Below are 72,089 nucleotides of genomic sequence, written 5' to 3'. Positions count from 1 at the left end.
TTCAAAGTGAATGGCATGAAACGAATAATAATTAGCATGATACGGTGCGAGACTTGTGGTGGGAGCGTTGTTGCTGTGCATTGAGAGGCACCAAAAGTGATGCCGTGCAAGAGGCCCGGAATTCACATCGTTGTTGAAATCTATACATCACTTATTGTAAGTCATCTGCTAGTATGAAAACCTATATATTTGGTTGAAATTATTGCTTCCATGGTTGGAATGTGTCAACAACAACAAAAATATAAATTTGTGATAAATACCATTTTTTTTTTTTTCACTATAGATTAACGGCTACGCTACGATTACAGGCGATTCCCAACAGCAATACCATTTTTTTCTTTTTCTCCACCATACAAATATGTAAACAAAACCATTTACGATTTTCGAGATTAAGATTCGGATTTCTACGATTCCATTCACTTCGTATACGACGCAAGTGTGACGCAAACGATCAATATACAACATTGTTATAGTTGTATACGATTTCACCGATTTTCATCATACCTTTAGGTAGCAAGCTCGATTTAGCAAATTCATATACGATGTTAAGCGATGATTTCCACGATTCAAAGAAATGATATATACGATGCTAGCGATCTTGCAGCTTGACACTAAGAATGTATGTTTTTTTTTACGATTATATCCGATTCCGTGCGATCCTACCGATAGTATCTCGCACCTTTTATGATCGGAGACGACTATATGAAACAAAATCGCAATTGAAATTTAATTTGGCATGAAATGCGATTTTACGCAATCATTGTCAACAAATGTACATCTATATATATAAAAATGACTTTGAAGTCCCTTTGAGGCAACAAAACTCACAAACGGATGAACCGATCAGGATGAGTCTTGCGTGGTCTGATTTGTATTCACGGTGGCTGTGTTTATATGTAAAACAAGTTAGGAAAATGAACTAAAATGTAAGAAAATAGACAAAATGCTGATTTTTCATGAGCTGGGAAGAAAATCAACACGATCGAAACGAAACCAATCTAGAGTGCGGTGCTGGAATGACATTAACAATTATCAAACCAACATAATTTGGCAAGACAAAGTTTGCCGGAACAGCTAGTATTATTATACAATTCTGATTCAATATATGCAAATATACGATTTTTTCCACACAATGATTTACGATATGTGGTTGGCTGGGTTCGGCTTGATGTAACAATTTAGCAGGTGACAACTTTCCTGTGACGACATCTATTCATAAAACATGCATGAAGGTTCATCGTGGAGTCATTTTATGTAAACAATAATCGGCGTCGCGTTCATTTCTCCAAAAGCGAGAGGAGATATAAGCACAGTAGCGCCACCATGCCACATGCGAGCACAATTCGAACTACACTACATTTTCAACATGACCGTTAAACCATGCGATGATTGCGATTGATATTACAATGTCCGCTTGTCTGTGCAGGAAACATAGAAATTGACGTATGAATTCCCAACGGAATTTATTAACAAATTTTCAAAAAAGTTATCGAAAAATAATCCCAAAAAATTTAAAGAAAATTTCGGAAATATTCTCAAAAAAATCGCAAATCAGATTTGTCGGTTATTTATCTATTCCAATATTGACAGATACACTTTTGTGATGAATTGGAATTGTGTGGAAAACCGTTTATCTTTCAGAGCTGTACTCTTAGCTTAGAATATTTTATTTTTCTTTTTCCTAATAAGAAATTGTGCATCTCGATACTATGGTAGATGGCAGTTTAAATGTCTAAACAATTAAATGAACATGGGTTTCTTCAAAATTAAACAATCTATTGGAATTTTAAGCAACACCATCCGTACTTGGAAAAGCTGAATAACCAAAACTAATAAACATGAACTACTAATTTCGGCACTGCAGTCTTGGGGAATTAAAACGGTAGTTTTAGATTTTTCCCAACGTTTCGACTCGTGTTAGAGTCTTCTTCAGGGGATAAATCTAAAATAATCGTTTTAATTCCCCAAGACTGCAAGACCCCAAGTGCCGAATTTAGTAGCTCTATAGATCATAACAGTCGAACTCTCTTTATCCGAACAAGCGATGTAATTTCAAGTATTAAAACTCTCGCATTGCTTGTTGTTTATTATTGCTTTCTTTCATTTTTTTTTGCAAAAATCAAATTTCATGTGTTTATGATGGAAGCTAAAATAGACATCTATAGATTTAACTATAGTTCATACCTTGGTGCACAATGCAGTTCAATTTATCTCGAGAAGCTTCTGACGCAATACCTTCACTACGCGACAATACGTAATGCTCGAGTTATGCTGGATATAGCTGATAGCAAAGGTCGATCTGAGTGAGCGTCTGACCTCTTCCAGCCAGCTGCAGTCCCACCGATTTTCGTACAAGTTCATATGGGTGGTAACACCACCAAAACATTTCGTAAATCCGATCACATTTTTCAAAAAGTTGCAGCGAAGATCAATGACGGCCACAGCAGGTAAATACCACCTTGAAACGTCCAGTTCAGTAAGATGGTTTACGCTCAGCAGCAGATTTGTTAACTTGGGTAACCGCAATTCGCCTGTGATACTGCAAATGTGATTTTTTCGTAATTCTAGATTGGCGAGGCGTCGCAAACCTGCAAAGATCTGCATATCGATGGATTTTATTTGGTTGTTGGACATGATGAGGCGAGTAAGATTTTCGAAGGTTGCGATTTGCTGCGGAAGAACGGTGAAATTGTTGTAGCTTAAGTTGAGTTCTTCCAATGATGGGAAATTCCATGAGGTGGCGTTGAACGTCGTTAAATGACTGAACAAGAAAAGGAACGAACGAAGTTTCGGAAATTGCTGAGTTTTTGAAAATATAATGTCCTTTGTGGATGTTTTCGCCATACGAAACGCTGTTAAATTTTCCATTCTGGCGAAGAGTTCAAAGTCGAGCTCCAACACGGGTGTAGAAGAATAGCGGAAATATTCTAGTGAATGCAGATGGGCTATTTCAGTCGGCAGTTTGTCAAATTTTTCCAACCAAACATAATTTAAACTGTAAGATTCGTTTTGGGCAATAACGATCTCGATTGGCTCCGGCGGATAATCGATATATAATATTACCAGACCAGTTGGAATGTATACACGTCTTATTGTACTGAGGGTTAAGCACAGCTGTTCAACATTTTTTAAAGAGTCTGCAAAGAGCTCCAATGATGAGTCAGGAACGTTAACATTAACAAATGTGACTTTGCTCGCTTCTTTGCAAAGGATGGAAGAGTTACTAGTGAATGTGGTATCGAGTAAGTAGCACTCTCCACGCCGATTGTTCCGTCCAACACAGTGCGTGTTTTGTGGCTGCGAAAAAAAACTTCACATTTTTGTAATGTATCATCATGCCAATGAAATACTCATTATAAATACTCACAGGATGGTCAAAATCAAAGCTGATGATCTAATATTCATTTTTTGAATGTTGTGCCAATTAGCAATGTGTTTGAACCAGCTACTATTGATTAACTAGTCGGAATCCAAAAACTCATGTCTGCGTTCGAGTACACCAATTTAAAAACAATTTATATCACTCTAATTCACAAGTACATCATGAGTAAAAAAACCGATTTAGTATTAACCAATTATCTCATATTTTGAATTTGGCACTCCCAACAGCGTTGGAGTTGATTTATTCCCCCTCCTAACACTCTGCGTCATCCAGGTGCTCATCGAAATGCTATTTTCACCTTCACATCTCATCCATCTCATCCATTCTTCAGGAGACTCCCGTTCTTATCGCGGCACGAAGACGTTGCGGTATCCGTTGAGCTTCTGGTAGAACTTCCGTGTTTTTCTTAATGGTACGACAGCTCCATTTTCTCGCAACCCGCTTCTTCCAGGTGGCACTTTTACTCCCAAAAGCATCGAGTCTGCTGTTTCCAACTCCCTTTGTATCTTTCCGCGGTCTGTCGGGTTCGATGCTGCAACATTACCGCCTACGGTTCCACTGTGGTTCGACGTACTTTGACTGTACTCCAGCAGTTCTCTCACGCCCGTTTTCCTCCGACAACGCTGCATCCGAACTCTGAACGCAAGCAGAGGTTGTTTCAGTCGCTCTAGGGCAGGTGTTACGGTGGATGATATAGCTGTAATTTTTAGACTGCAAACCAGATTTTTTCCTCGAATTTCTTTGCATTGTCAGTTAGTTTGTGAATCAAAATTGTAATTTTGCAGTCACTTACGTTTATAGTCTGTCTGAACGTGATGTAATAAAGAATTAAAGCACATACAAACAGACATATTACTGAGAAGAAATTTGTTTCAAAAACATCGTTAGACATCACAAACAGACACTTACTTGATACTTGATACTTGTAGGGCTACAACTCGTAGCGGTGAGTCTACACCGAATGAAGCATTCGTCGCCACTGGTCTCGGTCCTGGGCCAATCGCTTCCAGTCAGCCTGAACGTTTAGAGCCCTCAGGTCCTCCTCAACTGCAAAAAGCCACCGTGTGCGCGGCCTACCACAAAGCCGACGACCCCTTCCTGGTTCTCTGCTGAATATGGTTTTAACTTGTCGTTCCTCTGGCATACGAGCTACGTGCCCAGCCCGCCGCAGCCTGCCGTGTTTTATTCGCTTCATTATATCCATCTTTTTGTATACTTGGTACAATTCGTGGTTCATGCGACGCCACAAGATGCCGTCCTTCAGTTTATCGACGAGTATTGTTCGCAGCACTTTACGTTCGAAGACTCCAGCGAACAAAAAGGACTTGGAAACTCGGTACGTGGAACTGCCGATCTCTCAACTGCATTGGGAGCACCCGCATACTCGCCGATCTACTGAAGGACCGCGGGTTCAGCATCGTAGCGCTGCAGGAGGTGTGTTGGACAGGATCCATGGTGCGAACGTTTAGAGGTAATCATACCATCTACCAGAGCTGCGGCAAACACGCGAGCTGCGAACAGCTTTCATCGTGATGCGTGATATGCAGAGGCGCGTGATCGGTTGGTGGCCGATCGACGAAAGAATGTGCAGGTTGAGGATCAAGGGCCGATTCTTCAACTTCAGCATAATTAACGTGCACAGCCCACACTCCGGAAGCACTGATGATGACAAGGACGCATTTTACGCGCAGCTCGAACGCGAGTACGACCGCTGCCCAAGCCACGATGACAAGATCGCTCAGGTAAACCATGGGGAGGAATTCAGACTGACGATTGGTAAAATCAGCGCCCACCAGCAGACGAACGGAAACGGCCTACGACTCATTGATTTCGCCGCCTCCAAAAATATAGCCATACGTAGCACCTTTTTTTCAACACAGCCTTCCTTATCGTTACACCTGGAGATCACCACAGCAGACGGAATCTCAAATCGACCACGTTCTGATTGACGGACGGCACTTCGCCGACATTATCAACGTCAGTACCTATCGTGGCGCCAACATCGACTCCGACCACTACCTAGTGATGGTCAAACTGCTCCCAAAACTCTCCGTCATCAACAATGTACGGTACCGGCGACCGCCGACCGCCACAATACAACCTAGAGCGACTGAAGCAACCGGATGTCGCCTCAGCATACGCGCAGAATCTCGAGGCCGCGTTGCCAGACGATGGCGAGCTCGATGAGGCCCCTCTAGAGGACTGCAGGAGTACAGTGAAAGCAGCCATCAACGACGCAGCCGAGAGCACCATCGGATACATGGAACGGAATCGACGGAACGAATGGTTCGACGAAGAGTGCAGAACGGTTTTGGAGGAGAAGAATGCAGCGAGGGCGGTAATGCTGCAGCAAGGGACTCGACAGAACGTGGAACGTTACAAACAGAAGCGGAAACAGCAGACCCGCCTCTTTTGGGAGAAAAAGCGCCGCCTGGAAGAAGCGGAGTGTGAAGAAATTGAACTGCTGTGCCGTTCCCAAGAAGCACGGAAGTTCTATCAGAAGCTCAACGCATCCCGCAACGGCTTCGTGCCGCGAGCCGAAATATGCAGGGATAAAGACGGAGGCCTCTTGATGGACGGACGTGAAGTGATCGAAAGGTGGAAGCAGCACTTCGATCAGCACCTGAACGGCGTGGAAAACGTAGGCACGGGAGACCACGGCAACGGTTGAAACGACGACGCCAGTACAGCGGAGGACAGAAATGAACCAACTCCCACGCTGGGGGAAGTTAAGGATGCCAATCATCAGCTCAAATCCAACAAAGCAGCTGGAAAGGATGGTATCGCAGCTGAACTCATCAAGATGGGCCCAGAAAAGTTGGCTACCTGTCTGCATCGGCTGATAGTCAGGATCTGGGAAACCGAACAGCTACCGGAGGAGTGGAAGGAAGGGGTAATCTGCCCCATTCACAAGATAGGCAACCATTTGGAATGTGCGAACTTCAGGGCGATCACTATTTTGAACAGTGTTGGTAAAAACTCAAATTCTCAAATTTCATGCTTGAGTTGTTTCACGCGCGATTCTTGACTCGCCAAACTCACACCCGAAAAAATCATGCATGAGTTGACTCGCGATTTCACTCATTGCGTTATTTCTTGGCGTTCTTATTATTTACATCGAAGTTTTTAGGATTCTATGATAGAACAAAAGCAAACCTATCGTACAACAACATTAGATGTCGTTTAAATTGATTAGGATTCGTTTTACAAGCGAACGAGATTTCGGCGCTTGACTCGTGAGAGCGAGATTTTGCATGAAAATCTCGCGCGTGAGAAAATGATTCAGAATCGCGCGCGAGTTTACTCACGCAGGAGCGGTTCATGAGTGTACTTTGAGTGTGATTTTACCAACACTGATTTTGAATGCTGCCTACAAAGTGCTATCCCAGATCATCTTCCGTCGTCTGTCACCAAAAACGAATGAGTTCGTGGGAAGTTATCAAGCCGGCTTCATCGACGGCCGGTAGACAACGGACCAGATCTTTGCCGTACGGCAAGTCCTCCAGGAATGCCGTGAATACCAGGTCCCAATGCATCACCTGTTCGAAACGACTTTCCTGGGAAGCTGATTAGACAAAATCCGGTCAATTTGTGTGCTTTGCGGGCGACATGGACATTATTGCCAGAACATTTGGAACGGTGGCAGAGCTGTACACCCGCCTGAAACGCGAAGCAGCAAAGTTCGGACTGACGGTGAATGCCTCAAAAACAAACTACATGCTGGTAGGCGCAACTGAACCCGACCGGATCCGTCTGGGTAGTAATGTTACGATAAACGGGGATACTTTCGAGGTGGTACCTCGGATCCTTACTGACGGCTGACAACAACGTGAGCCGTGAAATTCGGATGCGCATCATCAGCGGAAGTTGGGCCTACTACGAGCTCCAGAAGAAACTGCGGTCGAAAAAGATTCACCCACGCACCAAATGCACCATGTACAAAACGCTAATAAGACCGGTGACCCTCTATGGGCACGAGACATGGACCATGCTTGAGAAGGACCTGCAAGCACTCGGAGTTTTCGAGCGACGCGGACAATCTTCGGCGTTGTGCAGGAGAACGGTGTGTAGCGGAGAAGCATGAACCACGAGCTTGCTGCACTTTACGGCGAACCCAGCATCCAGAAGGAGGCCAAAGCCGGAAGGATACGTTGGGCAGGGCATGTTGCAAGAATGCCGGACAATAACCCTGCAAAGCTGGTGTTTGCAACTGATCCGGTTGGCACAAGAAGGCGTGGAGCGCAGAGAGCACGATGGGCGGACCAGGTGGAGCGTGACTTGGCGAGCATTGGGCGCGACCGAGGATGGAGAGCGGCAGCCACGAACCGTGTATTATGGAGAAATATTGTTGATTCAGTTTTATCGTGAATTTGGTATAATACTAAATAAATGAAAACGAAAAATGATGAGTAGCAAGTTATATTCCGGAAATTTATCTCCGGAAATTTATCCGCTGGTTCGTCGTTGATAGGCCCTTATGAAAACCAGCCTGGTTCATTCCTTGTTGAGTGCTTGAGTGAGCTGGTCGACGTTTTCCCAGTCTCGTTACGCGGCGCTTTTATTCGCAATTTCGATCGTTTTTTTTGCTCTACCGGACGGTAGTTTTTTCGACACGCGTTAGTCTCGAAAGTGCCCAGGTAACCGCCTCTCCGAAGGAAGCAGCAAACTATTAGTTTGACTGTCCCACCGCGAAATAAGTCGTTATTATTATCAAAGTGAACGACTTCATATGAATTATGTATTGTATTATATGTATTGAACCGCACACCGCAAGCATCAATTAGTGTGGTGATTTTGCCGTCTTTGTTGTCCCCGGCCGTGGACTGGTGGCTGCAGCAGCAGGAACGGCTGAACAATAACGGCTAAGTAGCACGGTTTTATTACCTACTCATCTCCTCTTTGCTTTGCGCTTGCAAACCAACTGCCTATTTTTCAAGGTTGTTTTTTTTTTGTCCACTCTTCTGTCTCTCTCCCAGTTGCACATTAAGGTGCGCCAAGATAAAAACCGGGTTAGGTAGAAAATAGTTGTTTTTTTTTTCGATTTAATTTTAAACCCAAGTAGGGTGCATTAGATAAGTTTATTTTTTTCCATTTTTCTCTGTTTTTCTTATATATATATATATATATATTTTTTCTTCACTTGCTGATATATCTGCGGTAGATTTTTTCCCGCATGGACGTTTCGAATGGAGGCGAAACGCCTCCTAAAGATCTCATTGCTCGAACGCGATTTTACCAACCATCTTCGCCTGGTCCTTGGGTTGTCTATTTCCGGCGCAAAAACAAACCGTTGAATGTACTCTCAATCTCTCGAGATCTGACGCGTAAGTATCCTGGGACTGTTATTCACCAAGTGAAACAGACCAAGCTGCGTGTAACTGCACCTAGTTACAAAGCAGCAAATGAAATTGCTCAGCACGAAGCGTTTAGCTGTGAATATACGATCTATGTGCCGGCACGAGAAGTAGAGGTGGAGGGGAAGATCCTCGACGAAATGCTGACGTGCGATGACATCAAGAGCGGATTCGGACGCTTTAAGAATAGATCTATCCCCGATGTGGCAATCCTAGATTGTAAGCGGCTGTCTAAGGCTTCCATTGAAGGGAGTATGAAAGTGTACTCGCCATCAGCGTTTTTTCGAGTGACTTTCCCAGGTTCCGTCCTCCCAGAATTTGTAGTCATTGATGGTGCTTTTTACCCAGTGCGTCTTTTTAGGCCGAAGGTATTCAATTGTACCAAATGCAAGCAGTTTGGTCACAGTGATAGCTTTTGCGACAACAAGCCCCGTTGTGGCAAATGCAACCAGGCTCATTTAGAGGACTCTTGCACACAGGAAGCTGAAAAGTGTAGCTACTGTGGCGGAGATCCACATGACTTGCAAGATTGCCCGGCCTATAAAAGACGCATTAAAAATGAGAGTCGCTCTATCATAAGGCGCTCCAAACAGACATATGCGGAGATGGTGAAATCTTTTAAAACACCAGAATCAGTGTCTGAATCAGCTGTCCCAGTTGAAAATCCCTTTCACGAGTTGTCTTCTGATGATCAGGACGATGACGAAACTGATGAGGGTGGATCTTCTTCGGAGGTACACGCACCTGGAAAAAGGAAGTCATCATCTTCCCCGGGATTGCGCCGAAAAGTCTTTTTGAAATCTTCCCTCAAAAGTTTGCCTAATACAAAAGGAGGCGGAGTAAATTTAAAAACTCCGAACAAACAGGCCCCTGATTACTCAGTTCCATGCTGCAGTAAAGACTCAGTGAATCCGCCTCCGACTGTTAAGTATACTTCAAAAAAAAGCATTCGACAAAGTAGCAAGAAAAAGGCTACGAAAGCTCCTCGAACTTCAACTAAACCTTCCAAACCCAAAAGAGGACTGCTAACTTTCTGGGTTCTTGTGGATCGCTTATATGATGCCATCGGCCTTCCGGACACACTTCGAGGCATTATTGATATTTTTATCCCAACAGTAGAAGAATATCTTCGGAATTTGACACAATCATGGCCCCTCCTTGCTTCGCTCATATCTTTCGATGGCTAATTCATCAAGTGAGGTGCAAGATATGATCACTGTGCTACAGTGGAACTGTCATAGTTTAAAACCTAAATTAGACCTGTTTAAGTTTTTGATTCACAACTCAGATTGTGATATATTTGCACTTTGTGAAACATGGCTCTCTTCTGAAGATGAACTCAACTTCCACGATTTCAACATAATTCGCCAGGATAGAGATGACCATTACGGGGGAGTACTCTTGGGGATCAACAAATGTTACTCATTTTATAAAACTCCAATCCCGACTCATCCTGGCATAGAAATTGTCGCTTGCCAAATAAACGTAAAGGGTAAAGATCTTTGCGTAGCTTCCGTTTACATTCCTCCAGGTATTTCAATTAACCGCCGTCATCTTTGGAATGCAGTTTCTGCACTTTCACATCCAGTTTTAATTCTGGGTGATATGAATTCACATGGTACTGGGTGGGGCGAGCCATATGACGATCGCAGAGCGGCTATTTTCTATGATTTGTGCGACGATTTCACTTTGAACGTTTTGAATACAGGTGAAGTGACACGCATTGCATCCGACGGTAGAGAAAGTCGGCTTGACCTTTCCTTGGGATCAAGTTCACTATCATTCGATTGCTCGTGGAAGGTGATCGAAGATCCTCATGGTAGTGATCACTTGCCCATTATAACCACCATAAAACATAATTGCGAAAGGTCAGACGAGCCAATTCAGGTTCCTTTTGACCTCACTAGGAATATCGATTGGCAAAAGTATGCAGAAGCGGTATCTTTTGGGGTTGAATCATCCAATCCTCTCCCACCTTTGGATGAGTATCGATTCCTGTCTGAACTGATTTACAGAAGTGCATTAGAATCACAAAAACGACGCGTTCCAAGTGCAACCTTCAAAAGAAGACCAGCCACACTTGGCTGGGATGATGATTGCACTCAATTGTATCTTAAAAAATCTGATGCCTTCAAAGCTTTTCGTAGGCATGGCACCTCGGATCTTTATAAAGAATACGAAAAACTTGAAAGACAACTGAGGAACTTGCTAAAAGCGAAAAAGCGTAGTTATTGGCGACACTTCATTGAGGGTCTCTCAAGAGAAACTTCGATGACAACACTTTGGAGAGTGGCTCGCAACATGCGAAACCGCTCATCTTCTAATGAGAGTGACGAATACTCCAACCGTTGGATATTCAGTTTCGCGAAAAAAGTCTGCCCAGACTCAGTCCCAGCACGACCAATTTCTTGGGAATCAATCTCAAGAGACGGTTCTCTGGACAGACCATTCTCAATGCTGGAATTTTCTATAGCTCTTCTTTCATCAAACAATTCTTCTCCGGGACGCGATATGATAAAGTTCAATCTTCTTAAGAATCTCCCAGATATCGCAAAAAGACGATTACTAGACCTGTTCAACTCCTTCATGGAGGACAATATCGTTCCGCATGAATGGAGACAGGTCAAAGAAATAGCTGTTCAAAAGCCTGGTAAACCAGCGTCTGATCATAATTCATACCGCCCAATTGCTATGTTATCATGTTTAAGGAAATTGTTGGAAAAAATGATCCTATCGCGACTCGACCATTGGGTTGAATCGAATAACTTGCTTTCAAATACACAATTCGGGTTCCGCAAGGGCAAAGGAACAAACGATTGTCTAGCGTTGCTTTCAACAGATATTCAACTGGCCTTTGCGGAAAAGGAGCAATTGGCTTCAGTTTTCTTGGATATTAAGGGCGCTTTTGATTCAGTTTCCAAAGAAATATTGTCAGAAAAACTGCACAATAGTGGACTACCCGGACTTTTAAACAATTTCTTGTATAATTTGTTGTCAGAAAAACATATGAGCTTCAATCTCGGACAACTGACAACTTCCAGAATTAGTTACATGGGCCTACCCCAAGGCTCATGTTTAAGTCCCTTGCTTTATAATTTTTACGTGAAAGACATTGATAGCTGTCTGGAAGGACAATGCACGCTAAGACAACTTGCAGATGATGCTGTGGTTTCTCTAAAAGGCCCACATGCAGAAATGTTGCAAAGACCATTGCAAAGTTCCTTAAACAATCTGTCCATTTGGGCAAGAGATTTGGGGATCGAGTTTGCTCCGCAAAAAACTCAATTGGTTGTGTTTTCCAGAAAGCGGAACCCAGCCCAACTGAAACTCAATCTTTTGGGAATAGAAATCGACCAATCTTTGACTTCGAAATACCTTGGGATCTGGTTTGATTCAAAAGGCACTTGGGGTACCCAAACTAAGTATTTGGTGCAAAAATGTCAGCAAAGGATCAATTTTCTACGCACAATTACCGGAACATGGTGGGGTGCTCACCCGGAAGACCTCATAAAACTTTACAAAACGACTATTCTCTCGGTTCTCGAGTATGGCTCTTTCTGTTTCCACTCAGCAGCAAACTGCCACCTAATAAAATTGGAACGAATTCAATATCGTTGTCTGCGCATTGCCCTCGGCTGCATGCACTCAACGCATAATGCGAGCCTCGAGGTCCTGGCAGGGGTGAAACCTCTCCAGAACCGCTTCTGGGAGCTCTCGCTAAGGTTACTTATCAAGTGTGGAGTGAGCAACACACTTGTTATTGAAAACTTCGAAGAAATGCTCAGTCTGAACACTCAGTCAAAATTCATGAGAATCTATCTTTTCTACATGTCATCTGAAATTAGCCTCCCAGGTTATAATCCTCCTCGTGTACACTTCACCAATGACAGTTCCTCTGTTAAATACGATCTGTCCATGAAACAAGCTGTTCAGGGAATACCAGATCAACTTCGATGTGTATCTATTCCTCGCATTTTTACGGAAAGTACCAAAATGTCAATTCCTGTAAGAGATTCTTCACTGATGGGTCTCGCATAAATGGATCCACTGGTTTCGGTGTCTTCAATGAAAATTTCGCCGCCTTCCGCAAACTTCAGGAACCTTGCTCGGTTTATGTTGCTGAGCTGGCAGCAATCAACTTCGCTTTGGGGATGATTTCCAACATGCCCGTAGACCATTTCTTCATCTTCTCGGATAGCCTTAGTTCGATTGAGGCACTCCGATCGATGAAACCTGTTAAACATCCATCTTACTTTCTTACAAAAATAAGGGAGCAGATGGGTGCACTGGTCGAAAGATCCTACAAGATTACCTTTGTATGGGTCCCCTCACATTGCTCAATTTATGGCAATGAGAAGGCGGACTCTCTCGCAAAGGTGGGCGCACAGGAAGGTGAGATCTATGATAGAAGAATTTCACATGATGAATTTTTCCATTTTGTTCGCCAGAGTTCTCTTCAAAGTTGGCAAAATGATTGGCGAGATGGCCAGCTGGGACGGTGGTTACATTCCATTATTCCTAATGTTTCCTTGCGAGCGTGGTGGCATGGTTTGGATGTAAGTCGGAATTTCATTCGCGAAATGTCATGGCTTTTGTCCAACCATTACTCGCTAGATGCGCATTTACACAGGATTAACCTCGCGTTGAGCAATGTTTGTACTAAGTGCGGTTCCGGTTATGATGACATCGACCACGTAGTTTGGCAATGTCCGGATAATGACGCCTCCAGAGCACTACTTTTGGATACCCTTGAGGCCCGAGGTAGACAACCCTTTGTTCTTGTGCGAGATGTGTTGGGCACTCGCGATGTCATTTATATGCTATGCATTTACGACTTTCTTCGTTTGTCTTGTATAAAGGTTTAATTCTCTTGTGTTTTCTCCCCCAGTTTTTTTTCTCCGTTTTTCGTCTTTGTGTTGTTCCTGGCCATCCGGCAGATGAAAAGCCCGCTACAATCTGGGGCTGAATCACTATGAAGACAACGAACACGCCATTACGTTATACCTCCCGGATGAGCTTCAGAGAACCCTTACCCCCAGTCCTTACCACGCCCATCCTAAAAGCATATGTGACCCACTAATCTCGAGCTGCCACGAGTATCCTGGCTCCGTCCCGTACTAACTATGTTGTATAAGAATCAAATTTGTACATAAAATACAAAAAATGAGTTTTGGCTCCGCAAAGCGTTAAACGCGATTGAGCCCCAAATAAATGAACTGGTTAAAAAAAAAACCAGCCTGGTATTCGTCGACGAGGGACCCCTCAAGGGGTATCATCACATTCTGTTAAACAAGGTACACGACAGTATCTTAGGGAACGTTCAAAAATTACGTCCAACATTTGGGAGAGGGGGGGGGGGGGGGGTGGTCTAGAAAAGTGTGTGTATTGGGTATAGGAAAATAGCGTGACAGAGGGGGAAGGGGGGCTCTGGAAAACCCGAAAAACGATGGACGTAATATTTGAATCTTCCCTTATAGTCCGAGTTTAAAAAGGACAATTCCTCTATAATTGGCAGATTCTAGTGTGGCCTTTCTTGTAGATTGGACATATGAGACTATCCAACCAGCTGGTAGGAAAATCATCATCATCCTCCCAAATCTTTACACAAATCTGGTGGATTGATTGATGTAGCTGCTCGCTTCCTTGCTTAAGAAGTTCGACCGGGATCTCGTCCTTCAGCAGCTCTGCTGTTTTCCAGTTTCATAAGGGCCTTCTCAACCTCAGTCCAGTATTGATATCAAATTTATTTTAGAGGGGAGGAGGGGGGGTGGTTGTGACAGGCACCCCTATTCCACTGCGGGAATTGTTACAAAATTGTGATTTTGTGCAAAGAATAGTTATTTATGTAACGAGGTGCAAAAAGTTATTTTTTTCAGCACGAGTCGTACATTTATCCAACGAGGCTTGCCGAGTTGGAGAAATACCTAGAGTGCTGAAAAAAATCAAGTTTTGCAACGAGTTCCATAAAAAATTTTATGCAATGATTTTTTCATTATACAACTCATTTTAGTTGCATAATATTCATAATGCAACCCAAATGAGTTGCATTATGAACATCATGCAACTCATTTCAGTTGCATAATGAACCGGTTCGGAAAAATTGGCCATTATGATACCAAAATGAGTTATATAAAATAGAAATTATGATACTGAATTGCATAAAGGTATGTAAGCAGCTCTCGAATGCAGTGTGGTCAAAAAGTCAGAAAAAGTCCGCATGGTTTTTGCACAGCTCCTTTTCGAATATTCATTATCAAATTAGGTAGAATCCAAACTTCAGCCCCACCAGAATTCGCAAAAACCTTCCGATGCCGAAGCTGAGTCCGAACCATAAAACATTGCATAAACAACATATTTTATGTCATACCTTTTTACCCCAATGACTCGTGAAACAATGTGTGCAATGTGAATCGCTCTAAAAGACCAGACCGGAATTTGCATCTGATAAAATGTTCTTCCCGTCTTAGCTCCATTACCTGCTGTCGCAAAGCGGCAAGACGCAGTACCTACCATTGAGGTGGTATCAAATTACCTACCTTTGAGATGCTGCATTAATTGCTCGTCTTTTCCCTTCCCACGGGAAGCTCGGCTTCGCAACATTTTAGCACTTAGCATTCAATATGCAAAGAAAGAAAACTTCCCTGTGACGGGTCTTCAATTTTTAAATTAGCAACTTTTGAAACCGATGATGCTTTGGACACTCTCCAGCATCCCTCGCGCTGCCGTGATTGTTCCCAATTTTCCCTCAACCGCTCCACCATCTGGCTCCGGCGAGAAATCCCGTCACTTATCCGCGGGCACCAAAACCGATTGACCGTCATAATAATTTAAAAACGTCTGATGCAGCATCAGCCCAATACCAACGAGGAGAACAGGAGAGACCGGACAAAGTGCAACATGGATAGCAGCTGTGCAACCTTTCGGCCAGCCAACCAGCGGGAGGAAGCAACCTGGCTGGCAGGCAGCAGCATGAGGACGACACGACGATAAGTATCGTGAGAAACCGAAAGTCCCAAATCATCATCCCACCGACCGCCGCCGCACCCCGAGAGCCGAGAGAGTGTGCTGGTGCCACTGCCAACGTCGTCGGGTGCCATGGGCTTGTTTTGTTCTTTGCCTTTGGTTTGTGCATTTCCATTACGTCACTGGCTGAAGTGTGCACCGCGCGCTCGCTGCTGCACCCATGCATGCAGTTACAAGCGGAGGTTGGTGCGAGCGAGACGGGAAGCGATCAGGATGATGCCTTCCTTGTCGTAACTTTCTCACAGTTCTGGAGCCTTTGTTTGTTTCCCATTATTTCGTCCGTCGGACGGACGGATCGAACGGGAGCAGCTGTTCCGTTTCGTTCTGTTGGTTCGGCTGGCAGAGCTTCAGAACGAGGCAACGGTCCTTTGCGTGAGGGAGGATGATTGAAGAGAGAATGAATGAACGGATTCATTTTCTCCTGCAGAGTTCACGAGTTTAGGGGAAACGTTCATCGCAACGTGGTCCGCAGTGTTACCAGGGATTCTACTTTTCCTGTTGATGGTGAGTTTGATCACGGTTTCGACTTTAGAAAGGTGCCAGTAAGTCGGCTCTAGAGGCACGTTCTCCCATTTGGGAAATTTGTGCTATTTCATTTCACATCATAACCCTCTAGGGGCTGTCCATAAACCACGTGGTCATTTTTTTGTGACTTTTCAACCCCCCCCCCCCCTCCCCCACCGCGTGGTCATTAGTCCATACAATTGTTTTTATTTGTCCATACAAAATGGTCATTGGCCGAACCCCCCCCCCCCCAATGATCACGTGGTTTATGGACAGCCCCCTACACTAAGGCGCTCTCCACAAATTACGTAATTTAATAGAGGGAGGGATGGGGTATATGCAGAGCCGTAGCGTGGTCCCATGGCGCCCTTCGCAAGCATCCAGATTGGCGCCCCATGACAATTGTTATTGTTAATTTGCAAAAAAAAAAATGTAGCTATTCATTTTTTTTCAAGGTTTTTTAGATTTTGGTTACCCAAAGAAACAAGTTTTCCCCGATGTTTTATTTTTATTTTTAGAGTGTTTTTTTTGTGTATTTCTTTAGGGAATCACCAAAACATTTTCCCCATTTCTTTTTACTTTCTCGAATATAAGTACGAACACGTTTTAAATTCAAATAATCTGATAACCACCAGCAAAATAATTTTAGATTGCTAATAATAATTATGCATAAATTTCTCCAAGAAACCGTTTAGAATTTTTTTATTTTCAGGATTTTTTGTTCAACTGATTTTTGTTTCCAAAAATACTTAATTGTCTTCAAGGGTTTTCAGGAATCCGACTTTTTAAATTTTTGATTCACCTTTATTGTTATTTTAATTTTAATTTTCTTTACCAAATACTTTTACCAAAGGTTTCCCTTGAAGATTAATCAAAATATTTCCCGGCAGAAAGTTAATTTTAAGGAAGCATTAGACATGGATGAATAACGGGAGGAATTCCTGAACTTTCATTATGAGTTTTTGTTAGAACCTCTAGATGAATTCCTTCTGGAATCACTGAATGAAGTTCTGCAAAAATCTCTGGAGTTTTCGGGAAACATTTCAGCAAGAAATTTCAATGTAATTCATGAAGCAATTCATGCAGGAATTCCTGGTACAGTTTGTGAAGAAATCCTTGAAGGAATGTCTATAAGAATTTGTGGAGACCCACAGGAAGTATTTCTGATAGAATGCTTGGAAGACTTTTTGAATGAATTCCTGAAAAAAATCATAAGGAATCTCTGGAGGTTTTTTGTTTTATTCTCCAGAAGGTTTTACGAAGAAATCTCTAGAGGGATTTCTGAATGAATTCATGTACAGCTTTCAAAATAAACCTTTGGAAAAAAATTGATGATTAATGGCGGATTTTCTAACGGAATACCTGGAAACTTCTGAAATAGTTCCAAATTTACGATTTTTTGGAGGGTTTCCAGCAGAAATTTATGTAAATTTTTCAAGTGAACATGGAAAAATCGAAAGAAATCACTGGAAGATTTTCTATAAGCGATATGAGAGATTTCTTCTGAGAGGCATTTCTGCGGGAATCCGTGGAGGGATTTCTAAAGGAATCTCTAAAAGATTTTCTATGGGAAATAAGGCACAAATATGAAATAAAAGTATTGAGAAGTAGAAGCATGAACCCTTAGAACATGGTTTCCCAAACTGTGGGTCGCGACCCCCCAGGGGGGTCGCCAGCCTTCATCCAGGGGGTCGCGAGAGACAGGAAAGTATATTACTGTAACAGACAACAAATGAGGGAATTTTCATGGGGGGTCGCGAAAACTACGTCTGCTGGCAAAAGGGGATCGCGCGACCTGAAAGTTTGGGAACCTATGCCTTAGAAGATCTGGAGGAGAAATTTCTGACGGTATCCTTAAAGAAAATTCCCAAATTCATCGCTGAATGATTTTTCAAAAGAATTTTCTTTAGAAAACTATGGAAGTTTCGAAAGGAAACCTTTGACCAATTTCCGAATAAATTCCTAGATAACTCCTGAATGTCTCACTGTAGGAATTTCTGTAGGGGTCCTTCGAAAAATTTCGAGAGGAGTCTTCAGAAGATTTTTTGATTTCTTTTTTAAGCATTCCTGAAGGAGTTTCTGTTAGAATTTCTGGAGGCATTGTTGAAGATTGTTTCGAAGAAATTCCTAGAGGAATTTCTGAAGCAGTTGTTGAAAGATTTTCTGAAGGAAACCTAGCAAGAAATTTCGAAGAAATACTCAAAATAATCTAAATGAATTTGATTCTTTATGAATACAGACCGTTGATAACACATCATCAATTTTAGGTACTGTAAATAGTGAAATCTTGATAATTCAAGACAACAATTGAATCATTCTGTTTCCTTCTAGCCTTAGGCCTTTTCGGCGCCCTTCTGAGGCTGGCGCCCTTGGCGGGGGCCAACCTGGCCAACCGCACGCTACGGCTCTGGGTATATGACCGAGCGTTGCAGCCTTTACAAAAAATAGGATTTATTTATTATTATTTTTTTCCGGGAGAGCCACTGCGACCAGTAGGGTTTTGTACCATTTGGGCAGGTGTACCTTCTTTGGGCACTGACTCTAACTATGTCATTTTTAAACCTAATAACTTAATTTTTGGCACGCGGTAAAATACGTGCAGTATCTCACCCTATACAAAAAATCAAATCAATTGGTATGAAATTGACTTAGTTATAATGGCAAGTGCCCAAAATAGGTACGACTGGCCCAATGGTGCAAGTTAGTTAGTTAGTTAGTTCTTTTGTGGAATAACTCGTATCCTTAGTATTTAGTGCATGTAGTACTATCACTGACAAACAGACGTAATACTCCGATATTTCCCATCGTACATGGATTTAACGGTTTATTTAAAAATTTGATAGTTAGCCAACCGGCCATCCGAGGCGCTCGCATCGTTTTTGATCGAGATTGATGTTTGCAGACTACCGCCACCTAGTTTTTTTTTTACAAACTAGTTTATTAGGCTCATTGGAGTACCTTATCGGAGCCGATATATCATGTTAGTTTTACATATTCTTTTTACAAAAAGTATTTTTGTTAGTTTTAGTAGCTAAAAAACAAAAATAATGTAATTAATCAATTATAACTGAATTTTTGAATTCACAATAAAATTGTTGATGATTTTCATCATATCTGTATCCATTTGTCCTTACACATCTCGTATGGATTGTGATGATCGGTTGTTCCGTTCGAGTTCTCGTAGCATATCGGGCCTTCTTTCTTCGTAACATTACCGCCACCTAGTTGATAGTTGGCCTAATTCAGTCCTTTTAACATTGGGCAAACATGCTTCCGTGGCTATGATATGAATCGAAAAATGTTCGAAGTGTTACGTCTGTTTGTCTGTGGATTACTCCATTCACAGTGGTCCACGAACCAGATTTACGAGGAAAGATGCATTCAGCGCCTTCAAATGATTTTTTTGACAAATATGGTCTTCAAAGTTGTTCCTAATAAAAAGCCTAAAATTTTACCTCCATAATAGGAACAGTGTGCCTAATGTTGTTGCAAGCGATTATTGATCGAAAACAGAGAGAAACGATAGTTTTCATATTTTTCCCAGCAAATTTGGAAAGAAAACTACCGACTAACGTTTTGAAAACATTCATTAGATGGTACGACCGTATTTTCTTGAAATGATCTACCTTATTACCACAACGATCGGCACTACCGTGAATGAATAAAAGGGTTTTGTAAGTCATCTGATATAAGGCGTTGGTGGATGGCTGTTTTTTGAACGACAGTCTTTTTACCGAGTTTTAATATAGTTCCAAAAAGTCGCTATTTGTATGTAAAATCTGGCACAATTGACATAAAAACCTTCAATAATTTGCTTAAAATATACTCACACAATTGAATAACGTCAAAAGTTCTTATAATTGCAGCGTCTTCAGCTGATGATGAACGTAGATCCCATTATGATAAACATCAACCCGCTGATCAACTACCCCCCAGATTACGGTATCCTAATATAAATCTCCTGTATCACTCGGATAAAAAATTATCATTCATTACATGGTTAATATTATTAAAATATGACTGGTTTTATTGTTCACAATTAAACACATAGTAGATATATTGTTACTTTTTACAATATAAATCAAGCCCATATAGTTCGTACAATAAGTGAACATTAGCTTTATTAGTGACTAATTGATTCGATTGTTTTCCAATAGTTGTATAATAATTTAAAGTTACTATCAGTAAAAATAAATTTAAGTTGTTTTTATATTGTTGCAAAAGTGCCTGCAAAGTTCTCATGGACTTTTTATTAAAAAAGAGTTTATTTCTCAATTACACTTAAAAACAATTCGTAAAAAATAAAAAAAAACAATAAATATTATTGTTGCTTGGACCATGTTTGTATAATCAAATACAAAATCACTTGACATATTTTTTATTTCGTTTTCGTTTTAAATTTGAGTACAGTAGATGTTTTGGTTATCGAATATTCGCCAAAACTTCAACGACTGACAGACGTCAAGCCGTGTTGGCAGAGGAAGCTCTCAATGAATAACTGAGGAAGTACCTCCCGCATAGTCAATTACAATTTGTATTACACTCCAAACAGTAAGTCTCCTGTATCTGTTTATGTTACTATACCACGAACAGGTGCTTTTCAGTTGATAACTGTGATACTCGTAGCACTCAATCATTAAGAACAGTCTAAATAACTCATACCAGACTGTAATAGTATGTCATGTTGTGCAGAAATTGTTAAATAATAAAGCGATGCATTTCGCGAAACATGGTGGCAATATAATACGACCTTTCCTCAAATGGTTGGTGGTTATATTTGCGAAACACACTTACACAGACATATATCACTGTATGCTACTTAAATTCAACAGTTTGCCAAATGATTGCACACATTGGTATTTGTACTGACCGTACTTTGAAGTTTGCAGTTTTGTGAAAAAAATAAAAAAAAATTCCTGTGGTCGCTCGTGAGCAGAATTAAAAACAATGTGAAAACTTGCTGCGTAAACTGTTTAAAGTCCCAGGAGTGATCCGGATCCATCAATGGTAAGTTTTGCATGATGATTCTATTTTGTTGTTTTGGGTAATGGGTAATGGGTAAAATTATTTTGCAGAATTCACGAACTTGCTGTGAGCTCAACAACACGCATCCCGCCTGAATCTGTGCGACTGCTAGTGGCCCCTCAAAAGGGAGGTAAAAAATATCTACAATGCTGTGGGCTGGAAATCCGTCACCACCGGAAGAAGGTTCTTGGTAAGTTTCAATCGCCGTAGGCCCGGGACCAGGATTGCACGCGTCGCAAGTCGAGTAACTCCAGTAGAAATCACTGCCCATCTGATGGAAATGACGTAAAAGGCCCCTCCATCAACGCAGGATCCGCTGACCGGTATGATGCGTAGAGATCATTCGGCACAGGTAATCTTGGATCTTGAAAGTGGAAACAAGTGTAAATATTCAATGAATAAAAAAAAAAGCTTTGGTGAACGCATAACTGGCTTTTTCATTTTTAAACGGTTTAAATGCAGTAGAACCACATACCATAAGTTCAAAATACCATAAACGACCATAAGTCAAGAATAACACATACATTGTCGATTTTCTCCCAGATTTACTGTTGCACTGTTCTGTAACCATTTGCCACGCAGTGAATTATCTGAAAAACTGGATAATATATTGACCATATCCTTTACTGTATTGCGAAAAATTTGTTCGAGAAAACCAGCGATTTTTTATGGTAACCAATCTTAACCGCCTATTCCACATACTGTAAATTGGCGGATTACCATTTGTCAAACTGGCAAATGTGTACATGAAATGGTTAGCTTACTGTTATCTTCGGTAGTCTGGCAAATGGTTAAATTACAATTGCTAATGGTCATCTACAGTATGAGAAACGTTACATTTACAGTTTGTGATTATGCGGGCTATAGAAAACTAGCTGAAAAGCAGGTTTTAGCCAAGTGAGGACGTTACGACAAGAAAAAGATGAACAATGATTTTTCTAATGTTTTCCAATAAATTAAAGGAATCTAGTAAATAGTAAACTATCATTGATAACAATACAAATACAATTTGTTTAATGGGGTCAATTGAACCGATGTTAAAATAAACATGCAATAATATTTGTTGTTATGTAAACAGATTTCGCCTTAGAAAAACCAAAGAATTCATATTTCTCGGTAACATTTTTCTTCAGCATTTACAGATACTAATGGCCACATGAATTGTGAACGATTTATGGTATGGATCTTACGACCTGAGGTCTGACTTGTGATATTTGGCAGCTATTTGAAAAGATTGATGTTAGATCTTATCAACAGCTGCCAAACAACACATACCAGACAGACATCAGAGTGTTTGACTCTTATCATAAAAAATGTGCATATCATTCTGGCGGCCGTTAGTGCTCGTAAATGCTGAATATAAATGTTAGTGGGAAATATAAATTCTATGGATTTTCAAAAGCGAAAACTGCTCACAAATAACAACAAATATTATTGCATTTTTATTGTAACAACGATTCATCTGACGCCATTCAATTAATTGTATTTGTATTGTAAGAACAATGAAAACACATTAAGATATATTGTTTTCTTTTGAAAATTGCCCTAAAAATGTCTCAGTAAAACACAATACATTCTATTGTTTTTCGCGAAAAAGTGTATGAAAATTTTCTCAAAATTTTATGGTTATGATACATAACGACCACCATTTTTTATTGTAAAAGTGCCATTTACCATTCGCCGAATGGTATAGAACAATAGGGGTGATGGTGAGTGTGCCGTGTAAATTACAATACGTTTAATGGTGATTAATTTTCGAAAAAATGGTGTTGTAACAATAAAATTAAAATTTATCGTATTTTTATGATATTTTTTATCAGGGTAACCTTAATTTATAGAGATTTTGTAGTTTCCAGGATATGAGTATTGCTCGTGCAGTTGAAAATCGGAATTTTTGACACGCGAAAATCGATTTAAACCACCCCCCCTCCTGCATCAGACGTACGTGTACATTTCCCACCTCACTGGATCGTTTTCGCAGTTAGTATAAGTGCGGGATCGTGAAAAAACTGCGATTTTGCATCGAATCGTTTCGGTGTCTTTTGCGCACTTATTCAGCACCTTGTAATGCATAAGTGCGCAGAAGACATCGACACGATTCGATGCAAAATCGCAGTTTTATTCACGATCCCGCACTTATACTTACTGCGAAAGGGGTCCAGTGGGGTGGAAAATGTGCAATACAATCGACATTCTAAACATTTTGCTTTCATCTTAAAGGCTGGGTTTCACAATTTTGCAAATCGGATGAATCGGTTTTAATGGCTGGAAAGTCACTAAAACTGGCACGCTCTAAGCACCCCATAGGAAAAAATCCTAGATACATCAATGACTATGTCTAAGAATTGGCGTGATTCAGGCTCATTGGATAAAGTTAAGGACAGACTTGTTAGAATCCCAAAATGGCCGCCACAATGGCCGACTTCGGCACCTACTCACGATTTTGAGGGCACAAATCTCTTCGTAAACAAAACAAGCGCTCCTGAGCTTCTCATTTTAAGCTTATTACAAGTGAGCAAGAACAGAATAATAAAATGCATTGGTGTTTGAAGCTTGCTTCTAGAGATGTGTGCGTCTGAAGTTCTCATGCACTATTGAAGCGGGATGTCAAGGCGTTTGTCCTTAAAACCTTTGTAAAATAGTTATAAATAATTTCTAATAAATTCTGAATGATTTTTGATTGAACAGTTGGGCTACGCTCCTTACTAACGATGTGGATTAGCTGGCAACCCTTATCACCCATCAGCGCTGAGCCCATGTTTCTCCTCCCAAATGCGAGGTTCACCCTCTCCGCGAAGGAGAAAATGAACATTGATTGATTGCCTGGCTCGTGCCGGTTTGTAAGCCGCAGCAAACTCTCTTCTCTCCGTATACCATTCATCCTTTCCGATCCGATCGTGTGCCTTTGGCTGGCGTGGCGGGGAAGTAACTGTTGTGTGCTTTCTCTCCTCCGTTTTGGTCCTGCTGCGCTGTTGGTTCTATCCTTCTCGTCTCGCATACCGATATGTGCTGGCGCTCCGACCGACCCGACGATGCTCGCCTCGCTCGTCAAGTTCCGTTGCTTTGGTACGTTCCATTCATCACCGTCATTCTGTTGGTCGCCTATCGTCGAGGCGGACGTCTGCTCTGCTTGAAACAGTTTTTGTTCGAAGCGCCGCGCGATTCCTGTAGCTATTGTTTCGGAAAGAGCCCCCCTAAGTTAAAGGGAACTACTAATCGGATCGGAACGGTTGATTGCGTTTGGGAGGATCCCTATGGACAGCAGTTATCGCGTTCGGAGGAATCGAATCGTGAAAACGGTTTGTTGAATGAACGAGTGCTTCTCACGATTAATGAAAAGGATCTAACGGTAAATTGGCGTTTCCTGTGAGTGGCGACAACGAACGGTACCGCACAGCTGTTTGGTGGTGTGAGAGTGTGTGTGCGAGTGACTAATAAGAGGGAAGTGCTATTGTTTTTGCTTCGTTGCGAGCGACGACGTCGAACTAAATGCGGTGGGATTAGTTTCGACTAATGAGACAAAGTGGAGTTCGGTAAGGAGGATTAAGTGCCGGAAGAGAGTTGTTTAAGTGGATTACCGCAGGAAGAGAACCAGTGGGTGAAAGTACTAATTGCGGTATTTGTGGTCCTGCGGAGAAGGAAGGGCTTTTACCGCATCAGTGATAGTGGTGAGCTGCTGTAGTAGTGGGAGGTGTTGGATCAGCTATAGCCAACGTGGGAGTTGGGAGCACGCTTCGGATGATCCCGGTTGTCGGAACCACAAAATGACAATGTCGCAGCTTTTGAAGCAGACGAAGAAGTGTTGCGTGAAGGTAAGTGCTCGTAATTTAATCTTGTTTGTTGATTACAACGTCGAAGTTCAAAGGAGAGTGGTTTTCAATGGCATTCCGAAACATAATACACTGACGAAACTTTGTCGTTTCTATACCGGTTTTGCATGAATGGGTACTTAATGTGAACACCGAACACCGTGAACCAATTTCCGAGAACCCGGTTGTAGTGAACTCGGAAATTTCTACTCGGAATCAGTTTTATCTCCGATAGAGTAAACTTTTTAATTATGTTGTATTTTAGTTTCAAACCTTACTTTACTTATTTGTTTTTATGTTTTGTAAACTTATTGAGCCAGTAGTATATAACCCAGTACCTTGTCATAACTTAACCGAGTATTGAAAATCCAAATGATTCACAGAAATCTCGGCAAAATTAACCAAGTTCTAATGATAGGCAATTGTCAATTTTACTGACATAAGTGCTACAACCTGATATCGAATATGTTTACCTTGACCAATTCCATAACACAAGTATCTAGAAAATCACAAAAATGACACTGTTTGATTTTAATTATCTCACAATAACCCGAACTTCAAAGGGCTGCTGATTGCTTGCATTTTTATGCTGGGAAAGGGGTGAGCCAGTCGTCCCACGGTTGTTCGGAACGGAGCCAAACCGGTTGAATTGGATGTTCTCACGGTGGTGCCGCTGCGCTGCATTCACGATCAGAACGTATGTATGAAGGTATAAAAGTGTGTTTATATTGTTTACACACAAGTGCGGAAGAGAGCAGAGGGGAACTGCTGGCTGCTAGCAGCAGCGGCCACGGCCGATGATGGCAGCAGGGGTGGCAATTAATTTTAACAAGTTGCCATTCTTGAAAAAGGGATTGAGTGTGATGTATTGCTGCTGTATGGAGTTGGAACAGCAGAGCTTACGTACTAACACGGACCGTGTTGCCCTCCCTTGTCAGGCGTGAAAAGAGTGGACTCCTTTTACCCTCTCACTCTCTAGAACAGTGATTGAACACTGGTAGATTAAGCTCGAAGAGGTGGTCAAAAACCCTAGTCGCCATGCTACATTTTCTAATGCTGTTTTGTTTTATTTGATAGTTATTTGTAACTATGCCTAATTGTGTTCTGAATATTTATGCAAAAATTCATCGGAGAATGCTTCGGGAAACTTTGTTTTCCCTTAGAATTATTTGAACAAAACCTGAATCCTACCAATCAACTTATACATACGTACATTACACGACTAACAGTTTCGTAGGTAATGTAACACTTTTTTAAGAGCTTCTGGAAACGTCTACACTTTCTCACAGAGAACGGCCAGACGTTTTGGAAAAAAATCCACTAGTGAGAATCCTAGAATATCACTACATTCGAAAAAGGTTTTACGGTTTTACCATCTTTTATTTTACTCTGACCTGACCGTTTCAACTTGTCCCACTACACCTTACATAGGTTACATATCAACGAAGTTCACACGTTTTAGTCACGTATATTTACCTAACTTGTCAAACGAAAGCGTGTTGCACACAGGGCATTGCACAATGGGTCCAGAGCCGCATTTACGAAGACAACAATGTTTGTGCCTAAACCTTGAGTTTTAGATACATGGTGTGTTTGGGGAAGTTTCTTTCCCATTTTTTTAAGGAATCATGTTAGGGTGATCTATGAAATTTAGTTTTCTTGCAATAACTTTCAATCCATTCATTTCTCGTAAAAACTTTGTTCCGAGCACTTTTAGAACTATCAATGACGCATATTTTTTTCCGAAGAGCTCGATGTTCTATCTCTCATAGTTAAAAAGATATTGGCTTTTTTCGTCAAAAAATTACTTTTTTTTTCGAAAAGTCATATCTCAAAAAGGGGCAAATGGATTTTGAATCAACGAATTGCATTGAAAAGACCGTACTCTGTTCTATTGATGGTGAACAAATTGTGAGCACCTTTTTTGTTTGAAGCTTTTTATTGAATTTTAAAAATTCGGCTTTTTACATAGAAAATCAGATGTAGCTCCTTAAATCGATAAGATACAAACTTGGCGTCTTCGACAATATTGTGAGTTTTAGATGCTCTGAAAGTGCTCAGAACAAAGTATAGCGAAAAAATAAACGCATAAAATTATAATAAATAAAAACGGATTTTCATATGGAAAACAAAACAGTTCAAGAAAATTCAAATCGTCTTTGTTAGATAGATCGAAGGTATAGGCACAAACATTTTTGTCCTCGTAAATGCGGCTCTGGACCCATTGTGCATTGTTAGTCAAATAAGTACACCTCGGTGACTTCATTATTATTGTTTAATAATAGGAAAGGGAGTGTATGTACTAATTAAATGATGAATCCGTGAAATTTTCTAGAATCTCAAATAATTTGTTTACCCATTGGAGACGGAATTTTCAGCTTTCTGGATGCAACCTCGCTGGACTAGAACACGTTTATGATGGCCGATTTTCTCGGTTAGGCACATATGACCCATCCGCCCTCAAAGGGTTAAATAATATGCTAGAGGCATTTCCCAAAGAATTTCTCGTTATCTGATAAGTCAGATAGAGGAGTTTCCTCTTCTTCTCCTCTTTTTAGTGTAACGTTCCCACTGTCTGAAGAGTTTAGGACTCCTAAATAATGACTTTCGATTAAAGTAAATGCGTGTCAAGTGATGATGCAATTCTAACGAATTTCAAAGTGACTGACACACATCCTCTCCAATAGTTTTTGAATGGGAAACAGAACCCATCTTAAGTAGAGTGCACCCATTTTTATCCTACAAAACGAAGCTAATAAGCATGCATTCCAACAGAAAGAACGGAAACAATCGGTGCTGCAATCGTCTGTTTTTTCAATAGTATGAACATAGAGGACATATAACCAAGAAGAATACCCTAGTATTTCTTAGGTAAGGTCTTGAAGTAATTTTTTTCTCTTGCATTGGCAAAACTTTCAGAGTATTCACCGGACACTTTTCCATCTAGGTATCATAGCTTTTGAAAGAATCGTGCGAGTTTCTTGTACTGCTTCCGATGGAAAATTTTGCAATAGTTTCGAAAGGATTCTTAAGAAATTCTTGAACAAGTGTTCGATAGAATTTTCAATTCACAAAGATGCTCAGCCGAGCATCGAAGACACGAGAATGCGAAAAGCAAAATGTTCAGAATGCTTAGAGTTTATTTAACATGATTCTATTCGGTGGCTTAGTTGATTAAAGCGCCGTTCATGCGATACGGGGTCGTAAGCTCGAATTTCACCAGAATCCCTTTTTTTTGCAAATTCTTCTTTTAATTGCAAATTAACACCAATTCTCATACGCGCCAACTTGTGGCGTAGTTGAGGAGAGGAGGACGTCAAGGCCTCTCAAAATCAATGAAATTCGGAAAATATCGACGCAGTTCATCTAAATTAAGCATATTCACGCAAAAACTAATACATATAGCTGAGAAAAGCTGAATATTGTCAAGTTTTGGACCAATTTTGGACAGCTTCGCCCCCCCCCCCCCCCCCCCCCAAACTACGCCACAAGTTGGCGCTTATGCTAATTCTATTCTTTCTACTTACAATTGATTGATTGATTTGTCTTTATTAAAGAGACTTTCAGCCCTTGGCTGGTTCGTCTCTCTCTACTTACAAGTTTTCCGCAAAGTTTCACAGTATGTCACTCCTAAAAAATGTCACTATGCTTTTCAAGTTTTGTATGCCTCAAAAAGTTTAAACCTGAATTATTTTCTGGTACAGGATATATTTAAATATTAGAATAACTAGCCACAGAAGTCCAATGTCGCGACTGTTCGTGTGACAAACATCTAGTTTGCCACGCCCTTACAGCGTCAGTAGTGGTACTAGAAGTGTCAAATAAATTTTGTTTACTAAAACAAAAGATGCTCTTCAAGCTGGACACATAAAAACAATCAATTATTACAATAAAAGGTTTTAATTGAATTAAATAGAAAAAGTGACTACAGCGCCATTGCAGTTCTAGTGTATTTCTATTATTTAAATTCATGAATTTCTGAAGAAAAAAACATCCTTGAAACTACATGAACGTTCGGATGTCCAGGAAATCTTGTGAAATTTGCTTGATAAAGGTTTTGGAAATCTTTGGATAGAATATTGAACATTGAATACTTCTAGTACAATTCTTAAAGAATATCTGCAGAGTGTTCTGGGTGAACTTATGATGTATTAACTATCAGAAGGATCCTGAATGAATTCTTAACTATTTTTTTTTAAATTAGTTTATATTGGAACTTCTCAACAGACAATTTGAGATGTTTTGCCACAAAACATGTTTGAATTGATAGAAAAAAAATTCCGTGATGTCATGGAAGAGTTAGTGGAGGGGCTCCTGACGGTAGTCCATTGGGCAAATTTCAGTAGAGTTTTGAAAGGGATTTTGGTTAGAGTTCTTGTGGTATTTTCTAGCAGAAATTAAAAAAAAATATGAAAATGATGACGGATGCTCCAACCTTAATACACATAAATTTGAATGTTTGTTTCACATCATCATGGGGAAAATACATTGGCATAATTGTTTTGGTTGGTTGGAGAAAATAAATACTCGTTTTGAATTTGACTATGTCGAATATGTCGACCCAAAAATATCTGTTTTGGTGTCATTTATCATACAATGGTAATTCCATAATAAAATAGAAGGAGCTCACCAATGAATATTCACTTGAAGAGATTTTCCACCTTCCACCCACACGGGAATCAACGACGCTCGGCACAAAGAACCCTCCTTCTGCCACTGCCTTGGCGTCGGGGCTTGGCCTCTCAGTTCATGCATATAGTCAGATGTTTCTAGAAAATCAGAAACTTTTGAATTTCAACTAAATCATTTCTCCAAATATTGTTTTCAAAAGCCTTCTGACACATTCCACGCGTTACGTTTTGCGCGAGGAACAAACTTTTGCTTCCAAAACTTGCTATGTAGTTAACTGCATACTAACCAGCATATCAAACGATCAGATTTGAATAGAAGCTTCAATTTATGCTTTCTAATTGAGAATTGGACCTTCTTACTTCGAAAGAAATCAAGAAATATAGCGTAACGGGACACCATCGCAAAAAGTGACATATTTTGACTGAATGACAAGAAATTGGCTACTTTCTTGAAGCAGTTTTCAAAGTTTCGAGTACTATTAGATAAGAATATAAGTAAATATCTTCATTTTGGTGCAACAAGAATCAAAATCGAATCGACAGCAGGAGCCCGTAAACATCGTTCAATGAAGTTCAAAAAACGCGGTATAGAAGTGCGTGGAATGTGTCTTCTGCTCTTTGTGAAGTTTTTCGTGGATTCACCAATGGGTTGTTCCGGTAAATCTTCCATGTATTTTTATGATTCGTACCACGTTATGAGTTGGTAATCAATTTCTTAAAAAAAAATCTTAAAATGTTTGACATTTCTTCAAAGTTTTTCTGTTGTTGAAATAACTGTACTCTGGATTACACAATGTGCTACAGTAGATTTCAAGTGATTACTACTGAGTTCTAAGACGACATACATAATAAGTGTCAGTTATCCATATGGAAGTCCTGATAAAATTTTAGAAATTTCCGAAAAAAAATGATTGAAATTCTTAAAAAAAATGTACTTGAATTGCAGCATAACTTGTTGGTTCGCCTCAGCGATGGTTTTTATTTATTCGTGATCTTAAACTTACACACCTCAGTGAAGGATTAGGAAAAGGTTTTTTTTTAATTTTTAATAAAAATTTGCTTTTCCGAGTGAAACATAAAATAAACGACAAGAAAACTAAATATGCAATACCCACTCAACCAGTAACAAAAAAAAAACAACAAAATTCGTTCAAACTTAATCCATGCGTGTCTTGAAAACTTCAAGTGCCTATAGGATGAAATCTCGGTGAAATTTATGCAGAAATAAACATTTTCATAAGGTGTACACAAAGTTAAATATTTGACAAAAGGGGTACTGAAGGGTCAACTTCTGTTTGAAATTAATAAAAATCTGGTTGAGTTCGAGCAGATGTTGAGCATTGATTTTCATTTGATCCAATATATGATCCTGTGCGTGCACTGGCATTTTAAGAAAATTATAATGAGCTTCTAAAGCAGTTTTTAGAGCACAGTTCTGCACTGGTGTCCCAAGAGTTTTTAATCGCAAAGCTATCGTCAATTGGCTTCTTTGGCGGTGTTGAGATAATTCCATATTCAGAATCTGCATGCAAAACTGAGCCGAAATCCAAATTTTCATGAATTTTGGTGCCCGGGAACCTATTTAAAAATCAGTTTGAAGTTTGTATGGGAGCGATTTGTCGAATCACCCATCGTCGCATTTTGTACTGGGCGGAGCTGTCAAGCAGTGGGCCAGCTGTCAAAAGGTGATTTCGAAAAATCTCTTCGAAAGCGATTTTAGGTACCAAAATGAAGTTGTAAAAATCTGAAAAAAATCATGGTGGTTCAGAAATAGGTGCTCTTTCGTATAACATCAAAAAATAAATATATTTTTAATAATTTAAAAACCCAATTGAAAAGGAATGCAGGTTATTTAAGCAAAAGGAAGGAAAATTAAACATGAAGCTCGCTCTGATAGAAACCACGGTGTACTCTTACTTCCACCAGAAACTACTAGAAGTTTGGACAGAAAAAAAAAACAAATGTTTCCTGCTTTCTGAAGCAAAATATTCTGGAAGATGTGAACATCACATCAGATATTTAAATATGAATGGATTGGGAGGGTTCGACTGAATGGGATAGTTATGCTACGTAACCGGCTAAGCAGTCTCTTGGTGAAATCAAACGATGTTATTTGACTTTGCCCAACGTTTCGACCACTTTTTTGGTCTTCTTCAGGGGTTTACCGATTAACCCCTAAAGAAGACCAAAAAAGTGGTCGAAACGCTGGGCAAAGTCAAATAACATCGTTTGATTTCATCAAGAGACTGCTTAGCCGGTTACGTAGCATAGATATTTAAATAGTTCATTTCAGAACGAGCTGAAACAGCGATGGATTAATATTCGGCAAGTACAGATGTCAGATCTGGGGTTTCGCCTATGGTTAACAGATATTTGTTAAAATAATTTAATCAATAAATCAATGTCAAATGAAGCCTAACTTTGCCAAACACCGTATCTAACAAAATCCACTATCGGAGAAAATCTAAGGGGAAGTTCCCTGTTCCCATAGCAACTCATATATTCAAACATTTCAGAAACGTGAAAAATCCGGGAATTTTTTCACAAATCATCACTAAAAGCAAGTGATACAGGTAGTCCTTAACGAAATTTAGTGCCTCATGTGAAAATCTCTTTTTTGTTTGGTAAGTTGGTTTGGTAAAGTTATGCTTGAAATTATTCGAAACAGCATGATGCATGGTTTTTCGATCACAGCGCAACACATAAAATGTACAAAAAAATCTACCTCAGCTTCTGCAAGTACCTATCAAAACTTGGAAAAACTGAGCGTCTAGTTCGAGAGGTGTGATCGTTTCTGGCTCACTGTCAACAATCTGTTGAAGGCCCTTCGAAGTAAATCATTGGATGTCTTGTTTGGAAGTAAGAAACGTGTAGTACAAGATGAAACATGAAACTTTGATAGATTTCAATACAATTTGAAAACCTATCCTTCGCCAAAAGATTGTTTGAATCATCATCATTAGATATCATTATGTTAACCCGTTGTTTAATCTTACCCCACCCGTTTTAACTTGCCCTGGTGTACCTTAACTCAACAAGCAGTAAACGTACCGAACGATAGTATTTCTTGTTTGGATTTCCAACGTCAAGTTTTACAGAACCGCAACTATGGACATTGATTGACAAGCACACATGCTCGAGGCATGACACACGTGTTTATTGTTTATCATTTAATTTTGACTTGCAAAAACAGAGTTCACAAGGGAACCAAGATAGAAGTGAGAATCATATTGTACCTATCTTTTAGATTTTTATCGATTTTCAAGAAAGTTTAACTCTAGTTGTGCATTGGATTATAATATAATTATAATAATTATAATTATAATAATTATAGTAATTATGACTCAAACGACTGTTTTTGATTTGCCCGGCGTCTTCTACAAAGCGAATATTCGAATTTGTCGTTTTATATTAAAACGAAGTAGACTCGAAGCAGAGTCGAAACGTCGAGATAAATAAATCCTGGTTTTTGTAATATCTATATGTATAAAAATGCAGTGGCATACGTGGGACCGCACATAACTTGCAAACGGAAGGTCCGATTCTGTTCGTCTTAGTTTTGTTCTGTTAGTTTTCACCCAAGGAAGGTTTATGAGCCAAAAAACATGCAAAAATTGAGAGTTTTTGAAAATCGATCTTCCATTCATTTTAACCGGGGACTTGGTCTTGGCAAGAAACTTGAAACGTCAAAAAACGCAGTAGGCAAGACAAAGTTTGCCGGGTACAGCTTGTAGATTATACTTTTGGTCATCTTTTCTACTAACTGCGTCCACTATGCACTTGTGCACTGCAGGATAATACAGCACCGCGCTCACCGAGTCAGTGCACGCGGTTGTCACAGTGACTTCCAGTAGTAGATACAGAATAGTGGTAGGTAAACTGCACTGCACAATGGTCCCAGGTCCGAATCTAGCTAGACAAAATTATTCACGGCGAAACTATTGATTTTAGCTATATGGTGTCTTCAGGAAAGTTTTTTCAAAATGTGTGTCCTATTTAGTCAATAAATTGAAATTAGGGTGGTCCAAATGGTTTAGAAGATTGGTATATCAACTTTTTTGTTTTTCCAAATACACCTATACAATGTTCTACAAAGATTTAGAACAATTAATTTGGAGCAACTTTCCCGAAGAAACCAACCTCCTAACTATTACGGTTGACGAGTTATGATTTTTTGAAACTTGGATGTTAGGGTGGACCTTAAAAAATCAATTTTTTGCTTATAACTTTTCATAGGGACATTTCTCGCAAAAACGTTGTTCCGAGCACTTTTAGATCTTTCAATTTTACACTTTTTCTTCGAAGAGAGCAATGTTCTATCTCTTGAAATAAAAAAGTTATGCAAGATTTTCTCTTAAAAAACCGCTTTTTTACATGTAAATATTTCAGAATGGCGCAAACCGATTTTCAATCTTTTAAATCCATTAAAAAGGTCTCATTTTCATTGTTCGATGGTGAAAATATGAAAGAAGTGTTTTTTGTTTAAAGCGCTTAATTAATATTTGAAAATATGTCATTTTTCATCAAAAAATGACCATAACTTCAAGAATATACGAATTACAGGTATGATGTCTTCGGCAAAAACATGCGCAATTGAATGCTTTAAAACTGTCTAGAACAAAGTTTTTTGAAAAATCAACACATAAAAACATATTTAAAAAAATGGATTTTTAACTAAAAAATAAACACTATCAACGTTTCAAAGAACCTTCTGTCAAAGCTACCCTAATGAAAGGTTCCATACTTTTCTCTCTATGTTGGATTTCTAAAAACAATCGATTAGTATGTATATACTTAATATTTTGGTTTATTGAGCTTAGAACAAATAAAAATTAAAACTACATATCTTTTCAATTCAATTCAAAATAACAAGTTCTTGAGCTTTGGCTGGATGAGAGTTTAAAGGAGAATCGCTGCTTTTCCTATTCATCAAGGAAATCACTGGATCGGATGTTAGAAGCAAACGTTGGAAGACGTCTTCGATGTTTGCCGTTCTGCTGAATTTCCTGGAGTGGAATTCTCGGAACTTTCTGATAGACTTGTTCCGGGTCTCCAGTGCTTCCTCGCTCAACATTCCAACAGGAACAGTACTGTGCTTCGCGATGGCACCGCCGTGGACCAAAATTTTGTGGAGAGTTGGAGACAGCGGATACCAACCATATAGGCTAGAATAAATTATTATTATTATCCAATTCCATTATTATTAGTTTTATTATTATTATATGTCAAACTACATCTTACCTGATATAAAGTTTCCTAGTCGTTTCCAAGTAGTTTTGGAATACTTCCACGTTGATATCACTCTTACAGTTGATAATAACTAGAATGATGTACATTCTCTCCAGTAGATCGCCATTCTTTGAAGAACGTTCGTGAGGTATTACCATCATTGCTGTTGCCACCGCTCGGTAACGGTTCGCTAATTCTGAGCCCTAGTCTTCGTTTTATTTCGGCTCGAATGGTGGCTTCTCGTTGACGGACAGCTTCGTTAGACTTCGCTACGGGCCATGTCGGTTTTTCCATTTTTAGTCGATATGCTACCTTAAGAAACATTCCCGTAACGTGGGTAGATCACCTCAGAATGGTGCGTTGCGGCGTAAGATCTACCAAATCAAATTTTGATCTTGAAATTTTCCTGCCTAAAATAATCAGGCAGTAGTTTACAAATATTCCAAGATCAAAGTTTGATGCACTTTTTTGATGTTTATGTAATATTTTTGTTTCAATTATGCTGCTAATCAATATTTTATTTCAGCAGGATTCAGGTAAATTTATTGTATGATACAAATTAGATTGTAAAAATATATAACTGTGGCGAGCGTATCACTAATATGTAGCTTATTCGACGTCAATGTTGATATTATGTAATATTTCAGATTCTCAACCGAAAAATCAAGTAATGCAGATGATGAGGCAGCCAGGACATATTGGGCAGATAACTATTTCGGAGCAGTCTAATAATGGTGTACCTTTACGTTGACCAACCGCATCCTTTGGAGTACCCTTCCACTAACAACACCTAGAACAACACCCATATCCCCTTGACACCTAGGCCTGAGAAGTCGTAGAACTTTTGACAGCTTTCTTTAGGTGTCTAACTAATTATCCTTTCATTTTCCTCAGCAGTCGCAAGGACGAGGCCAGGACAACTCTCGACTGTTGGAGGATTGCGTCAGTCTTGTCGAGAAGTCAAAGATAAGTCTCCAATCTTTGTGTTTTGGTATCCGACGGGAAGGACTGTGGTCGATGGCTGTACTACCTACGAAATTTGTGCGACTTAATGCTTACTTTTACTTTTCAGTGGTAACCAGGTAAATGATTGAACCATGACAATTTCTCGTACGCTTTTTCGCCAAGGAAAGCACCCCATTAAACCCTATCCAATTTCCAACTCCAGATATCTATGAAGTGGGCCAAGTTCTTGGACATATTCTGAGTAGATATCTAATCAACATTTCCTCCCCATCCCCGCTGATCGTAAGGACCTGGCCAGGTGTCGAGAGTTCGTTAAATGAAAGGTTTGTCAAGTCCCAGGCAACTTTTCTGGCGCATTAAACTTCTCTATCGACAGCCACCCCAGGATGTGTACGGTCGGCTATGCTATGCTATGCTATATGCTACCTTAAGAAACAGTTCCATTGTCCGAATATAGCAATGGAGAGGGGAGAATCCACGAGAGAACTTTTCAGCGTTGGTCTCGTTCAGATCGTTGGTTGCGTCATTCAGATTCTTTCCGCTTTTCCCACAAAATGAGCAGGATTGCGAGTTTGTTTCTGTGAGGTCGTTTACTACCTTAGTATCCATCATACTTAGAATTAACGAAGAATATACAGTAATTGTCCGACCGTCTTGAAGAATTTCAGTTGGCCTCAGATTTTTTATTTGATCTCGCACTTTCTCAACTTCATTTCGCGTTAGCTGAGCAGATTCCTTCAAAAAAATTAGCTTGATCGGTCTGCACAACGAAACGGAAGAAGGTAGATCATTTTTCCAAAAAATATCTCGTTCGTGCTCTGAGATTCTTCCAATTAATTGGAGAGGAACAAGAGCCATCGAAAATATGTGTGAATCATTGTACTCTCGTAATTCACCGTCTTCATCCGTTTCAACAAAGTTTTGCTTATAGCGAGAGTGATTGCTACTGCCATCGCAGCCCCACTTATAGTTAATCTCAAACGTATTACAAGCCGAACCAGCAAGAATACTTCTATGGCTTTCTATTAAGCGTTTGTTTGTGTGGTCAACTAGGGATTGGAGGGGAACTTCGGCTGCTGATGGTTTTATCGTAATACCTGAAAATGATGAATATCTCATGACTATTTTTGCATTCCCATAATTATCTGTCCATAAGCAACATAAATTCATTTCGATCATGTTAGATAATAGAAAAGATGTTTTGTGATGCCTTTATAGTGTATGAATGGGCCCTATCTAATGAAATAGAAATTACCTTCAGGATACGTCAGCTTCTTTTCCTCCAAAACCCGATTGTATGACGGATACAAATCACACCCTTTCTTCAAATCCGATGCACGAATGTCATTGTATTGACTCTTGGAAAATCCGTTCTTACAAATGAATGCCAAAGCTTTAGTCGGTGAATACTGCTCCACTCCGGCATCACTAGACTTCATAGATTGCTTCAAGCTAGTGGCGGTTTCTGGAAATTCAGAAATATTTTTGATGATCTTTGCCGCATCTCTATGTCCGGAACTTGTGGCTCTTGTTGCCGCTGCAAACATCAACTCCTGATACGGAACTTCGACGCTGATATCATGAACTTTTCGCTGCTTCGATTTTGTGCTTGAGGTTTCAAATGATTTACGCGGACGCCCTCTCTTGGTGTTCGACATCGGAAGTTCTTTGAAAGTTTCAAACCCACTCAACCAAATTTTGTTGCGCTCAAAGAAACCGTCTCTTTTCCGGTTGCTCTTTTTCCATGCTGTTGTGAATTTGAGTGCGAAAAAGCTAATTTTCTTTTGAAGTTCTGCAGTATCAATTGTTTTGCCCTGGAACTTGTCAATAACGTACTGACACAAAGATGTTGTAGAACTATCGGTAATGAATTGTTCAGCCAATTCATGGAAGGCGACTTTAAGACCTGGTGGAAAATTTAGTTAGGGAATCTACTTCAAAAGTTGAGAAATTCTGTAACTTACCAACTGACATCTTTCTTTTTTCTGTGGAACGATAACGCACTAACCAAAATTCAACAGCATGCATGCAGAAAACCATGCTCTGCTGACTAGGCTTCTTTGAACTAGGCTACTTTGATCTAGTCTACTTTGATCTAGGCTACTTTGATCAGCATTCCTTTTCTAATCGGGTTACATTGTCACTCAAACATTGTTTTCTCAAATATACCGTAATTCGTACATTGTTGAAGTTGACTGTTTTTAGAAATTCAACATATAGAGACAAGTATGGAACCGTTCATTAGGGTAGCATTGACAGAAGGTTCTTTGAAACGTTGATAGTGTTTATTTTTTAGTTAAAAATCCAATTTTTTTTAAATATGTTTTTATGTGTTGATTCTTCAAAAAAACTTAGTTCTAGACAATTTTAAAGCATTCAATTGCGCACCTTTTTGCCGAAGACATCATACCTGTATTTTGTATATTCTTGAAGTTATGGCCATTTTTTGATGAAAAATGACATATTTTCAAAAATTAATTAAGCGCTTTAAACAAAAAACACTTCTTTTATTTTTTCACCATCGAACAATGAAAGTGAGATCTTTTGAATGGATTTAAAAGATTGAAAATCGGTTCGCGCCATTCTGAAATATTTACATGTAAGAAAAGCGATTTTTTAAGAGAAAATCTTGCATAACTTTCTTATTTCAAGAGATATAACATTGCTCTCTTCGGAGAAAAAGTGTAAAATCAAAAGATCTAAAAGTGCTCGGAACAACGTTTTTGCGAGAAATGTCCCTATGAAAAGTTATAAGCAAAAAACTGATTTTTTTAAGGTCCACCCTAACATCCAAGCTTCAAAAAATCATAACTCGTCAACCGTAATAGTTAGGAGGTTGGTTTCTTCGGGAAAGTTGCTCCAAATTAATTGTTCTAAAACTTTGTAGAACATTGTATAGGTGTATTTGGAAAAACAAAAAAGTTGATATACAAATCTTTTAAACCATTTGGACCACCCTAATTTCAATTTATTGACTAAATAGGACACAAATTTTGGAAAAACTTTCCCAAAGACACAATATAGCTAAATTCAATAGTTTCGCCGTAAATAATTTTGTCTAGCTAGATTCGGACCTGGGACCATTGTGCACTGTTGGGAGTGTGGGATTTTGTTGATACCCATGTGCAAGGGCACACTGCAGCAGCAGCAGCACCGGCGGATTATGATGGTGTTTGGGCGTTACGTCAAGTTTTTAAACCTATCAGTCACGGTCGGGTGGTTTCGGATGAGGGATTTTTGCTTTGCTATTTCTACCGCACCGGACCAATCATGGTGCTGACAGGAAGCTTGTTGGTTGGGTGGGTAATAAGTCAACTGAACTGTTTGCACTGTGACTGACCAACAGTACAGAAGAATTTAGCATTTAGGGGTATTTGTTAGTGTTGTGGGTATTTGTTAGTGTTGTGGGAACTTACTTACAAACCACCCAATGTGACACTGGTTTGTCCCAATTTGAACAAAACAGGATAAAGATCGTACACCACGAGCTTAGACTACTTGAGCCTTGCATTTCGATTTTAGAGAAGTAACTTTGAGTGAGTGAACACTGCAACGCTGCCGAAGATCTACCATAAAAAATACCTATTTTGGGTTAGTAGTTGAAAGATTATTCAAGAGTTGAAAACTACGCAAACTGACCACATCGTTGTCATCATGTGATCCAAGTTACGAGTCAGTTTAGAACTTTAAATTAATTTTTTTTGTAGATTTAATGATTCCAGTGAACCATTAATGAGCTCCGCAAAAAACTCCATTGGTTGGTTTTCTAGAAAGCGGAATCCAGCCCAGCTGAAACTCAATCTTTTGGGAATAGAAATCGACCAGTCTTTGACTTCGAAATACCTTGGGGTCTAGTTTGATTCAAAAGGCACTTGGGGTACCCAAACTAAGTATTTGGTGCAAAAATGTCAACAAAGGATCAATTTTCTACGCACAGTTACCGGAACATGGTGGGGTGCTCACCCGGAAGACCTCATAAAACTTTACAAAACGACTATTCTCTCTGTTCTCGAGTATGGATCTTTCTGTTTCCACTCAGCAGCAAATTGCCACCTAATAAAGTTGAAACGAATTCAATACCGTTGTTTGCGTATTGCTCTCGGCTGTATGCACTCAACGCATAATGCGAGCCTAGAGGTCCTGGCAGGAGTGAAACCTCTCCAGAACCGCTTCTGGGAGCTCTCGCTAAGGTTACTTATCAAGTGTGGAGTGAGCAACACACTTATGATTGAAAACTTCGAAGAAATGCTCACTCTGAGTACTCAGTCAAAATTTATGAGAATTTAACTTTTCTACATATCATCCGACATAAGCCTCCCAGGTCATAACCCACCTCGTGTACACATCACTAATGACAGTTCCTCTGTTAAATACGATCTGTCCATGAAACAAGCTATTCATGGAATACCAGATCAACTTCGATGTATATCTATTCCTCGCATTTTTAATGAAAAGTACCAAAATGTCAATTCCTGTAAGAGATTCTTCACTGATGAGTCTCTCGTAAATGGATCCACTGGTTTTGGTGTCTTCAATGAAAATTTCACCACCTTCCGCAAACTTCAGGAACCTTATTCGGTTTATGTTGCTGAACTGGCAGCAATCAACTTCGCTTTGGGGATGATTTCGAACATGCCCGTAGACCATTTCTTCATCTTCTCGGATAGCCTTAGTTCGATTGAGGCACTCCGGTCGATGAAACCTGTAAAACATCCATCTTACTTTCTTACAAAAATAAGGGAGCAGATGGGTGCACTGGTCGAAAGATCCTACAAGATTACCTTTGTATGGGTCCCCTCACATTGCTCAATTTATGGCAATGAGAAGGCGGACTCTCTCGCAAAGGTGGGCGCACAGGAAGGTGAGATCTAGGATAGAAGAATTTCACATGATGAATTTTTCCATTTTGTTCGCCAGAGTTCTCTTCAAAGTTAGCAAAATGATTGGCGAGATGGCCAGCTGGGACGGTGGTTACATTCCATTATTCCTAATGTTTCTTTGCGAGTGTGGTGGTATGGTTTGGATGTAAGTCGCAATTTCATTCGCGTGATGTCAAGACTTATGTCCAACCATTACTCGCTAGATGCGCATTTATACAGGATAAACCTCGCGTTGAGCAATGTATTGTACTAAGTGCGGTTCCGGTTATGATGACATCGACCACGTAATTGGCAATGCCCGGATAATGACGCCTCCAGAGCACTTCTTTTGGATACCCTTGAGGCCCGAGGTAGACAACCCTTTGTTCTTGTTAGAGATGTGTTGGGGACCCGCGATGTCACATATATGGGATGTATTTTCGACTTTCTTCGCTTTGCTGGTATAAAAGTTCAATTCGCTTGTGTTTTCTTCTCCAGTTTTTTCTCTGTTTTGTCCTCTTTGTGTTACCAAGCTGCTCCTGGCCATCCGGAAGACCAAGTCCCACAACAAGTTGGTACCAACACCACAAGGCACCGAATACGCTAGCAAGATGCGATTCACCCCCGTAGTGAAGTGTAGTGTAGTGAAGAGTGCCCAAAATATCGGCCGCTGCCCAAGTGGTTCGCTACCCTAGATTTTAAGTTCAGCAAATTTTAGCTGAAGCTCTGAAATTATCAGAGTATTCCCTGATCCTTCCCAGTGAGTACGAATATGTCATTCCCGCAGAATGCTTTCAAGTATTAATATTACTTTTCGCTTTACCGACTGACAGTCAACCAATTTCACTTAATCAGATTTATTCGCAACAGGTTCGCACTTTTTCCCAATACACGACGAACCGTTTCCGGGATGGGAGCCGTCAACTGCGCAAGCATTTACAAACAATTAATTAATTGTAAAATTTTCCACGGCGTTACCTGCCGCGCTGCCCAATCTCCTCCCCGCGCTTTTTGTTGGGAGCGTAGCAAGCAAGGTTCGACTCACAGCAGCGGAAACAGTTAATTAAAATTGATCGAAAGCAAAGGGGATACCTTTTTTGGGGGCTTTTCACGTGCATTTACGGCTCCGGCCACGGCGGCGACGGCGGCGCTCGTTTTATCCGATTCGACATTGCTAACAAGATTTAATTACCGAACATTGCTCAACGTACGTCCTTACCGTTCCACCACCGTCCGTCATCGTCCTTTTCAGACTCTTACCGGCGCGTTGTCGTGTCGATTGGATCCGAATCTGGCCTGCTGCCGGTGACGTGAAAGTGAATTTTTATTCCGAAAAATCGTCCGTGTTGCGAAGCAACTCCGCTGCTCGCGACGAAGCATGTCCTTGTCGTCGAGGGTATTTAGGACATACGCAGGGAGTGTCGGAGTCGGAAAGCCACCAGTCAGTGCGAGAAAATGACAAATTTTCGATTTCCGGGAAGGGAAAGTGCGAGTTCTTGTCAGGATGGTTTCTCGGGAAAGGTACTGGTGCGCATTAATTTCGATTCGATTCGATTCAAATTGGGTTGATTGGTGGATTTGTGCTTTTGAGCGTTTTCGTACCTTTTTTGTCGGCGATCAGTAGATTGAACTGTACTTGAAAAGTTTTGATTGTTGGATGTTAAGCTACATTTTAGTTACTCATGAGTTACATTGCATGAAAACTTCATGGAACAATTCAAGCCAAATTTAATGGCAACTACTGCTTCCCTTTACCAACCGAACATGCTGGTGCTGAGTTTGTTGCAAAATTAAGTAATTAAATGAAACAGATGCACCATCAGTATGGCACCTCCACCGCAGTTAGTGAGTGCATTTGAGCCACCCACAGACAGAGAACACTACACCCAGCTACACACAAATGTAAATTTATTATGGGAAGCATTAATTCTCCGAAGTGCAGTAGGGAATTCTCCGAAGCAGGAGCTAAATTGAGTTCGAAAACGGTTCATTAGAGTCGCACAAATAGCGGTTAATATTGGTACAAAGTAGATTGCGTTTAAAATTGCGAGTTCACATATATTTGTTATGAATGGTGCATTGGAATATGATATAATCAACATTTGATAATTGTTTCAAGTTCAAAAATGATTTCGATCTTGAATTGGATGATGCCAATGACGTGGTCCAGCGTGAAAGTTCGCTTCAGCGTGATTCATTTTCTCAACTTCTTCTTGCAATGGTCGCAAAAACACTTTTCCTGATAATTTGGTGAGCTCTTTACATATTACTTCTTTTATTCATTCTATATGTCAGTTCACTTTTGTGAGTTAGTTTCATTCGCGATAGTTTCGAAATTATTGTTTTTCAAAATTTGGCTTCATTTTCTAGAGCGTTCACTAATACGACTTACATGAAACAACCACAGTTTTGCTTGAGATGCAGGATCAAACAGTTTTATTTCTCTTTCATTCCAATGCAAATGCGTCCGTTCCTCATCGAATAAAATCTTCAGTTTCGCAAGCCAATTTCTATTGATGGTCGTCCGACTCGTCTTTCGATCTTAAAAATCGAAAACCAAATCCCTCCGACAAACTATACACCTAGCTTTTCTATCTTATAAATCAAATAGCAAGTTCTCTTGACGGTCGTGCGACTCGTCCATCGAGCTGACCCATCGAATACCAAGTCCTCCTTAACGGTTGTCCAGTTCGTCCTTCGAGTTTACCAATTGAAAACAAATTCTTCCTGATGGTCGTCCAACTGGTCTGTCGATTTCACAAATCGAAAACAAATTCTTCCCAACGGTCTTCAAACTTATACTACGATTTAAAAATCGAAACCAATATCCTCTAACGGTCGTCCAGACTCGCCTAGATCTTACGAATCGGATACTACCTTCTCCTAGCGGTCGTCCGGACTCGCCGTTAGATAGTTTTGAAATCATTGTTTTTCAAAAGTTGGTTTCATTTTCTAGAGCGTTCACTAATATGACTTCAGTAAAACAACCCATTTGATTTTGCTGGAAGTTCGGCACTGGTGCCGAGAATTGGCGCTGGATAAGACGTAGTTAGCTCGTTCAAAATCAACTTCCAGGCAGAAAATCTTCATAACAATCACTGTTAACAACAAGTTCATACAATTATGTATCTGATTCAGATGGAAGAAGTGGACGAAAACGGTCGTTTCGTTCTGAATTTAGGTAATGTACAATTTTGTATACCTGTTGTGCCGGGAATGGGGTCAAAAACCCTATTTTGCCAAAGATCCCTTCTGAATTTCCTCAAAAGTTCCTATGGAAATTTAAAGATTTGCTTTTGATTGTTTGAGAAATTACTTCAGAAACTCCTCTGGATATTAATTCAGAAAATTCTCTAGGCATTCGCCTGGAGAACCTACCAGAGATTCTTTTAAAAAGACTACCATTTTTTTCAGAAATTCTTCACAAAAAAAGATCTTCTAAAAAAATCATTTGAAAATTTGTCAAAATTTTTCCCTCACGGATTCTTTCAAAAAAAATCCCTTCCATTCGGAAATTTTCTTCAGTAATTTGTATAATTTCCCCTTTTTTCCAAAAAAATATTCATGAATTTATGCAAAAACTCTTCCAGGGACTTTTTCAAAAAAAAGTTCAGAGATTTTTTAGAAATATATTTTCGCAAAGATTTCTTTAATTAAACTTTCAGCGATGCCTTCAGAAACTATTCCAGAGTTTTTTTGGGAAATGTTTCAAAAGTGTTCTTTTAAACATTTGTACTGGGGTCACTTTGGAAATTCTTCCAAAGATTTCACCAGAAATTCCCACAGCAACTTCTGCATTCTCCAGAAATTAGGGATTCTTCCAGAAGAGTTGTGTAAGAAAGTTGTGTATGAGTTTCTGCAAAACTTTCCCCAAAAATCTTTTAGAGATTTAATCTATTTTTCGGGACTTTACCAGATTTTTTTCAGACAAATATTTCGGAAATTCCCTTAAGCATTTCCTCAATCGATCTTCCAAGGATTTATCCCGAAACTTTCTCCAGGGTTTCCTTTAGGAATTGCTTCATGGGTTTTTTTGGAAGATCTTTCTGGGGTTTCTTCAGAAATTCCTCCAATGACTCTTCAAAAATAAAATGTAAGATCCACTCGGGAATTTTTTGCATCGATTTTTGAAAAAAACTACCCTACGGGTTCCTTCACATTTTTTGTTTATTCCTAATCACTTAACCTAATTTACAGCTCTATTGTCCACTTGGGCACTACGTGAGCGTTTACAATTGACAGCTGCACTTACACTTTGTACAGCGCCTAGATGTATTTTTCGCTACCGAACTGGTTGCCTTCGTGCTTCTTTCATTGTTCTACTCTATTCATGGTAGAATGAAGAGCACGAGGATGAGGATGGGTGGCTGTTGTTCCTTTGCCAGTCCGATTGGGGGTCCATTATGAGTTGCAGTTCGCCGATGTCCAGGTATCCGGGTCCGTTTAAGCCGTAGTCTCAGCAGAGGGTCAGTGTCAGCCGCTCTCGGGGGGAAGAAAAACTGACGAAAAATTGCAAGTGCCGGGGCTGGGAATCAAACCCATGACCATCCGCATATGAAGCGAACGTGTGACCAACTACGCCACGGGCCCCTATTTTTTTTTCGAGGGACTCTTTCAAAAAATCTCCCATGGCTCTTATCATAAATTCGACTAATAATTTCTTTAGAAATATCTCCAGATTTTCTTTCACAGATTTCTTTACATTTTTTTCCAAGGATTACTTTGAAAAAATTTCCACAGATTTTCAATGATTCTTTCATGAACCGTTGCTAAATTCCATCATAGGAATTATTTAAAAAACTTTTTACGAGTTCCTGAAAAAATCTACCAGGTATTCTTGAAGAAATTCTTTCGGGAACTCCTTTGGAAACTCCTCGCAGATTTCTTTAAAAAACGTTAAGAAAATTTTAAAGAAATTCAGTCTGAAATTTATTCACAAAATCTTCTAGGGATTCCTTAAGACTTTAGAATGTCCTCCAGAAATTTCTCCAAGTACTCCTTAAGAAAGTCTTGCACGGATAGCTTTCAAAACTGTTGCATGGATTCCTTTAGAAAATATTTCAAGAATTCCTGTAAAAAAATCTTGCATAGATTCCAGAAATTTATCTACGACTTTCTTCAGATTTTTTTTTCAAAGAGATTCCAACAAAAAAAATTCAAAGCATTCATCTAGAATAGCTTTCATGAGCTTCCTCAAAAATACTACTTGTATATTTTTTTTTTTTTTAGAAAATGTTTCACGAATATATTGAAAATTAGTAATTTAGAAATCGTTCAAAATTTTCTCAGAAGCTTTATAAAAAAAAATCTCCAAAGATTGCATTAGAAATTCGACAAAAGATTATCAAGGAAATTCGCAAGATTTCTTCACATTCCTCAAGATATTCCTTCAATCAAGACGTTTCTTTTCCACAAATTGCTCCAAGGTTTTCTCAAGAAAGTCTTAAAATACTCCAAGGATTCCGTCAGAAATTATTCTACACATTTTTAAACTTTTTTTTCATTAGACTTCATACTTCAGACTTCATGGAACATATTCTTACGGAGATTTCTGAAGACACAGAGATTTCATCAGAAATTCCGTCAGGTATTCCTCTATGTATTTTCACATAAATTCCTCCAAGCGTACCCATAGGAATTTCTCTATGGATTCCTTCAGGAACGCATTGAAAAATGTTTAGGATTTTTATTAGGAAATTTCTCTAGGATTTTTTTGTTTTCAAAATTATCTCAAGATGTTTTGTAAGGTACTCCACCAGGGGTTTTCAGATGTATTTTCAGGTATTTCTCCTGGAATTTCTTCAGATAATTCATCTATGAACCCTTAAAATATTTATGTTTTTTTTCAGAATTTTTTTTAGGAGTTTCTTTAGAAATTTATTCAGATTTTTTTAATTCCTTCTGAAATTTTTTCAGTGATACTTTCGGAAATATCTTTAAAAACTTCTTCAATATTTCAACAATTACTTCACAAATTTAAGCAGGTGTTTTCTCAAAAGTTGTTTCATGAATTCTTTCATAAACTGTTCCAGCAGTTCCTTCAGGAATTGCTTAAGCAGCTTTTTCAGAAATTCTTTCAGGAATCCATCAATGGAAATGTACCAGTGAGTTGGTGGAGAAATCGGGGAACCTTGACTAACGTGCTCTGATTTTACCTTTTTATTGAATTTGCAACAAATTTTTTAATTTTATTAGCTGAGTACACGCCAGGATAGTATAAGGCATCTACCAAAATATCAGGAATATATTACAATACTCGGTGAGGATGTCATGAGAAATCTTGAAAGAATTTTGTTAGAAATCTTGGAGGCAAGGTCTGTAAAAAATATCTTTATAGAATTACCCCATATACTCCGCTCTTCGTGATCGTCGACAGAGCGAGAGATGTTAATAAAAATAAAGTCAGAAAGGGAAGTATAAGATTAAGGTAAATATATAAAACTAAGTATGTCATGAGGTATACTTTGGCGCTATTATGGGTGCTCCACAAAACAATTTATTGATATGGGAACGTCCATAAATTACGTCACGCTTTCAGGGGGAGAGGGGGTTTAAGTAAAGTGTGACAACACATACAAAAATTTCAGACCTCTCATACAAAGAGTGTGGCATAGGGGGGGTGATGGTGGGTTGGAAATTGGCAATTGTTGCGTGACGTAATTTATGGACGCTCCCTATGGAGTGCTCCACGTGTCAAAAGGTTGAAAATCGCTGCATTTAAAGTTATCATGATACAAACTGCAAGTTTTAAACTGATTAGATAATAAAATCTACACCATTAAAAAAATGTACATAAAATCGAATTATATGAAATCGAGGGTCTATATAACCGAGGGTCCACTAAATCGAGGTATACCTGTACTCAAACTGACGAATCGCAAAACAATTCCTCCTGATAGTCGTCCTACTCGTCTTTCGATCTCAAAAATCGAAAACCAATTTCCACTAGCAACTATACACCTAGTTTTCTATCTTTCAAATCAATTAACTTTTTCTCTTGACGGTCGTCCGACTCGTCTTTCGAGCTCTCCCAGCGAAAACCTGGTCCTCTTAAATAGTTGTCCTACAAGTCGATCAAGTTTACAAATTGAAAACTAAATCTTCCTAACGATCGTCCGATTTATCTTAAGATCTTACAAACCGTAAACCAGTTTCTTCTAACGGTCATCCAGACTCTCCTGGCGGTCGTCCAGACTCGCCGTTAGATCTCACTAATCTAAAATCAATTCCTTCTCACGACCGTCCGACTTGTCTTTAAAACTTATATTATTCCCGGTATCCTCAAAGATCTGGCTCTTCCTGGATATCTAACATTATTGTAAGTGGTTTCATTTTTTTTCCTCCTGGATGTTTTTGCCAGCTCCCAGGAAGGGCTTGTTCATACACGGTTGAATGTATACCTAAACAGTATGTGAGCATCTTCTCGGCAAGATGGGTTTAGCAATGACCCTCAAAACATTCCTTCACCCTAGTAAATATTGCCAAATGCCCAACTAAATTGCCCAGCTTTGATATGATTCAATCTTTTTGGCAATCGCCACCAGATTCGATGGAGGAGGACTTAGTGCTCCTCACTTCTTGTACCAACTGCAACCCGAAAGACGAACAATCCGGATAAAGGTGTCAAGATGATTTTATTGGCTCTCGATGAAAGAAGAAACATCAGCCAGCCTCCGAAAGCACATTGATTGTAGAGGAAAATTGATTTTTCGGATTTCCTTTTTGTGTTGGTGGCGATAACCGTTTGCGATATCTAGCACTTTTCTGTATCTCTGTTTCCCAGCGCTCAGTTTTATTTCTGTTAAGGAGCAGTGTCCACGATGACATTGGCAATATGCTTTTATTGCCTTTGTTGGAGAACCCATGAAACAAGTACGATGAATAGTTCGATTTGAATTTGTTAGTCATCTATTCTTGATATGACGAAAAATGTTTAAAAGGAGCTAGGTTCTACGGTATATTTTCTTAGTTCTTAACAACTTCTTAGATTGATCTACAAAACTTGAATGAGATTTACTGTTCCGAACCATTATTTTTTACTGTTTTTGGAAAAACAGTCAGAGTCAAGGCAACAAGAGTCGAATTTTTAACTCAAACGTGAAATCTGCTGTACGCCAGTGAAACTTGGTGTGTATCAGTGTAGAACACTCAACGGCTTTGGCTGCAGGTCTTCATCAATAGATGCCTGCGGTATACAATTTGTGCATGGTGGTCTCGCAATTGGATCTTCAACGTAAAACTCCATCGTCGATGTGATGTGTCGAGCGGAAGTGGAAATGGGTTGGCCACACTCTACGCAGAGGCGGAAACGATTGGAACCCAGCAGAACATTACAGCAGAGGCAGGCCCAGAGGCTCATGGCGGCGCGGCCTCGACAAGTAAATACAGGAAGTCGACAGAAATTTTACCTGGCCACAGGTCAAGGCGATGGCTGGCAATCGCCCAAGATGGAGACCTTTCAATCCGGCCCTCTGCACTACCATGGCTACTCAGAACTGAAAGGAAAGAAAGATTCGTTTCCAAACAAAATCTTGGGACCAACTATTTGATGATTAATTTATCGTTAAGCAATACGAAACCGATAAATTTCTTTCAAATAAAACCCCAAAATTGCGGCATTCCATACGAACCCTTTCGAAGAGGATGCCAAATTCTCCCCAGTAAATTATACTGCTGATTGTTTTCTCACGTCATTCCACACATTCCGACATATGTTTCCCCAGCCCAGCGCAGCACAACAAATGTTTATGACTCGCATTCCTCCGGGAAGCATTTTCCCACACAAGGTAAGGCAACGCTGCTGCTGCTCTCCTCTGATCTCTGATGCGCTCGTTCGTGACTATCAAAATTCTCACAGATTTATACCGCGCCGCATTCAGGCTCATTCAGGAGGAGATGGCTATCGGCTCAGTTATGGGCGGCGGCGGGGGCCATGGTGAACCAAAGCCATGAAAGGGGCAAGACACTCGAGATCGCGATTCGAGAGCCAATACCGCGGATAAGCCGAAGGCAAGAAGTTCGCTCCCCGCATATCCACCAACGGGGTTATTATCGGGGGCCGATCATGATATCGCCGTCATCGTGGGACCTCGCACCATGGGGGCTCCCCATAAAGGAGCGATTCCCAACCAAAGCATGGTCTGCTGGGGGAGTTCTCGCGATATTCGGTTGCTCGTTTTTTTTCGGTTTTGGCCAAGTCGAGTCGTTCGGAGAAAGTGGGCTACCTACATAAATATGAAAATCAAAGCAGCAGCAGCAGCAGTCTGTCAATTGGGTGACAGACAGGTTGATCAATTCGACATCAATATCATTTGTCAGTCAGTCAGTCAATCAGCGCCCGCCGCGCCGTTTCGTGTTTTCGCTCGTATTGGCGCTTCTACCTCCTGATACGGGTCGGGGTCGCTGACATTTCCGCTAAAATCGCGAGCTTTCTTTGTTGAACTTGTTGAATCTTTTTACGATGGGAACTCCTTCGGGGTGATGACAGTACCCCGAGGAGGTTTGTTTTTTTATTATCTACTTCACCGCAATGCGTCCAACGACTCTATGTATGTATCTTGCAGTAGCTGGTCGTAAATACCTACAAAGAAATCTCTCAAGCAGAACGCATTGCAATAAATTTTAAACAGTTGCCGAAAAGATACACGCAAGGCAGTGGAAAAAAGTTTGCGGATCTTCTTTTTCGTGCGGTTAAGATTTTTTTTCCTTTTACGTTTAAATTTCTTTGGTGCACCTTTTTCGAAGGTTCAGACGTTACTACAAGACACCGAAATGTTGGACAGACAAACAAGATAGCTCTAACAGATAGTGTTGCTTTAGTGCTACCAACAAAAAAATAGAAGAACAGATAAAAGATAAAGAAGATACAAAATATCAGAATGTAAATGATAAAAGGTGAAACATTGAAAATTGAAGATAGAAACTTGAATATTTAACAAGAAAAACAGAACACAAGACATAAGATAGAAGATATTTTGACCCGATTTTGTCAGTCTTTTTCGAACAAGAAAAAGATAAGTGTGTTTCACTCATTTCATAATCAATTATAATTTAGTTGATGTCTTTGGTATCATTAATAAATTTAGTAACAAACTTTTGAAAAAGGCCAAACACGTTTGCAAATTAGCACATTTCTGTTCCTAGATGTCACCGTGGGCTAACCGTTTCGAAATTGATAGGGTATCGCGCCACTTGGGCGGTGGCTTCTATATTCTTTTGTTTTCCACTATAACTCAGTCAATTTTGAACAAATTGACTTGAAATGTTGTACACGGGTAGATACTATACCTATCTCACCACATTCCAAAAGTTATGTCAATTGGTTCATATTTGACTGAGTTATAGTGGAAAACAGACGAATATAGAAGCCACCGCCCAAGTGGCGCGATTCCCTAAGCCAAGACTGTTCCAAATTCCTGAAAGACTTCTTCTTAGTTAATTCTGGGACAGAACAAAAGTCACACGTTATCTGTTGCTGTGATTATCAGTCATACATCCCCAAACATGAATTTCTGCTGGTGTTCTTCCAGAATTTTCTCCAAGATTTTCTCCGGGGATTTTCATAGTGTCTACAGATATATTCCTTCGAATTTTCCTAGGCATTCGTCCTGTGGTGTCCCGGAAATTTTTCTTCGAATTCCTTCAGAAACTCAACTCCTACTGGAAATCCTCCGAAAATTCTTGATGATACTGCTGCAGGACTTATCCCAGGTACTTCTACAAAGACTCCTCTAGGAATTTCAGAATTTCCTCTTAAGATTCCTTAAGGAATTCCTGCTGTGCTCCTTCTAGAAATTTAACCGGGGATCCATCTAGGGATTTCTTAGGAAAAGAAATCTATGTATACCTTCGGTTATTTCACCATGAGTTACGCAAACATTATGTGAGCTGGGAACACTCCTCGCTTCCGGCATTGTATAGACCGTTTCAGAAATTATAAATACACTTTGTTTATTAAATTAAACGAACTGTTCTAATGATTTTTACCAACTTCTTTCAGAGTACATATAGCATATTGTACTCCATATTTTTATATTTCCTTTCAAATGTCTTGATATTTTAAAGAACAGTCGAGTTCTCTAACAAATAACTTAATTTTTCAAATTTGCATTTGCACAAAGGCATTTTTTAATGTTTTCAGCATTATTTATCACTAAATACCAAAAATTATGTAAATTTTTATCACATTCGCTTTCTCAACAAGTTGTCTAAGGAATGCCTTGATCAAAATTTGGGAAAAATCGGTAAAGGCATTTCCACAACATTTTTTCGGAGATCAAGTTTCTTATTTTTTAAGGTTTTGTACGGAACATAAGAACTACCACAGAGTTTCTTAGCTTCCCTGAACGCATTTAATCTAAACAAACTGATTTTTTCAGCTCATTCAATCCTTCAGATGGCAAAGCTTGTCATACCATAAAAACGAATGCAGTAAGCAGTAATTAAGACATTCGTTTGCTTAACGTTTGTTGCTACTGGTGTTGTTGAGAAATTTGAAACAAAAAAATGGTATTGAGAAGGCCCGTAATGGTGGATCTTGGTCAAATATTCCAGTAAAAATTACTCTTACCAATCGAGAAATATCTTTTATTATCGATTCTGCAATTTTTATTGTGTTTGGAAATTAAAAATTTTATCTGTGAGATTTTTTTCTTCTCTACTATGCTACATTTTTTGACCACTTTGGTGCAACTTCATCCAGTTTACAGAGTCCTATTTTTTACCTTTTACCAGAAACATCAACAAAACTGGTATTATTTGCTTCGTTAGCATGTTTACTATAAGAGCTAGAAGAACCTTTTTTTTTGATATTGTGCTCAAATTGAAATGGCAGTTAATCGATAGTGTATTTATAACACTAGTTTACAGCATTTTTGAACTCGGTAAGCTGATGATCATTTTTGGTGTAGAATCATTCCCTGAGTTCGAAAACGTGAAGGAAAAAAAATACAGTTGAGCGGATTTTTTTTCGACTTTCCATGCAATGTTGATGATTTGAAATCGATTTTTGTTCTATTTCTAAGCAAAGTCGCTCACTTCACACGTCTCATTCTCCGTAATCAATGCTCCGATTGAGCTGAATTTTTTACTGTAACTCGCCTACATATGATATGTCAAATAAACGTTGAGAAAGAATTTATATATTGTTTTTTTCTTATTGAAAAAAAAATACATTTCTTCAAAAAAATTTAGAAATTTTGCTAAAATTTAAGAAGATTGTCCCAATATCTTGAATTTCATCAATCTGACGCCGAATCTGCATTCAGATGATCGAATGGTATTGTATTCAGCTTTTAATTTATGGAAAAAGATTTGAAATTGGTTGAACAAAACACAAGATATTTGAATCTTAGTAAATTCCATATTTAAAAAAATTGTAAAACTCGATATTGAGCTAAAACTTAAAAACTACTCTACTTAAAATTTTTTGAAACGCGGCTTCGAAATCAGCGCTAAATTGCACTTCAAAAATTTTGGTCGTTGACAGGAGTTCACGACTTTCGTTTTATTTTGTAAACTAGTGTAATTTCTGAAACAGTCTATATGAGGAATTCATACAATTCAGCACTGTGGCGCAAACATTTTTTTTTGCCAGGAATTCCTCAGTGAATTTCTCCTGGATTCCTCTACAGATTCTGTTATAGGGCTACTTCTTTAGATTTCCTAGAGGTTTCTTTTAAGATTCGTCCAGGATTGCCTTTTGCTATTCCTATAGGAATGTCCCTTGGAATTGCTTTAGAAATTTTCCATGTGATGTTTTCCGGAATTCCTTCAGATTCAGCTAGAATTTTTTGCTGGGAATTCTCCTGGAACTCATTCAGAATTTCTCTAGTCTGCTTCTGTTGTTGATTCCTCTAGACTGGAGAACTTCGATTTGGTGCTGCGACGTTAATATTATTTACATTTGATCCCATGCGACAAAGTACCTGTCGGCTAAGTTTTTTTCACCCAACTGCTGTTTACTCAATTTTGACTTCCCACATCAAACTGTTATAATTGGGTTGTTTTGCTTTTCGTTCCCTGACAACTACAAATAAAATGTATGAGAGAGGCGACAAAAAAAAACTCAAAAAAAAGTTCAAAAACATTCAAATTTAGGTACTTGAGTTCATCCGCAGATTATCCAGTGTCACGAGTTCAAGAATCAATAGAACCATGCGTTTCAATATCCAACACTTGTCAGTCGAAGGAATTGCTGCACAGTACCATCAGAAGCGTGATGAAAGGATTGGGGAAGACCTATGGATCTGGAGATGTCAACAGTTTAGAAGGGTTTATCCATAAAACAGTGGCAATAACAGCGCAAGAGGTGATAGACATCGCTCAGCGACGGCAACGTAATGATTTGGTTCGACAAAGACTGCGAACGCGGCTTAAGGTGAAACATCAAGAAATCCCATTGCATTTTGCATACAAACTTTATGAGGCACAAATCTGACGAACGAAGCATCGAATCACCGCACTTGTCTATCCTGGCTTTGCTCACTTGCAAAAAGAGGTACCTTTTCCAAATCTAGTGCATTTGTTTACAAACTTTTAAGATTGGTGCGCTTGAAAACGTGAGTGGGGTCAAAGTCGGCCATTGTAGCAGCCATACTTGTATTCTCTGAAGTTTCTCCTTAATAGGAAACGGTACAGAGTGGCAGGAGCAGAAGAGAAACGAATCGATGACGGCCAAACTGTGGAACCACCAACACTGGATGAGGTTGAGAAGGCTCTTGAAAAGTTGAAAAACAGCAATAGAAATGAGTTTTTGCTGAACACGGTTTTCCGGCGTAGTTAATTGGGCTGATATGCGCAACGCTGGATGGATCAAAATCAAGTTATCGGATCGTAAAAGAAATGCCTACCTCGTACATATGTGACCTTGGATGGATTCAAGCAACTTGAAACACAACTGCGATAACCAAATTTGAATAAGTTGGCCCATCTAAATCCACGTGACAGGTTCCGCGGAGCCTCATTGGGGACACTTCTGATTTTCAACCTAAACATGCCGTGCGACATGTCAATCTTCATGATTTCGAATGACTGAGTCAGAAACGATAAACTGAAGTATGTATCAACCAATATGACCACCGCGGAACATATAGCACAGGTTCCACGGGGATGTCATCGGGGACATTTGTGGTTTGCATCCAAAACATGCCGAGCGACGTATTAACCGTCATGATTTTGAAAGAATGGGGCAGAAAAAAATGACATAATTAAGTATCAACTGATATGGCCGCTCCGGAACACCTAAAACAGGTTCCGCGGGGGCCTTTAAAACACAATAACACACGCAATAATCACTTTTAGTCATTTGGCATCCCACCTCCTGACCCAAGTACAATCCGTCATATCTCCGGTATGGTTCCGGATACTACATGGCCACTTTAGTGTAATAAACTAGCACCAATTTATGATCCATTAGGCGGCACTTCAAAAAAATCGAATGAAAATTGACGAAATGCCAGCATTTTGAAAATGAGCTGCATGGAGGAAGCAGTATGTGCTCGTCTTTTTCTTTCTGGCGTAACGTCCCCACTGATACAAAACGTGCTTCTCAGCTTAGCTGAGCACTCTAACCCTGTTTCCCAGTGCCTGCATGTTTATAAAGTGAGGACCCGATTTTGTCGACCCCTGGTAACATATTGGGCTAATAAAATCGTGATTTTTTTTTTTAATCAAATTGGCTTCTGAGCTCGTCAGATATAATAGTAGCGAGTGAGGGATGCCAGAGATAAGTGGGAGGGCGCTGGAGCGTATGTGCTGTGTGTTTTAAAATTAAAGTAGGTGTTGAGGCACTTTCAAGAAAAAATATGCTTTAGTATAAGAAATGTATTTTTACAACAGAACAATTAGATTTTATTTTTTTTTCTTTTCGTCATAACATACTGAAACACTGCCTTCTTCCAGCTCATAGCAATATTTACAAAATACCATAAGCCGAAAACATCCTAAATCCTAACAACACCGGGCATAATTCCCAAAGGAATCAAAGGAGAAATGCATAGAGGAAACCTTGAAAACTTCAAATGTGTCTCTGTGGAAGAATTCCTGGAGAAACCTTTTAAAAATTCCAAGAGAAATCATTGGAGAAATCCTTGAATCCAGGTGAGATTTTTGAAGAAGTCCCTGGCGGAATTGATTTTGAAAAGATGAAACGCTTCAAAAATACCTGAAGGAATCCCGTGAGTAATTTGTGTAGAAACCTCCAGAGGCGTTCATCATGAGGTTTCTACATGAGAATTCATGATTAATGAAGTAACTCTTATTCATATTATCTCCGAAGAATTTCCTACTAGAGGAATTCCAAGTAAAAGACCTGGAGAAATTACTTAAAAAAAAGGGAAATTCTCATTTAAAACATTAACGAAATTCCTGTGAAGATTTCAGATGAAATTCCTGAAAAAGTCGACGTAGGAATTCTTGGAGGAATTCTTGAAAAAAGTTTTGGGCTAATATATTGAAATTTGAGTGTTTACAAACTATTTTTTTAGTTCTTTTTTGTCGCCTCTCTCATACATTCTATTTGTAGTTGTCAGTGAGCGAAAAGCAAAACAACCCAATTATGACAGTTTGATGTGGGAAGTCAAAATTGAGTAAAGCAGAAGTTGGGTGAAAAAAACTTAGCCGACAGGTACTTTGTCGTTTGGGATCAAATGTAAATATTGACGTCGCAGCACCAAATCGAAGTTCTCCAGTTCGAATAGCGGTTTTAGCAACTTACCATCGTTCCTCATCCAACCCGACATACATCCCAGATGTTTTCGTTTTCAATCCTACTCTGTGTCAACAATCAGGACTTTATCCCACCTGGGGGTCTGTCAGTGCATCAGTGCAAGCGTGAGTGAGCATGAAATAAATTTTGATGTGGAAACCGTGGAAACTACCGATTCCATAGTAAAATTTATAACCGTACCTATGATTCTCAAACGATAACCATTTCCAGTTGATTCCACTAAAAGACTGTCAATTAGCAGCAATTAGCAATTAGCAGCTGGGCATAAGGCAATCCATGAGACAGATGCGATCAGCTGATTTTCTTTGTTTCCCGGGCAGAGGCCAATTGGGTTTTTAAATTATGGAAAATGTATTGATTTTTTGATTTTATACGAAAGAGCACCCTTTTCTGAGTCACTGTGATTTTTTTCCGATTTTTAGAACTTAGATTTGGTACCTAAACCCAATTTCAAAGAGATTTTTTGAAATCACCTTTTGACAGCTGGGCAACTGTTTGACAGCTCCGCCCAGTACAAAGTGCGACGAGGGGTGAATCGACAAATCGCTCCCATACAAACTTCAAATTGATTTTTAAATAGGTTCCCGGACTCCAAAATTCATGAAAATTTGGATTTCGGCTCAGTTTGACATGCAGATTCAGAAAATGGAATTATCTCAACACCGTTAAAGAAGCCAATTACTGACGATCAAAATGTGATATTGGTTTGTTTGAGATAAGAGGTAAAAGTACTGGAAATAAAAACAAAAATTTGTTCTTGAACCATCTAACCAATAGCAAAATTTGATATTTGAAGATCAATTAGATAGCTCACTGCTATTGGATGATCTTACCAAGAGCTAAATGAGCTATGATGATGATGCTCGAGGAGTAAAGTTGAGATATTATTTTCAGTACTTTTACCTCTTATCTCAAACAAACAAATATCACTTTCTGATCTCCGTATCAAAATATGCTATTATTGAGCTTTTTTCCTCTGCTCGGGTTACCATGTATTTTTGACATTCATCGATCGGGGTGACAGCTGAACACAAAGGAATTTGTTAAGCACCGAGAACACTCGACGAAAATTTGGTAAGCTGCACGTACACTGTGTTTAAAATTTTAGCTGTCACCCCCATCGCGATATGTCGTCATGGATTGCTTTGTTGTATTTTTAATCAGACTGTGTTGTAAGGTGCGAATCCAGGAAAAATTGACAATGTTTCGTTATTGTGGCGTCTATTGGGCGACTAAAATTACTGCAATGTATTGTAACTGCAATAATGATTCAGTGAACTTCACAGATTTTGTTGTAGGTTGAGAATCATAGGTACGGTTATCAATTTGACTATGGAATCGGTAGTTTCCACAACATAATTTATTTCAGTTTGATGTTGGTGGTTAAGGTGAAATTGTACGCTAGCTGCTGTTAATAAGACAAACTGTTTCGGTAATGTCGAACGACCTTTATGCGATAATGCAAACTGGGAAGTGTTAATTTGCCAAAATCAGTAAGCGCACGGGTACTAAAAGTTGGGTTAAATAAACTTACATTTGGGTGACGGAAACTTCCAAACTGTGTTGCAATTGAAATTTTTACCTAGTCTAAGCAATTTTAGGCCATCCACAACCATTGTAATTAACAGATAAAGTGGGCTGATATTCACGATTTAACGGATTGAAACAGTAACAAAATCAATTAATTTACGATTAATTGCCATGTTTACAACCATCACGTTCCGTCGTGTCCGAAAAATGTGCGAGTGTTACTAGTTTAACCCTAAAAAGGATACCTGGGGTCCGTTGGACCCCAGCCGCCTTTCAGAGGTCGTCTTTGATGGAACACACTCAGCGAGGTGACGAAACTGAGGCCATGAAGGTATCCCTTTTAGGGTTAATCACTAATCACAGTTTCATCAATTATTTGATAAAATTTACTCCCAAACACTTCAAAAGAAACATTTCGTCTACGTGGCATGCCAGCGATGGCATCCAACGTAATCAACTGAAGCGTGATTGGATTAGGGAAACATTTTCATTTCTTGTTTGATGGTATCGGAGTCGGGAGTGTATGTTCTTAATCCAAAATAGAACAGACACAGCCGAATACTAAAATGTCCGGAGCAACATGGCGACCGTTAAGGACAGAGCAAGTTGTGACTTTTAGTTGTTTCGTTTGACTTTTAGATGTTTCGCTGCTATTTTATTTATTTTCTCCCTGAGGAAGACACTATCCCCGTGTCGAAACATCGGGCAACTAAAACAACTCGTTTTTGAAATCAAAAGACTGCGTATCTGTTAGCAAACCAAATGAATCGCTTTATAATTGCTTTTCTAGCTGAAAAACCGACTACACTCATCCGCAGTTCTTGTGTGAAAATCAATCATTAATGTTATTAGCATAATATACGATAATCAGTATATGTTTACTCTGTGCAATATGCTGCCAAACCGCTCTGAAAATCACAAACCGCAAAGTATCAAAACCGATCCCATTAACAAGCACCACAATGAATAAAATTCATTCCACTTCCAAAAACCACCATCCTCAGCGTCCGAAGAAACCCTCTTCTGAACCACACCCTGTCTCTGGTCATTCCAATTATCATAAACTCATGACTCAAATTTCATCCCCATAGGGCCCTCATCATCTTCTGCCGTTTTCTTCCGTCCTTTTCCTCGCTGGCATCGCACCGATCTTTTCCTGATACGGGCAAAAAATCTGTTCAAGTCACTTCCTTCCACTTCACTCCCCGGACCGCACTCCTATAAGCTCATCCTCGTTGAGTCCACCGGCTCTGACTGTGTCCGGGGCCCGAAGTCGCCAAGAAGAAAGGAACAAAAAGTATCGAAACGATATCCATAAGAGCTTCCTTCGGTCGAATGCTTGTGCCCCACATATGACCCTATACAAACGGACGGTGTTCCCGTGCCTTGACGACGACGACGACGACGACGGGGAAATAGCCCTTCTGCCGCAGTTATGATGCCTCTCGAAACATTTTCCCACACCATATCTCATCATCATCGTCTCGGATCACGACGACCCCTGAGATGCGGCTGAACGAGTGGCGGCTGGCTGCTGATGGACAGACCAGCCACAACATGACTTTATTTTTGTAACGTTTTCTTCTTCCTTCGGGTGCGGGATTCATTTCCCTTTTCCATACGTTGTCCTTCAAAATCTTCGCTCCCGAAATATTCCCACAAGTTAGGTCGGTAGGTAGGTAGGATAGAGGCAGCCGTCAGCGCAGTACCACAGTCAGTCAGCCGGCAACAGCCATTCTGTATCCGATGAAGTTCTGGTTTATTTTATCCTCTTTGTTCCTTCTTCATGTCCGTATTTAGCAGCAGCAACAGCAGCATCCATTAGCATTAGCGTGATGTGTGGGAACCGGAGGATAATCACACCTGTTCGTGTTCCGCTCGGGGTCGCCGGGACCCGCTGGGCCCAGAGGGTCTCTGTAGAGCTTGTAGAACTTGAGAGAGTGTTTAGAATCATTTCGACGAGCAGATGGGTGTTTGGGCTGGATGCGTGTGATGCTTCGAAGAAATCGTCACTTGTGATTCAAGTGGATCTTTTATATGAAAGTGAGTGCTTGGAATCTTCAGCAACGACGACCTTTTAACATGTGTTATCTTCTGTACATGTTTTCATCTTCTGTTGTCTATCTTTTATCATCTCTATCTTTTCTTCATACATCCGATCTCACGTTTTATTATTCTATAATTTTCTATCTTACCTTTTTCTCTTCTTTGTTCTATTTTCTATCATCGATCATCTGTCTCTGATTCAGTGTAGTTAACTCAGACGTAAAAAGCAAAGCAAAGCAAAGCAAAGATAACCGTACACATCGTAGTTGCTACTCCGTGATTGACCAGAACAATCGAAGTTGCACAGAGAGCCAATGAATGTGAAAGCTTGGGACTAGCTAACCATTCTCAATGTGCACAATTCGAGAGTTCAGCTATTTAAAGTCAATAACGGCGCTGGCCACGTCCTTACGGTCATCAGGAAAGGGAAGGAATGTTAGTTCGACAACCGTTGCTACTAGAAACCGTGGAATCCACAGCATCCCCACAGTTGTCACGGGAAGGAATGGTGGTTAGTAGGGTAGGGTAAGGTGTGGATCTAGGAGCCACCTCTGTTAGGTGATATGATCCACTAGTTATATGGAAATACACGTCGCGGTCTTCATCACGATTATGATTTATTTGATCACGATGACCACTGATCCCGGATTTCGTGCTCGCACTTCCATCGCCCTACCGAGAAAACCGACTGACCAACGAATATTGTAGCGCGATTCTGATCCCGGATTTTTCACTCGCACTTCCATCGCCCTACCGTGGAAACCGACTGACCAACGAATATTGTAGCGCGATTCTGATCCCGGATTTTTCACTCGCACCCCCATCACTCTTACCTGAAAATTGTCTGCCATTCGAAAATTCTCAAGCTAATCTGATTCCGCATTCCACACTCGCGCTTGCATGGCTCTACCGAGAAAATCGACTGATCAACGAATATTGTAGCGCGATTCTGAACCCGGATTTTTCACTCGCACTTCCATCGCCCTACCGTGGAAACCGACTGACCCCCAACTGAAAAAGCGGCATTTCGATTTTGCCTCCAAAAACACACTCTGTAGTTAACTCAGACGTAAAAAGATTGTAAAACATTGGCCCAAGAAATCTGAAACAACTTCAGCAGTTTTCATTTTTTTTCAGGAAAGAATACCAATTGTTGAAGATATTAGCAAAAAGAGAACACTATTTGGTTATATTGTTTATAACATTTTTTTTCCGATTTGTGATTTTCAGAGTGGTTTGGCAGTATATTGCACAGTGTAAACATATACTAATTATGCACATAATCATAATAATAAACATGATATTGTATGCACTTCACACAAGAACTGCGAATGAGTATAGTCGGTTTTTCAGTTAGAAAAGCAATTATAAAGAGATTCATTTTGTTGGTTAACGGCTACACAGGCTTGGGATTTCAAAAACGAGTTGTTCTATTTGCACGACGTTTCGACACGGGAATAGTGTCTTTCTCAGGGAGAAAATAAATAAAATAGCAGTGAAACATCAACTAAAAGTCACAATTTACTCTGTCCTTAACGGTCGCCATATTGCTCCTGACATTTTAGTATTCGGCTGTGTCTGTTCTATTTTGGATCTAGAACATACACTCCCGACTCCGATATCATCACACGAGAAATGAAAATGTTTCCCTAATCCAATCACTCTTCAGTTGATTACGTTGGATGTCATCGCTCGCATGCCACGTAGCCGGTATGTTTCTTTTGAAGTGTTTGAGAGTATTTTTTTTTTTCAAATTAACTTATTTGGTCAATAAAGCAATTTTCGGCGATTCCAATGAATCCCGAATACGGGGCAGAAACAGCACATGTATGATAATGTATTGCATGTTAGTTTCATTCGTTTAGCTGAAATTTGTCTAGGTCTTCCGATGCTTTGAAAACTTGAGTTTTGAGTTGCCGATGGGGTAGATTATTAGCGTCAGAAAAACGTTAAATTATACGTAAAGATACTACAAAAGCCACTGTCATCATCAAGCGGAATAATTTGGAATTTATTCGCAAAGTTTTCTTCAATTTCACCTCGCGTTGATTAACTGGCATGTCGTCGGTTTCAAGATTGCCAAAACCCATAAAACCACTCTCCCGTGTTTCGACTGCCAAGAAACTTTTTCGCTCGTTCCGAGCTGCCTGCCAGTCAAAAAGCCCTAACTAACTCCAATTTCCGTGTGTTCTTTCTTCCCTCTGTTTTCTCACCAGATAATCAGAAAATTCTCCTTCCACCCGAATGGGTCGCCCTCGCCAACGTCCGCTGTCGGCAACACCAGAGCGGGCACCGGCGGTCTGGGTGGTGGTGCCACCGCCATGACCGGCCGTTCCATCTCCCTGAACAACCGGGCCACGGCCAAGTACGTACTGCACAAGAACTGCACGCCCACGCGGTGCAAGGTGCAACCGACCACGCCGGAGCACAGCAGCAGCAGTTGGCTGTCCCCGGAGGAATCGCCGGCCGTGCGGCGCCGGTTGGACTTCGACCCGAAGCCGGACGTTCCGGAAATTCCGGCCACGCAGAACAACTACCGGGTGAGTCGCGACGGCAAGAACGCCCAGATGCAGAAAAAACGCACCAACATCAGCAACAACAAGAACGTGAATCTGCGGAAGTGCTTCCGGATGCGGAAGGGGTTCAAGGAGGAACTGGTGGACGAGGAGGAGGTGAACAACAGCAGTAGCGCGGGTGTGGGTAAGTTGGACAAGATTAGCAAAACGTTGTACCACGTGGCCGGGGGAGATAGGAGAGACGGCGAGGGATACGGCGAGAGCAAAATCCATGTGAATAATCTGGCGTCGCAAGCGAGCGAGAAAAGCAAAATTAGCAAACCTTTGTTTCTGAGTGGGAAGCATAAAAAGTACAATCAAATTGAGACGCAATTCGGGATGGAAGATGGGGTGGATTACGATGATGATACCGACGAAGATGAGATCGTAGCATGTGAAGTGGATGCCATCCGAGGGGCCGGTTCTTATGATGGAGGAAGGCTACAGTTTGAGCTGTTCCAACCGCTTCCGGAGATTGCCGAACGGTCTCCGCCTTCAAATAGGCGTGGGGTTGGAAACTGTGAGGAAATTGTATTCGAAAAGGTAAAATTCGACCGGAACAAGCGATACCTTCGAAATGCAACCAGCTCTCCGTCCACGGCTAGTAACCGATCGCAAAACGGATCCGCCCTAGCCCAATCCGCCGATAGCATCCTATCCATAAGCTTCGATTGCAAACAGGACCACCCACTGTCCCAGTTTGCGGAAGCGACCAGCAAGAGCGATGACTTCGTGGATCCCTGGCGCAACTACAACCTCAACAGCCGGTGGAACAAAGTGACCAAAAATCCCTGGGAACTCGAAGCCAGCAAGGCCAGCGAATCCCCACTCGCTTCCCCGCAACATCGATCTTCCTGGAACCCGTTCGTAGACAGCTCGCCGGCATCCGACTCTCCGGTCCACCCTGCGGCATCATCCAAGCAAACATATCCGCCCCCGTACCAGGTGCGCACCGACATCTGGCAAAATCTGAACAACAAAAGCTACGAAATCGACTCGGACGTGATCTGGCGGACGTCGAACTCTTCGCGACGCACTTCGGCCAGCACCGTCGAGACGTGGATCGAGGACGAGGTGTTCGACAACTCGTTCAACGAGGAACTGGAACGGCGCTGTGCCACCCTGAAGATCTAGGAAGGCGGCGGTGCAATACAGAACAGCTGCAACACTTGTGTGTCTTTTTCGTTGGTTCGAAAAATTACAGCAGAAGTAGGCGCTGACTCGGAACGCGAGAGGAAAATCTAGTTCTTAATATATAATGACAGTGAAAATCAAGCATGTGATATTAACTAATTTATACAAAAGGCGAAAGCAGAAAGCAAACAATTCTAAGTCTAGTTTTTACGTTTTTTTTATTCTTAGTTTTTAACTTAATCATGCAAGGAATTGACAGTGCTTTGTGTTTGCCGTTTTGCTTTGTGATTTTATTTTCTGTTGATTGAACTAATGATCTCATTTAGACATTGTGACTGTGTGTACTCGATAGGAGATAATTTTATAAACTAACAGAGATATGCTTTAATATAATTACATACACTGATTGAAAACCTAGCCTATCTTCTCTCATCATTGTTTTACCTCAGACACGGCGTACCTTGAAAAGAAAAAAAATCGATAATAATTCCTAAAAAAAACAACACACGAGTGGTCTTGGGATTGTGCGAGCTTCTAACGGTGGGAAAAAATTAACACAAATACATAAACACACTAATCAATCAATTTTTCTATTCCCTTAATTTGATAATGGCCCCCCTCCTATAAAGAGAAAGAGGGGGGAAAATCCGCTAATTAGCGCGCCGCCGGTAGGTGCCTAGAGAGTCCATCCCGTAGAGAAAATTATGCCGCCACTCAGATGGTAGGACGATGTAAAGGTGCAAGATAGCAAATCATTTGGTTAATAAAGCAAAAAATGTGCAAAGTGGAATTTACGCGATGACTTGTTGTTTGGACGCATTTGGGTGAAATATCACAGCCATTTAATTTTATCTTATGTTGTTTGCGAATAACTTGGGAAACATTCCAACGGTATTGAGCAAAGGTACTCAAATCGGCTGTTTTGAAATGTGATGAATATTGGAGCTTTAAGGGAGGGAAAGGTCAAAGGTCGGAGTCGGAGTCATTAAATTAATCCACAGCGAACATGAGTTGAGTTGAGGTAAGTAGGCATAATTGGACTAATTATATTTAGATCAGGTAAGTACCAGTGTTCAATGCAGAGTTGTCAGATATACACATTTTTCTGCATTATAGGATATCTAGCTTCGACACATAAGAAATGGCTCAAAAAATTTTGATTCAGTGCGCGTTTTAACATAACTTTTTCTCTAAAAAAATGTATGGTGGTGAAAGCATTGGGCAAATCTGGCTGAAACATCGATTTTTGTGAATCGATTAGAATCGATGTTTTCAAATCGATTCGATATTATAAAATATTACAAAACTATAAAATAATTCGTTTGCTGCATGTAGTTCAAGTTCATGGTACGTTTTATTTATGCACATCAAATACTTCGCGAATCTGATTCGAAAATGGATATAACGTTGAGAAAGCATCCTGAAAAAAAAAATAAATGATATTTTTGAATCGAAACAAAAATCTTGAGATCCTGAGATTCCCCAGAACACTGAGAAGTATTCCCATATAGTACTGGGATAAATTCCCACAGACTGCTGAAAATACACCAGAATCCTAAGCGACATTATCTAGAAAAGAAAGCAAGACTCTTCCGGTACCTTGGTAGGAATTCCCTCTGAATTCTATTGAGGATTTTCCTAGAATCCTGAGAGATCTATGAGACGGATTGTCCCGAGAGGTATTCTCCCAGAATCCTGTGATAGATTGTCTCAGAATCCTAAGAGAAGCTTTCCCTTGGGATTCTCCCAAAATGTTCCAGAATCCTAAGATGAATTCTCCCAGAATCCTGAGAGGAATTCCAAGAGCGGGTCTTACACATTCTTGAAATAAATGTGAGAGATTCTCACAAAAACAAAAGGTTTTCGAATCCCTAAGATGAATTCCTCAAGAAACTTAAAAGAAATGACCCTGAATCCTGACAAGGGTAGCTTAGAACCCTAAGAAGGATTACTCCAGAAACCTGAGAAAAGTTTCCTCAAAATACTGGGCGGGATTGCCAAAGGAACCTGAGATATACTCTCACAGAATTCTGGGAGATAGGACCTCCAGAATCCTTTTAAGTATTCTCCTAGAATTCCCAAAATATGCTGGGTGGAATCCATTAGAATGCTGAGAATAATTCTCCCAGAATCCCGAAAGGTATTCCTCAGAATTCTACGAGTAGTTCCCCAGCATCTTGAGAGGGATCATAAGAGGGGTAATTCCAGATTGTTGAGAGAAATATATCTAGAAACCTAAGAGATTTTTTTCTGGAAATCCGATAAGGATTCTCACTGGAAGGGATTACGAAAACTTCTAGAATGGACTTCCCCAGCATCCTGAGAAGGATTCTCTGGTATTCTGAGAGGTATTACCACATAAAACAGAAAATTACCGCAGATTCCTGAAAGACATTCCCCTAGAATCTTCTAAAGGACTCCCCTAAAGTTCTGAAAGGGATTGTCCTAGAACTCTGAGAGTGATTCCTCAAGAATTCTTTAAACTATTACAAAAGAATCTCAAGAGAATTTTCCCATAAAACTTGGCAGGGATTTTCCCTGATTACTAAGAGGGATTCTCCCAGAATCCTGAAAGTGTTTCTGGGAGCAACTCTTTCAGAACACAGAAAACAGAGATCTACTGGGATTCTCGTAGAAGGCTTCTTCCGAACCCTAAGAGAAATCATAAAATCTATGCGAGGGATTCACCAAAATCCAAATTTCTCTAGAGAATTCTGCCCAGAATCTCGTGAGAGATTCTTCAATAATTAATTCTAAAAGAAAGTACCCTAGAATCTTGAAAAATATAGCCCCAGAATCCCAAAGATTTCTTCAGAATCATGAGACAAGTTCCCCAGAATCTTGAGAGAAATTTTCCCAGAATCCCGACGAGGATTACCCCAAAAAGCCGAATTTTCAGAGAATCTGGAGATGAGTTCCCGCAGAATACTTAGTGATATTCCCCCAGAATCTTGAAAGGATCTAACGCAGAATCCTGAGATGGATTCTAGTGATCCTGTGTGTTCTGAGAATGCTGAGCATGATTCTCCAAGAAATCTGAGAGGAGTTCCTGAAAATGCTGAGAAAGATTTCCTCAGAATCCACCCTCAGATCATCCAGAAATTTCTTAGAATCCTGAAAGGGGTTTCACTCTTGGTAGGGAATACCCCATTATTCTGATAGGTATTCCCATATAATACTGTTGAGAAAAAATCCTCCAAAATTTTAAAGAGACTCTTCCATAGTTCTGAGGATTCCTTTAAACTTTTGTGAAAGATTCCTCCAAAAGGCTGAAAATGATCACCCCAGCATCCTGAGAGACCTTATCCCAGAAAAGAGAGAAAAACTCTTCCGAAAGGTATTCTTCCTGAATTCCATTAAGTATTTCCCTAGAATTCTGGGAGAGATAACTCATGTTTTCTGACATGAATTCTCTCAGAATCTTTAGAGGAATTCTTCCAAAATCCTGGCATTTCCTCGGAATTCTCCCAGAAGGCTTAGACGGATATCCTCAGAACAACCTGCGGATTTTTCCAGAACCTTGAGAGGGGTTCTCCTAGAATTCGAAGAGAAATTCTCATGGAGTATTGAAAGACATCCCATCAAATTCCCCAGAGATTGCCCCATAACCATGAGAAGGTTCCCAAGAGGCGATCTTCCGCATTATTAAGAAACATGCATTTAGAATCCTAAGAGGGATTCTCAACAAAAAAAAAAGTTCGGAATCGTTCTGAAAAAAAGAAGAAGAATCGAATGTAAAAAATCGATTTGGTCGATTTCGTGGGGCTTCAACATCGATTAAAAAAAATCGATTAATCGGAACAAAAGCATCGATGTTGCGAACATCGATTAGAAATAGCCCAACGCTATGGTGAACATCATTTGAAATTACTTTTCCTCACATAAGGGAAGGCTACGATGGTGTCCCTCAAGGATTTTGACCGGCCTATTTTTCTTGGATTCTGCATGTGGAAATATAATTAAATCCAAAAGCTTTCAGGGGATAAACCAGTAGTGTAGTCAGGGGGGCCTCAAACAAGAAACATCAAACTTCATAAAAATGCTAATTTTACAATTTATTGTAGCAAAAATAGACAGAAGAGACATAAATGTATGATTTCAAATCAAATTAAATTTACCTTAGGTCTTGTCAGGATGAAAATTGGATGACACTTATTTGCTACAATTTGATTGAAAATTATCACCCTGAAAACGCCTTTACCAAAAAAAAATGTTTTATGACATATTTGTGTTTTGCCTGTTTCAACTAAAATAAATACTGTAAAGGCTGACACAAATTTCGATTTTCTTTTATGTTACCAACAAACCACCGCCACCCTCCCACCCCCCCCCCCCCCCTTGGGAAATTTTTTGTTGGAATTCGACATTTTGATTAAATATCTAAGAAAATATAAAATTTTCAAGAAAAATTAGAGGCGTCGAGAAAATTTCTTAACAAATCCGATGAGTTTGACGATTTTGCCTAGTTGTTCGGGTAATTTTACAAAAAAATACATTTATTTTTTACATCCCCCCCTTGACGAGTGAACGAGCAAAGTGACAAAAGAATAAAATGAGATTTGTTCCGGCCTAATTGACATTTTCATGGAGCTTGAGATTGTTCAATTATGTTTCATATTGTCAAATTTGGCCTTTTGAATGCCCCTCCTGGCTACATCACTGGTTCATCACCCGAAAAACTTTGGATTTATTCATACTTCCACATGTAGAAACCAACAAATATAGTTTGGTTAATATCCCCAGGGGAGAACATCGTAACCATCCCTTGTCAGTTTTGTGCTGTAAAAACCGTCTCCATGACCGTCTCTTGTTCATTTCATCGAAATAGGCCAAGAATTTGTGATTTCCTCTGAAACACCTCTGGAACCTTTTCAACTGCTTCTGAAATCCCCCGAAAGATCCCTAAGATTCACCGAAACGTTACTGAGTCCCTAAACCCCTTGAAACGTCCATGAGACCCTTTGAGACACCCAGATACGCCCCTGAAAACCTACTAAACTCCCTGTTAGGGTCGTTCCTTCTTGGAAGTGATAGGAACCTCTCGACAGCAGCTTGTTAGTTCAGCAGCTTCAAGACTGTAATTTTATCATAATTCATGATTTCATAGTGACAATTATCTTAATTTACATACATTTACGTTTCACGACTATCTCTCCGAAATACGACTCGCCTAACCTCGGATTACAATGTGGATAACTTTTCACATAATTAAGGAAGATAATAAACCTTATGGCATATAAACTGATGCACTTTTCTCTATCTTCCTAATGACTGCTCAGTAGACAAATCACCCCTTATACGTCAACGACAAAGGTACGTAATGGAGAAGGCTGGAGTCACTAAACACTAGAGGAAATCCCTTCGGTACTTCCAACAATGTCTCTGAAACCCCCTGAGACCGCTATAAAACGCTCCTCAGACCTCCTAAAATGCCCCTGGATTGCCCCAGAAAACCTAAAACTTCCCGAAACTCCTGTAAACGCCTCTGGAGCTCATTCTTTACAACTGCAATCGTGTAGGCAGTCAAATTCACATCTTCGATCGATTCATTGTAGATTAGACCGGCCCAAATACAAAAATGTCGAAAAATTCCACGGGGCACCCTCTAGAATCGTGCCTTTGGATAAGAAAAACAATCTGTGAAAGATTCAGCTCAATCGGTTGAAAACTGAGCTGGCGTAAATGAGTTGAAGGTTTGTATGGGATGTTCAGTCCAAATATATGGGAAATTGGATGACCTCCAGTCTCTCATACAGCACGCCGGTTTGGCGAGTTCGATTTGGCTCAGAATTGAAAGAATAACAGTTGATACCCTAATGAACAACTTTGTAGAAGACCATATCATGATAAAACTTAATTTAGTTGCGGTTTTAGCCAAAGAAACCAGGATAAGGACATCTTCCCCCGTTTACTCTCGGTTGTTATATGCAGCACGTGTTGGTCGGCCGTAGCTTGCGCGCTACATCATAGGCAGCTATGTAATTCTAAATTGTCTCGATACTCACCCACATGCGTGAACAATGGAAATGAAGGACAACATAGCCGCCTATGATGTAGTGAGCAAGTTTCGAACGGCAAACACGTGCTGCATGTAACAACCGAGAGTAAACGGGGGAAGATGTCCTAATCCTGGTTTCGTTGGCTGAAACCGCAACTAAATTAAGTTTTATCATGATATAGTCTTCTGCAAATTTGTTCATTAGGGTATCAACTGTTATTCTTTCAATTCTGAGCCAAATCGAACTCGCCAAACCGGTGTGCTGCATGAGAGACTGGAGGTCATCCAAAATCCCATGTATTTGGACTGAACATCCCATACAAACCTTCAACTCATTTGCGCCAGCTCAGTTTTCAACCGATTGAGTTGAATCTTTCACAGATTGTTCTTCTCATCCAAATGCACGATTCTAGAGGGTGCCCCGTGAATTTTGAGAACTTTTTTTTCGCTCCATACAAATGTGGGCCGGTCTATTGTAGATCTCCAGCAGAATATCGTCAGCAAAGCCGACGATGGCCACACCCACCGGGAACTTTAACCTCAACACCTCAACACATGACATTCCATAACATCGGACACCGGATGGAATCTTGCGGGACTCCTGTGACTCTAGTACTCTTTTCTGAAAGTAATTTCCGAGAATCTTGTACGTATACTTAGGGACCCGTGTATTCCCAGACGCAGGAGCATCGCGGCAATAGCCGCCCAACTGGCGCCGTTTAACGCGTTTCTCACATCTGTAAGTGTTGTGTAAGTGTCGTGAGTGTTACCGAGAACTTCGTGATTTGTGATGCGTGAAATGTAAAAATGTAATATGGCAGGTAATACTCGTGGTTAGTGTAGGTGTCACCCAGCTAAAAAGCTCCCGATAGGCTAGACAGGACAAGGCCAGGCTCCACCACCCTAAAAGCAACCATCAGCACGCTACACATCGTAGTTGGAAAACCCACCACCAGATGGACTGGTTACCAACCATTGAGCGGCCATGAGGGGTGGCGTAACGGGGCCATTGAGAAATGGGATGGCTAGAGAGGGCAATGACCGAGGAACGAGGTCATGAACCTCAAGGCAGTCAACGACTCGGTATGCTATCACTTGCCCAGAGTTCGTCTACCAAGACAGTTTAAAGGCTAAAAGTTAAAAAGGAAGATTTCGTAGAAGTTTGAAAAGTTTGGAGTTTGAAGTTTGAAAAGTTATTGGAGAAGGTTGAAAAGTGGAAAAAGTGCCAGAGAAGTGGACTACAGAACCCCGCCGTTTTTGGTGAAAAAGTGCTCGACCGATTTCCCTACTGTGTCTCCGTAACCATCTGGGCAAATTCCGGCACAGAACCCGCCGAAGGCCGATCCGTTACCATATCGGCAGGACCGAGACGCGTAGGAGGTTCAGGAACCCGTGTATTGCCACCCCAAACCACCCAAACCCGTAGGACGTCGCCATCGCTGATAGCGGTGCGCCGCCATCGTGTGCGCCAGCACCAGGAAGCTGCCCAAAGGCCTGCGCGCCGCCATCGCGCACAGTATCCAGGAAGCAGTGGAGGACAGGTGTGGTGGAGTGTTGCTGACAAAGGGGCCCCCAACGATAAGGTCAGGTTAGTTAAGGAAGTGGGAATTAGAGGGAGTGTAAGGAAGTGCCAGAAATACAGACCAGTTAGACCGAATAAAGCGTAGTTGTCCGTGAAGTGCTGTTGTGGTTCCCTATTTTAAGTGCGAGAGTTCCCTGCCCGCGAGTTCCGTGACGTGAGCGTGCCGACCCTAAGGCTATTGTGTCGGGGAGTCTCAGTACCGCTCCCGACCGACTTACCCGATAATTACACATCCAGAGTCTCTACTGCACCCCTCCTCTTACACGAGATACCATTTACACCCTCGGTCGGCCTAAACAGTCTGTTGAGGATGATCTTCTCGAGCAAAACTTTCCCGCCGTGCCGATCAAGCATATTTGGTCTGTATGACGAAGAATCACTGAGTGGTGTTTTCTCGCCTTTGACAGTAGTACCAAGCTATGCGGCTTCCAAACCTATGGGAAGACTCCATCGTTCAGACACTTCTGCATGGCAGATCTGAACATCCCGGGAGGCTCTGCAGTAGCTACTTTAAAGACCAGGGTTGGAACGCCGTACGGACCAGGGGCCTTACCTACGCTAAGGAATTATGCAGTCCCAGCAGCGTCAGCCCTAGTCCCCGGCGGCCAAATACTTGGACCATGAATCGAAAAGAACCCCCTCCAACATCTCTGGAGACTGCTCTGTAGGAGCCATTACATCTACGATCTTGGTCATCATGATCCTGTAGGCATCACCCAACGGATTAGCTGTGGT

At 40.3% G+C, this 72,089-nt stretch overlaps 2 protein-coding genes across 3 annotated transcripts; one reads left to right on the top strand and one right to left on the bottom strand.

The window, feature by feature from the left end:
- The first annotated feature begins 24,277 nt into the window (after positions 1-24,277).
- LOC109413093 (uncharacterized) lies at positions 24,278-64,573 on the top strand. The gene is made up of 2 exons (XM_019686795.3): positions 24,278-25,100; positions 62,302-64,573. The coding sequence occupies exons 1-2, from the start codon at positions 25,053-25,055 to the stop codon at positions 63,772-63,774; spliced, it is 1,521 nt and encodes a 506-aa protein (XP_019542340.2). The 5' UTR covers positions 24,278-25,052; the 3' UTR covers positions 63,775-64,573.
- LOC109400772 (uncharacterized) lies at positions 33,280-41,403 on the bottom strand. 2 transcript variants are annotated; one of them, XR_009998071.1, is made up of 3 exons: positions 36,350-41,403; positions 34,970-35,269; positions 33,280-34,893 (listed from the first exon to the last, which is right to left on the bottom strand). XR_009998071.1 is itself a non-coding variant. In XM_062854019.1 (2 exons), exons 1-2 carry the CDS (start codon positions 37,100-37,102, stop codon positions 35,033-35,035), a joined length of 990 nt encoding a protein of 329 aa, XP_062710003.1. In that variant the 5' UTR covers positions 37,103-41,403; the 3' UTR covers positions 33,289-35,032. The 2 variants fall into 2 exon arrangements, 1 of the variants encoding a protein (XP_062710003.1); XM_062854019.1 differs by having other exon boundaries at positions 33,289-35,269.
- Positions 64,574-72,089: the final 7,516 nt, after the last annotated feature.

This window comes from Aedes albopictus, chromosome 2 (genome assembly GCF_035046485.1).
Source record: "Aedes albopictus strain Foshan chromosome 2, AalbF5, whole genome shotgun sequence".
Lineage (NCBI taxonomy): Eukaryota > Metazoa > Arthropoda > Insecta > Diptera > Culicidae > Aedes > Aedes albopictus.
Note: the sequence above shows the minus strand (reverse complement) of the source record. Positions and strands in the feature narration are given on the sequence as shown.

Excerpts from the sequence above, each read along its gene's own strand:
- LOC109413093 (XM_019686795.3), top strand. The coding sequence starts at position 25,053 with ATGACAATGTCGCAGCTTTTGAAGCAGACGAAGAAGTGTTGCGTGAAG. Across the intron at positions 25,101-62,301 it reads CGAAGAAGTGTTGCGTGAAG|ATAATCAGAAAATTCTCCTT; the intron begins GTAAGTGCTCGT and ends TTTTCTCACCAG.
- LOC109400772 (XM_062854019.1), bottom strand. The coding sequence starts at position 37,102 with ATGATCGAAATGAATTTATGTTGCTTATGGACAGATAATTATGGGAAT. Across the intron at positions 35,270-36,349 it reads CAATGGAACTGTTTCTTAAG|GTAGCATATCGACTAAAAAT; the intron begins GTAGCATATAGC and ends ATGTTTCTTAAG.